This window comes from Lycium barbarum, chromosome 6 (genome assembly GCF_019175385.1).
Source record: "Lycium barbarum isolate Lr01 chromosome 6, ASM1917538v2, whole genome shotgun sequence".
Classification (NCBI taxonomy): domain Eukaryota; kingdom Viridiplantae; phylum Streptophyta; class Magnoliopsida; order Solanales; family Solanaceae; genus Lycium; species Lycium barbarum.
The window spans coordinates 23,654,164-23,726,252 of NC_083342.1; the positions used below are offsets into that span (position 1 = coordinate 23,654,164).

Consider the following 72,089-nt stretch of genomic DNA (forward strand, 5'->3'; position numbering starts at 1 on the left):
AGGGTTGTCCTTGGCTTTTATTTGCTAGTCTTGACTCTAGGACTAACAACTTTGTGGTGAAGACCTATAATCCAATTCATATGTGTGACCCTACCAATAGGAACAAACTTTGCAATACCAAATTCTTATCTAGTCACTATAATGAGAGAATAAAGGAACAATCAAACATTAGGATTTTTGAGTTTCAGCAGCTCATTAAGAAGGAGTTGGATCTTTATGTTGGTAGAACTGTGTGTAGAAGAGCAAGAAACAAGGTTTTAGCTGAGTTGATGGGTGACCATGTTTTGGAGTTTGGGAGGATTTTATATTATAGGGATGAGTTGTTAAGATCAAATCCAGGTAGTACATGTGTAGTTAGGCTTAGTGATGAGACATTTGAAGGTGGAAAAAAAATGTTTAGAGGATTCTACATATGTTTTGATGCAATGAAGAAGTCATACTTAGCTGGTTGTAGGAAGTGCATTGGTTTGGATGGTTGCTTTTTAAAGGGAATCTCAAAAGGTCAATTACTTGTTGCTGTTTGTAAAGATGGAAGCAATCAGATGATGCCACAGGCCTGTGCAGTAGTTGAGGTTGAGAACAATAACAATTAGACTTGGTTTATTAGAATTTTAAAGGAAGATCTTCAGCTGGGAGATGGGACAGACATTGCTGTTATAACAGATATGCAGAAGGTAAGATTTAAGTGTTGAATTCACTCTATTTCATAACTCTTGGCAGTTTTGTTCTTTTACTTTACTAACTGCCTATTTTTTATTCCTGACAGGGTCTTGAAAGTGCCATAAAAGAGCAGCTGCCCAATGTTGAACATAGAATGTGTGCTAGGCATGTTTTAGCCAATTGGTCCCAAAAATACAGAGGCCTTGAGAGGAAGAATTGCTTCTGGAGGTGTGCAAAGTCAACTTTTGAGTCTCAGCTGAATGAGAACTTAGACTACATGAAACTTTTGGGAGAAGAATTTCTTGATAAGTTGATGTACTACAACCCTGAAAGGTGGAGCAAGGTTTACATGAAATATACCACAAAGTGTGACATTATAGACAACAACATGGCTGAATGTTTCAACTCTTGGATACTGGATGCAAGGCACAAAACTATAATAACTATGCTTGAAGAAATAAGAGTCAAAATGATGAAGAGAGTAGGACAGATGAGGGAGTTTTGTGACAGTTGGATTCATGACTTTTCTCCAATGGCATTGAAAGTTCTGACAGAGCATACTGCAAGGTCTATGAAATGCAGTATTGAATGGAATTCTGATACAGGGTATGAGGTTCTTGAAGGTCATTTTAGACATGTTTTGGATCTGCCTAGACAAACTTGTTCTTGTAGAGCATGGATGTTGAAAGGCATCCCATGTCCTCATGCAATTGCTGCTTTTCACCACAAGAGGTTGAACCCAGTGGATTACATTTCTCAGTGGTATTATAGAGATACCTATATGAAGACATATAGCTACTTTATTCAACCAGTTCTGAACTTGAAGATTTGGCCACCATCCACAAATCCTACTGTTATACCACCCGAAGTGAGGAAGATGCCAGGCAGGCCTAAGACTGTTAGGAGAAAAGAGGCAAGTGAACCCAAAAAAATAGGAAAACTCTCCAAAAGGGGGGTTGAAATGACATGCAGTAAGTGTCATACCCCAGGTCATAATAAAAGGAAATGTCTTAGAGAGCCTACAACTGCTGGCCCAAGTGCAAGTGCTTCTGCTGGCCCAAGTTCAGGTTCTGGCCCAAGAAAGGCACCTGCTCCAACTGGTAGAGGAAGGGGTAGGCCAAAGGGATCAACTGAAAAGGTAAATAATTTGACATACTTCATGTACAGTTCAGTGCTGAACTAGTTGCTAATATTTGGTATAATTTGTAGTGTGTTGCTACTAAAAGGCCAAAGATGGTTGGAATGGGAGTGTTTCTCACACAAAGTGGCGCAACTATCATCAATGTAAGATTGTTCTATGTTTAACAATTAAATAACATTTTCTGAAATTAAGTACCACTAACAAGTGGTTGTATTCATTTGAGCAGCCTGGATTGCCTAGTGAAAGGGTTCGAAACACCAAATTTAATGCAGTTGTCACTGGTGAATTGCAGCACAAAGCAAGTGGTAGTGTGAAATGGCAAGGAAGACAAGCTATGACCTCCAGGCAGCTTCAACAAGGAAGGAACAAAAAGCAGAGTCAAACCAGGACTAAAGCTGTACAAATGAGACAAGGCAGCGCCACTGCCTTATGAATTTGACCATTCTAGCTTTACTGACTGTTTTTGGCAGCTGTGACTACTTTGTGAATTTGTTTATGTAGTTTTTTAAAAACTTTGTTTAGGCAGCTGTGACTGCATTTGGTTGGGGTTAACTACAGGCAAAATACATCAAATCTATATTTTGGGTACAGTTTAAGTTGTGATTTGATGTATTTTGCCTTAATTATATGTAGTGATTTGGTAGATATGACTGCATTTAAGTTTGTTTTGGGCAGCTGTGACTGCACTTGAATTGGCAGATGTGATTGGACTTGAATTGGCAGCTGTGACTGCATTTAACGTTAGTTCTTGTCTATGTAAAGTCACTCTCTTTTGATCAATGGGTATGCAGCTGTGACTGCACTTGAATTGGCAGTAATAAGCTGTTTTGTTTGATTTTATCGTTGGCAGTTTTGTTAGCCTTAATTGTTGGGTTGAATGGCACTAATTTTGTTCAGTTTTGGTCAAGTCTTGGTACACTTTTTGAAGTCATTGTAATCTGTTTTCAGAATTCAAGATTTTGACCATTTCCTTTGGCTTCTTTAAGTGAGGTGGTTGGTGGTTAATGCTTCATCCAATTCTTATTTAATCATAGTTCTTTCACTAATTCTCATTGCAACCCCTCAAACCAAAAATGACTACTATCCTAACGTCATTTGAGAAGAAGTTAACAAAATCATACATTGACAAGGATGACTTCATATTTCCTTCCCATACTTTCCAATTCCTTCCAAACCATGATCGTGAAGCGGTTGTTCTTCACAATGCTCACGCCTACTATATGCAATATGAAGTGGGTGCAGATAAGCGTCTTTGCCAAGGATAGAAGGCGTTTGTTGATGATAACGGACTGCAAAGAGGAAATGTTTTGGAATTTCAAGCTTGCGAGGTCAGCGGGCGCAGATGCTTCTTCGTTAATAAGAAGGCACCGGAGATCGTAATTATAAAATAGGTCTCTTTATTTCTTTTCATGTTTTATGCCTTCGATTAATGAAAGTTCTTTCAATGTTAAATGAAAATTTTTCACTGTTTTATGCCTTATACTTACTAATTTTGCAAAGCAATTGCACAAGAGTAAGAATTACACAACAACAACATTACAACCAACATTGCCATTTCATTTCACAAAATTCCAACACTAACAAGTGCAACCCCGCTAACGACATGCCAAACTACAACAAGAGCTTAGGGCAACTTCATTGAAACACCTCTAAAAAAAAGTTTTGAAATAGAAAACTTACTACTACAATACAAATACACAATAACGAAATCAAAAGAACTTTCTCCCTTTTCTTGGACTTAGCCAACTTGCTCTTCCACTTCTTCTCTTTTTCCTTCATCTTCTTAATGTCTTCTCCAAAATTTTCTAGTTGAATTTTTATGTTGTTCATATCAATTTTGCTTTCCACGGAGTTTTGTTGACGGAGAAGGCTTGTAATCATCTTTTCCAAAAGCCTCCAATGATGCTTCAAGTTCACCAATTCTTCCCACCAATTTAGGAATAACAATTTGGATCTTGGATCAATGTCAGCATCCTTCCAAAGATAAAAATCATATGATCTAGCACCCTAAAATGTAATAAAATCAATAAAAAAAAAATCAGTCTTTCAACTCTTCAAAGTCCAATATTTGAAAGGCAAATTCACTTCTTCAAAGTTCAATTTTTGAAATAAAATTCGCTTACACCATAATATGGAAAGCTCCAATATCTTCTACCAGGGTTCCTTGGGGTCCAAGAAGTCAACAATGGCAAAAGAAATCCATGTTTGCATCGCACATCCTTCAACTCATGATCATCCTCTTGCTTACAAAACTTACTTAAGCCTATTTTAGCCATTGTATAACAATCTTTAATAGAAAAGAGAAAAAAAAATCAAATTAACCAGACAAATGCAAGAGTATGAAATGAAAGAGTACAACTGCGAAATGAAAGAGTACAGACAAATGCAACAAAAAAAAGGGTGAATCCGAGCGATTTTTACAGCTGCGAAATACAAAAATACTTGAGCTTATACAGTAGAACAGGCTAAATAAAGTTGAATTTAGTTACCTTTGATTCAAAAAGAACTGGTCTTGAGCTCTGATTTGGGCGTGTTCTTCAGCAAATTTAGGGGAGTGGGAGTTAGGGTTCTAAACGGGTATGGGTAAATATGGGTGGGTGAAGTAAATGTGGGGTGGGTGAAAATTGGTTTGAACTGTATTATTAATTAGGATTTATCAAGTTATTTTCCTTTTTTTTTAAAATTATAATGGCCCTTTTTACAGCTCCAACGCGCTAAAAAATGTGGACAAATACGCGCCTGAGTTTTGGTCTGTGGAGGGGTAATTTAATTCACTTTTAACAAGTTAAGGTGTGTAATAGGTCGCTCGTATAGTTTAGGTGTGATATCGCCATTTCGGGTATAGTTCAGGGGCGTTTTGATGTATTTTGCCTAAACTTTTAAACAACATATTATAATTTTAGATAGTATCATGCCACAAGAAAATGAAATATATTACGCCACAAGCTGGTCACCAGATGAAAAGGAACACTAATTTCTTACCTTTAGAATGTAATGAAGAGAAGAGATCCTTAAAAGAAATTTTAGAATTGGACAAATCTCATATGGCTGGAGACGGAAGGTTAGAATTTTGATAAAATGAATCATAGTTGCAGATGGAGTTCTCGCCAGAGCTTTCAATAGAGAACCAATGGAAGATTGGGGTCTAGGAATGTTTGGAGGGAAATTAAGGATTTTGAGGGAAAGACCAAATTACCCCTGAAAGTCTCTACTTTAATTAGCTAATGGGGTTTTTTTAATCCTACAACATGAATAGGTATATATATATATATATATATATATATATATATATATATATATATATATATATATATATATATATATATATAAACACACATATACATATATACATACATGTTCAGACTGTTGGATAATGTTGTAGGCGTAGTCAGTTCTTTACTTTACTTTATAACGAAATTGCTATTTCAGGGATGATTTGCCTACCTGGGGGGATGGCGTAGGTGTCACCATGACTGCGAATTTGAATCGTGACAGGACAATTGTCCCATTACTCTGGTGCTGCATCCTATTCAACCTACCAACTACATATCAAAATTGTCAAAACAAAACAGTTGGTTACTCATTCTTCCTAATAAGATCATCTATCTAGATGTTGCATCCTGTTTGCTAAATTCCTTATATAGTAGAAGGTTCAAGAGAAAAATAAGAGAAAGAATAAAAGGAGAGAAATAAGAAAACAAGGGAGAGCAAGAAGAGGGGTTTCGGGTTTGACTACGGGAGAGCAACCCTCAAAAATCTTCCTCCAAAAATTTATTTCTTGTTGAAATCCTACTAATTCAAGGTCCCTTTTCAACTTGGTGTAGTTGTCTTGGAGGAAGAAGCACTTGGTTCCTCAATATGATCACTTGTTCAAGTAAAGAAGACTAGATGATAAGGTAAGAATTCATCCCTTATTTTTGTGTTGTGATGTTTTGTTTGTGTTGTAGTATGTGGGAATGAGTTGATGGTATGGAAAGATGGAAGTTTTCAAAGTGGGTGTGTGATGTATATGTGTAGCCGTGTGTATGTACATGTTGTATAGCCATAATGTGTTGAATTCATGTTATATTTTAGTTGTAGTTGTGATGAAATGCATATTGGAATTGGAAATGGAATGAATTTAGTTGAAGTTGATAAAGAGAGCATATGGCCGTGTGGTATGTTAGAGTTGGAATGGAAATGGATTAAGTTGTTTAGTGTGTTAGTTGTGTTATTGTGATGCTTGTAATGTAAATGAAAGTAAAATGATATAAGTTTGCTATGAAATGGAGCGTAGAAGTTTATGTCGTTTTAGAATGATTTTACGACATTATGGGAATGAAGTTATTAGGTTGTAAATTATGATGGGTGTTGATGAATTTGGAAATTGGAAACATGTTATGAATATGTATGCCAAAGATTAGAAGTTTTGAGCGAATTATGACTTTGACGGAAAGTTTGTATATTATGTATATCGTGTGTATAACTTGAGGAAACGATATGAAACGCTTCTAAACTATGTTGTGATGATCTAGTTTGATAATGAATGTGAAATCATTGAAATTGGTTTGGAAATTGAAGTTGAAATGAAGATGATGGCATTATGTCGGCAAGTAGAACTAGTGGTACCATATTGTGTTTCTAATGTTTGTTGTTGATGTTAATGTTGTTGTTTGGGTTGTTGTTGATGGTTTTGAGCCGAGTTGAATTCTCGGGGATGCTATATGTATAGGGGAAGTGCTGCCGAAATTTCGGTAGACAAATATGAGTTGAATTGAATTCGTAGCATCTATAACTTACAATTGGTAAACTTGACCATTTGCAGATTTTTGACAAAACGGGAAGTGAGTTTGGAGAGGCGTAAGGAGCTTGAAAGGTATGTAAAGCTACCCCTATCCTTCTTTTGGCATGCCTAAGTGTATTAGAATCGGATTCGGGCCTCGAAAGACTTTTTGCCCATCGGAATCCGCAAGTGAAAATATCACTTTTCCTTTCAGTATGATTAAACTCTTTTGGTATGCTTTCTTGGAAAGTATGCAAACTTTCTCTAAACTCCATGGAAAGCTATAGGACGTCCGTAGAACCTTTGTAGGTGACCCCATAAGCTTAAAACATGTAATTTGAGCCCACCGCCTTGCTTGTCCCGAGGTGGGCCCGCTATTCCCGATTTTGCCCTTATTGTACTTAAGTCCTATTTTCGAGCGGTTTTTGAAAGAAATGTTTGACTACCATTCTAATTACCTAACAAACATTGTTTTAAATATTCCATTAAGTCTGATAAATTGTTTTGCCACTCGAAACGACTTCAGAAAGGTTATACTCTGTAATTCATTATGATATCCGAAACTCGTTTACTATGATTCCTTCCGTCTTCATTGGATCGGTTTGTCTTTGATATGCCTCATCGAGTCTATGGAAACATTTATGATATTTTAATTGCATTAGTCTCTCACTACTCCATTCGTGGATGCCCCAATGTTTCCCACACTGAGCCCGGGCCAGGATATGTTGTCAAGCGTGATCCTTTGCATTGTTCGCCGTGCCTCGATGTGAGGGGGCAGGTATACGCGTACATGGGTTTGTGGAGTATGCTGTGCCATGTACGCTTGTTCTGATATGATTTACTATGGCCATCTGATATGACATATTATGATGCGGGGTTATGCCCCCTTTTCTGATTCTTCTGTGTTGTGGCACCAGCGTCGGGAGGGTGGCCACGTTCTGTCTGCCGAGTCCCTTGGTAGGGGCTGGATTTGATATGACATATGTTTCTGTACACATTCTGCATGTTTTGAAAATATGTATCTGATACTTTGGGTCTTCTGTTTACTTTCTGTACGTTCTGTACCAGTTATGATTTTGTTTCTGTAATTCAGGCTTTACATATTCAGTACATATTTCGTACTGACCCTCTTTCTTCGGGGGCTGCGTTTTCATGCCGCGCAGGTACCGACGACAGGTTTGCTGATCCGTCCGCTTAGGATCTTATTCTGCTATTTTGGAGCGCTCTTTTATTCAGAGCCATCTTTTGGTATAGTCTGTCACTTCTATATATGTATATTCTCGTTCATGGGTACGGCGGGGCCCTGTCCCGTCATATGATTCTGTCGGTCTGTTTAGAGGTCTGTGGACATGTTTGTGGGTTGGGGCCTTTCTGTACAGATGTATGTATATGTCGTGTTTGGGCGATTCCATTCGCCGCGGCGGCCGGTCCGCATATGTTAAATGCTGCTTTGTCGGCCCTGTGTGGCCTTTGTTGGTATTTTCTGCGTGCAGGGTATATTGGATAGTCCGTAAAACAAAGGAAACTCTGCCGAAATGTTTCTGGAAATTAACTAAATTTGAAATAAAGCCTTGTCGGCTTCTGCTATATACTAGAATACGTTTGATACAATTTGAGATAGCATTTGATAGATGCGTTCGGGTGCCCAGATCGGGCACTAGTCACGGCCTGCGGGGTTGGGTCGTGACAAAAAGTGGTATCAGAGCGGTTCATCCTCGGAATGTCTACAGACCGTGTCTAGTAGAGTCTTGTTTATCGGTGTGTTGTGCACCACACCTATAAACAGGAGGCTACAGGACATTTAGGATACTACCCTTCTTTCTGTCTTAGATCGTGCGATAGAGCTGTGTTATCAGGATGACTCCTCCCTAACGAATTGTTATATTTGCAGTTATGCCTTCAAAAAAGGCGACAGCGGCCCAAAAGGCCAAGGCAGCAGCTGTGGGAGAGACTAGTCGGGCCCAGAGGGTTACCAGGGCCCATGCACATATTGCTCCTGATATTTTGCCCCCGGCAGAGGGCTCTTCCACACCGCCACACGTAGAGGAGATTGGAGCAGCAGCAGCTGCAGGTCGAGGGGCGGCTCCACCGCCAGCTCCCGAGATTCCAGTACCTGAGCCTCCAGCTCCACGGCCAGGGACTGAGGATCAGACTATGAGAGAGGCAGTCCAGCTATTGACCAGACTTGTGGCGGGACAGGTTCAGGGGCACGGATTGGGAGGTGACCGAGCATATAGGCGTGACAGTTCGAGAGCTCGTGAGTTCTTGACTTGTGGCCCTCCAGAGTTCTTCGGGACAAAGCCCGAGGAGGATCCTGAGGAGTTTATCAGGAAGATGCGGCGCACCTTACAGTTGATTAATGCTTCCGCGACAGAGTCAGTCACGTTGGCTTCGTACCGGTTGTATGATATAGCGGCTAATTGGAACAAGTCATGGGAGTTATCCAGAGGTGACGGTGCTCCCCCAGCAGTTTGGGATGATTTTTCTCAGGCTTTTCTTAGCCATTTTCTGCCTCCGGAGTTACAGCGGGCCAAGGCTGACAGATTCTTATTGCTGAGACAGAGGGGTCGCAGTGTTCGAGAGTACAGTATGGAGTTCGACTCATTGGCCCGATACGCACCTGCTGTGGTAGCTACTATGGCTGACAGGATGCACAGGTACATTATGGGGCTGGACCGTTATTTTGTCGACAGCTGTTTGGTATTGGCTGTTCAGCCCGGCATGGATATTTCCCGGATTCAGGCGCACGCCCAGGGCATGGAGGACCGGCATAGGGAGCGTCAGCCTGATAGGAGTCAGGATCGGAGACAGCCCAAGAGGGCCAGATCATCTGGGTATTCTGGAGATTTTCGGGGCAGACAGCCTCAGCAGCCGCAGCAGCCTAGCAGACATCTATCCCAGCCGGCACAGAGCGCACCTCCACAGCCTACAGGTCACAGATTTGATAGCCCAGGGTATTCAGGAGCAGGTCAGAGCTCCAGGGCTTCAGGTTCACGGACAGATAGGGGTTCTGGTCAGACGAGGCCACCTAGGCCTCAGTGTTCTTATTGTGGAAGATACCATCCTGGGGAGTGCTACAGAGCCACTGGTGCATGTTTTTCTTGTGGCCGTCAGGGCCATTCTGTGAGAGATTTCCCGTATAAGGGTAGTTCGGGTGGTGCAGCGCAGCCTACCGGATCAGCCGCCGGGTTATCATCTTCGTCAGTGGCTATGCGCCCTACGAGGCCGGGTACATCAGCACCGGCAGGTCGCGGCAGGGGCCGTGGTGGAGCTTCTGGTACTAGCGGTCCTTCGAACCGCATTTATGCTTTGTCCAGCCGCCAGGACCAGGAGGCATCGCCTAATGTCGTTACAGGTACATTATTGGTCTTCTCTCGGTCTGTGTATGCATTGATTGATCCAGGTTCGACTTTGTCATATATTTCGCCCCTTGTTGCTAGTAAAATTGGTATAACGTCCGAGCCTATAGAGCCATTTGAGGTAGCTACACCGATCGGGGACTTTATTGTAGCGAAACAGGTATATAAAGACTGTTCTGTAACTGTATGTGGCCGAGACACTAAGGCAGATCTGGTGGAATTAGATATGATTGAATTTGATGTTATTATGGGAATGGACTGGCTAGCCTCCTGTTATGCTAATGTTGACTGCCAAAATAAGGTAGTTCGTTTCCAGTTTCCTGGGGAGCCAGTTATAGAATGGGCAGGTAATACTACATCGCCGAAAGGTAAGTTTATTTCATACCTTAAGGCGAAGAAAATGATCAGAAAGGGTTATTTTTATCATCTGGTTCGGGTACAAGACTTGACAGCAGAAACGCCGACTCTTCAGTCAGTTCCCGTGGTTAATGAATTTCCAGATGTATTCCCAGATGAGCTTCCAGGCCTTCCTCCAGAGCGGGAGATAGATTTTACTATTGATTTTCTTCCAGATACTCAGCCGATATCTATTCCCCCGTACAGAATGGCACCGGCAGAATTGAAAGAACTGAAAGAGCAGTTGAAGGATCTGTTAGAAAAAGGCTTCATCAGACCCAGTACTTCGCCTTGGGGAGCCCCGGTATTATTTGTGCGTAAGAAAGACGGGTCGCTGCGTATGTGTATTGATTATCGGCAGCTGAATAAGGTAACTATAAAGAATAAATACCCCCTCCCCAGAATTGATGACTTGTTTGATCAGTTGCAGGGCGCCAAATATTTTTCGAAGATAGATCTTCGGTCAGGCTATCATCAGGTACAAGTACGAGAGGCTGATATTCCTAAGACAGCATTCCGGACTAGATATGGGCATTATGAATTCAGAGTTATGTCTTTTGGGCTGACTAATGCTCCTGCGGTATTCATGGATTTAATGAACCCGGTATTCAGGTCGTTCTTAGACATGTTCGTAATTGTATTTATCGATGATATCCTGGTTTATTCTCGGTCCGAGGCAGAGCACGCAGATCATCTGAGAGCGGTGCTTGGGGTACTTCGGCATCTGAAATTATATGCAAAATTTTCTAAATGTGAATTCTGGCTGGCTTCAGTGGCATTCTTGGGACATATTATTGCAGCTGATGGTGTCCGGGTGGACACACAGAAGATTGAAGCCGTGAAGAATTGGCCTAGACCCATGACGCCCACAGAGGTACGTAGTTTTCTGGGATTAGCAGGCTATTACAGAAGATTTGTGGAAAAGTTAGCTTCGATTTCAGTGCCTTTGACAAGGCTAACTCAGAAGGGAGCCAAGTTCCAGTGGACTGATGCTTGTGAACGAAGCTTCCAGTTGCTGAAAGAGAAGCTGACTACAGCCCCAGTTCTGACTCTTCCAGAGGGACCCGATGGATATGTTATTTATTGTGATGCTTCTGGCATGGGATTAGGCTGTGTATTGATGCAGCACGGCAGAGTTATAGCTTATGCTTCCCGGCAGCTCAAAAAGCATGAAAAGAATTATCCTACCCACGATCTGGAGCTTGCAGCGGTAATCCATGCTCTGAAGATATGGAGACACTACTTATATGGTGTTCATGTTGATATTTACACAGATCATAAGAGTCTCCAGTATATTTTTAAGCAGAAAGAGCTTAATTTGCGGCAGCGGCGGTGGCTGGAGCTATTAAAAGACTATGATGTGGATATTCTGTATCATCCGGGCAAGGCTAATGTTGTTGCAGATGCACTTAGCAGGAAATCTATGGGCAACTTAGTAGATTTACAGCCAGACATGAGAGAGATAGTACGTGATATTCACCAGTTGGCTAATCTTGGGGTTCGTCTGGCCGATTCTGGCGGTACACGGATTTCTGTCCGAGGGGTTTCTGAATCATCTATTAAGGAAGATATCAAATGGCATCAATATGAAGATCCTGTTTTAGCTCGATACAGAGAAACTCCCATGAAAAGGAGAAGACTCCGTTCGAGTTTACACCAGACGGAACCTTACTATACAGAGGCAGGTTGTGTGTACCTGATATTGCAGGGCTTCGACAGCAGGTTATGGGCGAGGCACATTATGCTCGCTATTCTGTTCATCCTGGATCTACGAAGATGTACCATGATCTTAGGTGCCTATACTGGTGGGATGGTATGAAGCGGGATATCGCAGAATTTGTCGCCCAGTGTCCAAATTGTCAGCAGGTCAAAATTGATCATCAGAAACCGGGTGGACTGTTGCAGGAAATGGAAATTCCGACGTGGAAGTAGGAGATCATTAATATGGACTTCATTACAGGTTTGCCTCGCACTCCACAGAAGTATGATTCCATCTGGGTTATTGTTGATAGGCTGACTAAATCAACCCATTTTCTCCCCGTCAGAACTACTTACTCCGCTGAGGATTATGCCAGGCTTTATATTAAAGAAATTGTGCGACTTCATGGAGTTCCTATATCTATTATCACTGACAGAGGTGCCCAGTTCACGGCAAACTTCTGGAGATATTTTCAGGAGGGATTAGGGACTCAGGTGAGTCTGAGCACAGCATTCTATCCTCAGAGCGACGGACAGGCCGAGCGTACTATACAGACACTTGAAGATATGTTGCGGGCCTATGTTATTGATTTCAGAGGTAGCTGGGAGGATCACTTGCCATTGATTGAATTTGCTTATAATAACAGCTACCATTCCAGCATCCAGATGGCTCCGTACGAGGCTCTGTATGGCAGGAAATGCAGGTCACCTATTGGCTGGTTTGATATTGGCGAGACAGAGTTAATCGGCCCAGATATGATCCAGCAGGCCGTTGATAAGGTGAAACTTATCCGGGAGCGACTATTGGCAGCCCAGAGTCGACAGAAATCATACGCCGATAAACGGCGTCGTCCTTTGGAATTCCAGGTTGGTGATTGGGTATTTCTAAAGGTATCGCCTATGAAAGGCGTAATGCGGTTCGGCAGAAAGGGTAAGCTTAGTCCGCGTTATATTGGGCCTTATCTGATTGTGCGGAAAATTGGAAATGTCGCCTATGAGTTAGATCTGCCATCTGATTTGGAAGCGGTACATCCGGTATTCCATGTGTCTATGCTCCGCAAATGCATTGGTGATCCCTCCAGAATATTTCCTGCGGATGATATTCAGGTGACAGAGCAGTTATCTTATGAGGAGCAGCCCGTAGCTATTTTGGACCGCCAGGTAAGAAAGCTCCGGAACAAAGATGTAGCCTCTGTTAAGGTGTTGTGGCGGAACGATAATAGGGAGGAAATGACCTGGGAGGCCGAAGAGGAGATGAAGAAGAAATACCCTCATTTGTTCCCTATGCCCTCAGGTAATCTCGAATCTTTGTTAAATTCCATTTCAATAACGAATGTGCTGTCTATAAACAGAAACTCCCCCGAAGCCTTTTCAAATCCTATAAGATTAATTTAACATTCGAGGACGAATGTTCTAAAGGGGGGGAGGATGTTATATCCCGTGTTTTCGCACATTTGGAAAATTAGAAATAATCTTGACTTGTATGAAATAAAGTCATAATTGATTACATTTAGCACATGAGTTGTTTGTGAAAGAATATTAATGTGGAAGTGTCGAGGGAGACTAAGGGAAACTTTGGAATTTTGGAAATTAGTTTCGGGAATTACAAAACAAGAATTATAGCCAAATGGGCTCAAAAGAATAAGACATAAAATTGAGGCCCAAAGCCAAGGGTGGCCGGCCATTTATGGGGGTCCAAGCCCATGGGAATTAATTAAATTCCCATGTGGTTAATTGACTTATATAGTAGAAGGTTCAAGAGAAAAATAAAGAGAAAGAATAAAAGGAGAGAAATAAGAAAACAAGGGAGAGCAAGAAGAGGGGTTTCGGGTTTGACTACGGGAGAGCAACCCTCAAAAATCTTCCTCCAAAAATTTATTTCTTGTTGAAATCCTACTAATTCAAGGTCCCTTTTCACCTTGGTGTAGTTGTCTTGGAGGAAGAAGCACTTGGTTCCTCAACTTGATCACTTGTTCAAGTAAAGAAGACTAGAGGATAAGGTAAGAATTCATCCCTTATTTTTGTGTTGTGATGTTTTGTTTGTGTTGTAGTATGTGGGAATGAGTTGATGGTATGGAAAGATGAAAGTTTTCAAAGTGGGTGTGTGATGTATATGTGTAGCCGTGTGTATGTACATGTTGTATAGCCATAATGTGTTGAATTCATGTTATATTCTAGTTGTAGTTGTGATGAAATGCATATTGGAATTGGAAATGGAATGAATTTAGTTGAAGTTGATAAAGAGAGCATATGGCCGTGTGGTATGTTAGAGTTGGAATGGAAATGGATTAAGTTGTTTAGTGTGTTAGTTGTGTTATTGTGATGCTTGTAATGTAAATGAAAGTAAAATGATATAAGTTTGCTATAAAATGGAGCGTAGAAGTTTATGTCGTTTTAGAATGATTTTACGACATTATGGGAATGAAGTTATTAGGTTGTAAATTATGATGGGTGTTGATGAATTTGGAAATTGGAAACATGTTATGAATATGTATGCCAAAGATTAGAAGTTTTGAGCGAATTATGACTTTGACAGAAAGTTTGTATATTATGTATATCGTGTGTATAACTTGAGGAAACGATATGAAACGCTTCTAAACTATGTTGTGATGATCTAGTTTGATAATGAATGTGAAATCATTGAAATTGGTTTGGAAATTGAAGTTGAAATGAAGATGATGGCATTATGTCGGCAAGTAGAACTAGTGGTACCATATTGTGTTTCTAATGTTTGTTGTTGATGTTAATGTTGTTGTTTGGGTTGTTGTTGATGGTTTTGAGCCGAGTTGAATTCTCGGGGATGCTATATGTATAGGGGAAGTGCTGCCGAAATTTCGGTAGACAAATATGAGTTGAATTGAATTCGTAGCATCTATAACTTACAATTGGTAAACTTGACCATTTGCAGATTTTTGACAAAACGGGAAGTGAGTTTGGAGAGGCGTAAGGAGCTTGAAAGGTATGTAAAGCTACCCCGATCCTTCCTTTGGCATGCCTAAGTGTATTAGAATCGGATTCGGGCCTCGAAAGACTTTCTGCCCATCGGAATCCGCAAGTGAAAATATCATTTTTCCTTTCAGTATGATTAAACTCTTTTGGTATGCTTTCTTGGAAAGTATGCAAACTTTCTCTAAACTCCATGGAAAGCTATAGGACGTCCGTAGAACCTTTGTAGGTGACCCCATAAGCTTAAAACATGTAATTTGAGCCCACCGCCTTGCTTGTCCCGAGGTGGGCCCGCTATTCCCGATTTTGCCCTTATTGTACTTAAGTCCTATTTTCGAGCGGTTTTTGAAAGAAATGTTTGACTACCATTCTAATTACCTAACAAACATTGTTTTAAATATTCCATTAAGTCTGATAAATTGTTTTGCCACTCGAAACGACTTCAGAAAGGTTATACTCTGTAATTCATTATGATATCCGAAACTCGTTTACTATGATTCCTTCCGTCTTCATTGGATCGGTTTGTCTTTGATATGCCTCATCGAGTCTATGGAAACATTTATGATATTTTAATTGCATTAGTCTCTCACTACTCCATTCGTGGATGCCCCAATGTTTCCCACACTGAGCCCGGGCCAGGATATGTTGTCAAGCGTGATCCTTTGCATTGTTCGCCGTGCCTCGATGTGAGGGGGCAGGTATACGCGTACATGGGTTTGTGGAGTATGTTGTGCCATGTACGCTTGTTCTGATATGATTTACTATGGCCATCTGATATGACATATTATGATGCGGGGTTATGCCCCCTTTTCTGATTCTTCTGTGTTGTGGCACCAGCGTCGGGAGGGTGGCCACGTTCTGTCTGCCGAGTCCCTTGGTAGGGGCTGGATTTGATATGACATATGTTTCTGTACGCATTCTGCATGTTTTGAAAATATGTATCTGATACTTTGGGTCTTCTGTTTACTTTCTGTACGTTCTGTACCAGTTATGATTTTGTTTCTGTAATTCAGGATTTACATATTCAGTACATATTTCGTACTGACCCCCTTTCTTCGGGGGCTGCGTTTTCATGCCGCGCAGGTACCGACGACAGGTTTGCTGATTCGTCCGCTTAGGATCTTATTATGCTATTTTGGAGCGCTCTTTTATTCAGAGCCATCTTTTGGTATAGTCTGTCACTTCTATATATGTATATTCTCGTTCATGGGTACGGCGGGGCCCTGTCCCGTCATATGATTCTGTCGGTCTGTTTAGAGGTCTGTGGACATGTTTGTGGGTTGGGGCCTTTCTGTACAGATGTATGTATATGTCGTGTTTGGGCGATTCCATTCGCCGCGGCGGCCGGTCCGCATATGTTAAATGCTGCTTTGTCGGCCCTATGTGGCCTTTGTTGGTATTTTCTGCGTGCAGGGTATATTGGATAGTCCGTAAAACAAAGGAAACTCTGCCGAAATTTTTCTGGAAATTAACTAAATTTGAAATAAAGCCTTGTCGGCTTCTGCTATATAGTAGAATGCGTTTGATACAATTTGAGATAGCATTTGATAGATGCGTTCGGGTGCCCAGATCGGGTACTAGTCACGGCCTACGGGGTTGGGTCGTGACATGCCGGGTATCGGGTATCCGGGTAAAGTGCTTTACCAGTAAGACATTTTGAGATAATGTTATCCAAACTTTCGAAAATTTTTGCATTGCAAGTATTTATATAGATGAGAATGAAATTTTTCCTGCTGCCTTTGCCGTAGCAAATACTAAATAGACACGATTCATTCTGATCGTTTGGTCCTTACATTGGAACCTAATACAGAAGGTCCGGTTCTTGGTTTTGCTGTAGCAAATATTGCGTGGACACGATTCATTCTGATCGTTTGGTCCTTACATCGAAACCTGATATTTTAGGTCCGGTTTTGCTTGTTGAGCTCCTCCGATTTCCGCTAATCGGGGTAAACTTCGAAGTGGGTATTATAGTCCCCTAGCGCTCATCCGAGCTGCAAGATCGAGAGAGTGCTATTGAGTCCCCACCCGTAGGGTGCGACCCCAAGTATCCGGACGTTTGTCCTTTATCTTTGTCGAGTAACACGTTGTACTTGTTGTCTCATTAAAAACCTTGTCAGAAAACCCATTTCGGGACAAAACCGTACTAAGGAAAAGAGTGCAACACGTGTTTTCAGATTTAGATTCTTTTCTTTGCCCGGTACTCGACTCCCTGCAAAAAAGGGAGGTCAAAATAGAAAAACACGGGGAGTCCATACCTTAGCAGTAGTATCTTTTCAAATGAGCCACATTTCAGTTATAGCGCAACCGTTGCTCATCCATGGACTCCAGCTGGTACGATCCTTTACCCGTTACCACGGTTATCTTGTACGGTCCTTCCCAATTCGGACCCAGTTTTCCTTCGTTGGGATTCTTGGTGTTCAAGATAACTATTCGAAGCACCAAGTCCCCAACTTGGAAATGACGAAAATTGGCTCTCCGATTGTAGTACCTTTCCACTCTCTGTTTCTGGGCAGCAATGTGGACCAACGTGTTTTCGCGAAGTTCATCCGTGAGGTCGAGTTTTACGGCCATGGCCTCCTCATTCGACTCCTCGGTCGTATATCTGAACCGGAGGGTCGGTTCACCAACTTCCACAGGGATAAGGGCTTCAGCCCCGTTGACCAACGAGAAAGAAGTTTCCCCCGTGCTTGATTTCGATATGGTTCTGTAAGCCCACAACACCTCCGATAATATTTCCTTCCAGTGATGCTTTGATGCTTCAAGTCTTTTCCTCAGATTTTGGATTATTGTCTTGTTCGTGGATTCCGCCTGTCCGTTTGCACACGGGTGTATGGGGTTGATACAATTTTCTTGATCTTCAACCCTTCGAGGAAATCGTTGACTTTGCCGCCCATGAACAGAGGACCATTATCACAGGTTATCTCGGTAGGGATGCCGAAACGACAGATGATGTGATCCCATATGAAGTCAATGACTTCCTTTTCTCTGATTTTTTCAAAGGCCTGCGCTTCAACCCATTTGGAGAAATAATCAGTCATAAACAAAATAAAACGGGCTTTACTTGGTGCCCATGGTAATAGAGCGACAATGTCCATTCCCCACTTCATGAAAGGCCAGGGTGACACCACCGAATGCAGCAACTCCCCGGGCTGATGAATCATCGGAGCATGTCTCTGACACCTGTCACATTTTCGGACAAAATTCTTTGAGTCTTCCTCCATCCGGTTCCAATAATAACCAACCCTGATAATCTTTCGGACCAGAGCATCAGCACTGGAATGATTGCCGCACGTTCCTTCGTGCACCTCCCTCATCACATACTCCGTTTCTCCAGGACCCAAACAATTGGCCAGGGGACCGAAGAAGGACCGTCGGTATAATTGGTCGTCTACCAAACAGAAGCGCGCAGCTTTGGTCCTTAATGACCGTGATTCTTTTGGGTCATTCGGGAGCTTTCCATCACGCAAGTAGTCAATGTACTTGCTGCGCCAATCCCAAGTTAAACCCATTGTGTTTATTTTGGCATGTCCGTTTTCTATAGCCGTGTTCAACAAGTGCCCCGTAGTCCCGGGGTTGATTTTTTCCCCTTCGACCGAAGATCCCAAATTTGCCAATGTATCGACTTCGCTGTTCTGCTCCCTCGGTATATGCTGTATGGTCGATTCTTTGAACCGGTGTAGTATCACTTGGATTTTTTCCAGATACCTCTGCATCCGTTCGTCCTTGACCTCGAAGACACCGTTCACATGGTTTATGACCAAGAGTGAATCGCATTTTGCCTCGATTATTTCGGCCCCCATGCTCCGGGCTAATTCCAAACCTGCAATCATAGCCTCATACTCGGCTTCATTGTTAGTCAATTTAATAGTTCTAATGGATTGCCGAATGGCATCCCCGGCCGGGGTTCTAAGGACGATTCCTAGCCCAGAACCTTTGAGGTTCGAGGCTCCATCCGTATGTAGCGACCAAATACCCGAGGCTCTCTCCCCGGGGTCAGCAGAAGTTCTTTCTCGACCTCGAGGACAATAGCCGGGGTGAAATCTACCACAAAATCTGCCAAGATCTGGGACTTGATGGCCGTTCGAGGTTAGTACTCGATATCATATCCGCTAATTTCTATGGCCCATTTAGTTAGTCTACCCGATAATTCCAGTTTATGCATGATGTTTTTTAGGGGGTAAGTAGTCACTACATATATTGGATGGCATTGAAAGTAGGGCTTGAGTTTTCTAGAAGCACTTACCAATGCCAATGCCAATTTTTCCAAGTGGGGATACCGGGTCTCCGCATCCCCCAAAGTTCTACTTACATAATAGATAGGGAATTGCGTACCTGATTCTTCTCGGACCAAAACACCACTTACCGCTATCTCGGAGACAGCAAGGTAAAGAAAGAGTTGCTCGTCTGCCTTTGGCGTGTTTAACAGCGGTGGGCTGGACAGGTATCTCTTTAATTCTTGTAAAGCTCTTTGACACTCCAGTGTCCAAACGAAGTCGTTCTTTTTCCTCAATAGGGAGAAGAAGCGATGACTCTTGTCCGAGGACCTCGATATGAAGCGACTCAACGCCGTTATCCTCCCGGTGAGCCTTTGTACTCCTTTGACGTTATTCACCACCTCAATATCCTCGATAGCCTTGATCTTGTCCGGGTTGATCTCGATCCCCCGATTTGACACCATGAAACCCAAAAACTTGCCGGACCGGACCCCAAAGGCGCATTTTTCCGGGTTGAGCTTCATGTTATACTTGCGGAGCACATCGAAGGTTTCCTGCAAATGTTTTAAATGGTCCTCTGTTTCCAGGGACTTGATCACCATGTCGTCAATGTAAACTTCTATTGTTTTCCCTATTTGTTTTTCGAACATCCCATTAACTAGGTGTTGGTAAGTTGCACGGGCATTTTTTAATCCAAAAGGAATGACATTATAACAGTAAGTCCCATATCGGGTAATGAAGGATGTTTTCTCTTGATCCTCCGGGTGCATCCGAATCTGGTTATACCCGGAGTAGGCATCGAGAAAACTTAACATCTCATGCCCGGCCGTCGCATCGATCATTCTATCGATGTGAAGCAACGGAAATAAATCCTTCGGCATGCTTTGTTCAAATCCTTATAAACAACACACATTCGAAATTTATTACCTTTCTTGGGTACCACTACCACGTTAGCTAGCCAGTCCGGGTACTTTACCTCCCGGATAGAACCTATTTTTAAAAGCTTTGTTACCTCGTCTTTTACGAAGGCGTGTTTTTGTTACACCTCGTAAATTTTTCCATGATCGTACAACGAACAGACTAACGAAGAATACGAGAATATGATGTTTTAACAAGAAGGGAACGACGTTTGACGACCCTATGTAAGATTTCAAAGGCAATGGGAACAAGAGATAAGTTATGCTCCACAATGACTAATTATAGGTTTTGAAGACTTGAAAGTCGCAGATTTGCATTTCGGCCTAGTCGACCGTAAAGTGAAATACAGACCGTAAAGTGGTATACGGCCCGTAAACCACCATGTCGTATTTCAACTCACAAAACTTCAAATTTCTGTCAAATGTTTAAATGGTTAAATACGACTTGGAATACGGACCGTAAATTAAAATACGCCCGTAAACTGCGATCGTAAATCACCACGATATTTCTCTCTAGAAACCTCTAGAATACTCTCTACTCTTCATCACAAGAAAACCAAAGGAAATCCATGATCAATAACACCAAATCCATGAAATAAAGTGTATGAAGCCTAACTAAAGTTCATCTCTCTCAAGAAAACCCAAAGGAAGTGAAGTAGGGTTTTGGTGCTAGAGGAGAAATTCCACTCAAGACTTGTTCAACCATCATCTAAGGTACGTTTCATGACTAAAGCATGTTGTTTAAGGTATTGGAAGGTTAATATACTTGAATTGTAGAAAGACATAGGAAATGGGTCATTAATGAGTGAATAGTGTCATGTTTGGATGGTAGTTGGATTGAATCATAAATGTTGGGGTGTTGTGATTGTGAATACGTTATAAATGATATTTAGGCCATGGAATAAGTGTGATACATGAGAAAACGCGATAGTAAGCTATAACCATAAATGTGGAGAAATTAAAGAGAAATGGTGGAGTGTGATCAATGTATATGAATGATGATTGTTGATTGCAATATTGTGAATGTTGTTGTGAGCGTTTGGGAGTTGATATAGAACATGGGAAAAGTAGTGTAAACAAAGGAGGTGCTGCCTAATTTTCCCTAGCTTTAGAAAGCCCGTTGTTATAATTGCTTAGCTAATGACGATATAAATTCTCTTGAAGGTAGAATGTGTGCATTAAAGGAGAACACGCAAGCGATAGCTTAGTTAAACGTCAAAGGTATGTGAGGCTTATCCCTTCCTTCAAAGGCATGAATCTTTCAAACTTTCCATGGTCCTCCTATATGATGGAACTTATGAGTCCTTAAATATACTAAATTACATACGAGCATGATAATAATGATAATGAGTTGAAGTATAGAGATTCGATAGTTCATGATATGATGATCCCATAACGCTGATGATGTCATTATTGTTAATACTCACCTTATGCACTCTTTCCTTCAAGGTGAGGCAAGGTACTCATAAATGTTCATAATGTAATCGGGGGCTCACGACCTTACGTCACCCCGACATAGCCACGGTTGTCTTCAAAGTCTAATGTATACCCCTAATGCTAAATGTGAAATGATGTAAAGTCATGGTATGTTTATAAGATGATCAATAATGCTAACTTATAATATGCCTATATTATGTATGAATATGCCAAGCTATGATAAGATTGTGATGCGTTCATGATATGTGCAATAGAGATGGGTAATGATTGATTATGTGATGATGAAATTCCACCGCGCCAGAATGGCCGGGCATGTCACCGCTACGACGGGCTGCATATGGTTCCACCATGCCTAGATGGCCGGGCATGTCACCGCTAAGGCGGGTTGCGATGTTACACCGAGCCTAGAGGGGCTGGGCATGATCACCACTAGTGGGCGGCATATGATGGTTACCCGGACGCGGGATAACGATGAGATATGTGATGTGACGAGATATGTGATGTGATGACATGTGTACCATAATTACGTAAAATATGATATATGTACAAAATGTATTTGCTTATGACACTCTTGCAGGTTAGATCTTTCTCTCATGGCTCACGATCCTCCTATTATATTTATTTCATTCATGCCTTACATACTCAGTACAATATTCGTACTGACGTCCGTTTTCTTTGGACGCTGTGTTCATGCCCACAGGTAGACAGGGAGGCGAGCTTGAGCCAGACTCGTAGGAGCTGTTAGTCGATTGAAAGCACTCCTTTGTTCCGCAGGTGCTTGATTATTCTTTTGTGTATATTTGTATATGTTGGGCTCGACGGGGTCCTGTCCCCTCTATGCATTTTGTACTTCAGTAGAGGCTCGTAGATACACAGTGTGGGTTATGTGGTCTGACAGGGTCAATATGGTATAATTCTATATATTATTTTGATAGCCTAAAGGGCTTATGTATATGAAACTATTTATGTTTACAAATGAAAGATGCCTTTCTTATGATTTGAGCGTAAAATCGATAAAAGAGTAGTTAATGAGCATGATGAGTAGTAGAGCGAGCGGTGCTCGGTGGTTAGCCCCGGGTACCCGTCGCGGCCCCTAGCTGGGTCGTGACAGTTTTGCTTCCGCCATGGGTCTTCTTTTCTGCTTCACCGGGGGAAACTTCCTGTCTAAGCTGAGCTTGTGAGTTGCTACTTTCGGTGGTATACCTGTCATATCTATATGGGACCACGCGAAGCAATCTGCATTAGCCCGAAGAAATTCAATTAATTTGTTCCTGAGCTCCGAGGTTAACCCCGTGCCCAGGTATACCTTTCTGTCTGGTAGGTATTCGAACAAGATGATCTGCTCCAGCTCCTCTACTGTTGACTTGGTCGCATCCGAGTCATCCGGCATGACGAATGACCTAGGTACATCGAAATCATCATCTTCATACCCCGGGTCCAACCCCGTGTGCTTTGATTGCTATTTGGCATCCGGTCCTCCGATTGGGTCTTCTTCCTTGTGATCCGATTTTTTGGGCTGAGGTATCGCCTCCTCGACCGCGAACATCTCCCTTGCAGTGGGTTGTTCACCTCAGATGGTTTTTATCCCTTCCGGGGTTGGGAATTTCAGCAGCTGATGCAATGTTGAGGGCACGACCCTCATGCTATGTATCCAAGGTCTACCCAGCAGTGCATTATCCTTCATGTCCCGTTCGATTACATAGAACATCGTTTTCTGGATAGTGCTATCGATGTTCACCGGCAATGAGATCTCCCCCTTTGTGGTTTCGCTCGCCATGTTGAACCCGCTGAGTACCCGGGCTACCGGTACGATCTGATCGAGCAGCCCTAGCTGTTGGACCACTCTCCACCGGATGCTGTTGGCTGAGCTACCTGGGTCAATCAAAATACGTTTAACCTGAGTTTTAAAGATAAGTACAGAAATTACCAATGCATCATTGTGCGGCTGAATGATGCCTTTTGCATCCTCGTTGCTGAAAGAGATAGAACCCTCGGGTAAATAATCCCGGCTGCGTTTTTCACGAACAACAGAAACCTTGGCCCGTTTCATCACCGGCCCTCGAGGGGCATCGGTACCCCCAACTATCATGTTGATTATATGTTGGGGTTCTACTGACTCGGCTCTTTTATGAGCCTCCCTTTCCTTGTAGTGATTTTTGGCTCGTTCACTCAACAATTCTCGGAGATGACCATTCTTCAGTAACCGGGCTACCTCCTCTCTTAACTGGCGACAATCCTCGGTTCTATGTCCATGGGTTCCATGGTATTCACACACTATGCTCGGGTCCCGTTGGCCCGGATCCGACCTTAGAGATCTTGGCCATCTTACATCCGGGACACGGACAATAGCCGAGACGAGGCCCGAGGTACTGACATTGAAGTTGTACTCCGATATCTTTAGCAAATCCTTGTTGCCGACAGAGCTTCAGGCATCGCTCCTGAATGAGAGACCCCGACTGTTCGACGGGCGTTCGACCCGTTTATTACCCCGACCGGAGAAATGGCTTAGGCTAACCCTTGATTTCTCCGACCTAAAGCTTGGCTTATCCGAATGGGAGTATGGCTGGTACCTTTCCCTCGACGATTCGACCTTCGTTTCGTAACCTTTCCTTGGTCTCTCAAAACTTTTGTTTACATTTATTGGCCCCGGGGGAAGCTCGAATTGATCATCCTCCACCCGAATCTTCGACTCGTATCGGTTATGGACATCAGCCCAGGTCACAGCCTCGTACTCCAGCAAGCTTTCCTTTAATTTGAATGAAGCCGTTGAGCTCTGAACATTGAGCCCCTTTGTAAAAGCTTGTGCAGCCCATTCTTCCGGAACCGGGGGGAGCTCCATTCGTTCCCTTTGGAATCGGTTGACAAATTCACGCAGTAATTCATCATCTCTCTGGGTTATACGGAAAATATCTGCCTTACGGGCCTGCACCTTCTTGGCATCGGCGTGAGCTTTTATGAAGGCATCGGCGAGCATTTCAAATGAAGTGATCGAATTCTCGGGCAGATGGTCGTAGCATGTCAATGCTCCTTTTGACAAAGTTGCCCCAAACTTTTTCAGCAATACCGATTAAATTTCGTCTTCTACCATATCATTGCCTTTTATAGCGCAGGTGTATAAGGTCACGTGTTCGTGCGGGTCCGTTGTGCCGTCATATTTCTGGATATCCGGCATTTTGAACCTTTCCGGGATTAGTTTCGGAGCTGCACTCAGAGGAAAAGGCCTTTCGACGTACCTCTTCGAATCCGACCCTTTCAGTAAAGGCGGAGCCCCCGGGATTTGGTCCACCCGAGAGTTGTATGTTTCCACCCTCTTCTCGGTCGAGTCTACCCGTTTTGCCAAAGTTTTGAGCATTCTCAAAACCTCGGTGGAGGACCCAGCTCCGGACCCATCGCTCTCAACCATCCGTGCCTCATCTCTTCTGGGTTCAGCAACACCCTTTGCCTCCTCCGAGGTCGTTTTATCCCCTCTGTTTTGCAACCGGGCTATTGCGATTCCCTGTTCGGCAATCGCCGCTCTCTGTTCCTGCAACATTTCAAAGATTAAACGTAAGTCAACATTATCATTTGGGGTATCCGGTTCTTTCCGGCCCTGTGTCTGGGACAAAGTAATTGAATTGTGTGTATTTAAAGGGTCAGTGGCCGGCCGGCCGGCATTCTCCTGGTCCACGGTGTTTTGATGGTTCAGGCCCTCCCTCGAATTAACGGGGTTAGGGTCAGCAGGGTTTGGTAATCCTCGTGGCCCGCTGCCTTCATTTTCGGCCACAATCTCGTTGTTGTTGACGTGACCAGATTGCCCACTGCTAGCCATTTAGTCCGTTTTTCTTAGAGACGAACAAAAGGTGTTTTTGATTTTGATGGGTAAGGTAGGGATCAAGATAAAAGACCACTATTATCCTAGCCCCACGGTGGGCGCCAAACTGTTTACCCCGAATTTGGATAATCAATTAAATTTGTGAGTGAGGTATAGGATATGTGGTTGCGCCTTGAATCTATTTGATAGAGACAAGAAATATATGAATATACTATGAAGAAGCAATTGATAATCGGTGGTTTGCTGTAGATTTGTGTGTTTGCTAATATATGAGTGTTACTTGATTGAATAAATTTAAGAGATGAACACAAGTGTGGACCGAAATCAGATATTTGAGAGAGAGTTTATATAATTTTTGCTATTACAAGAGTTCTTGATATGAGGAAGTCAACCCCTCAAAAGTGGGCAATGACCCTTATTTATAGTGTTGCCTCATGGGCTTCATACAACAAGAGAAAACTAAAAAATAAAGAAAAGTTCTGAAATGGATTATGTTGGGTTAGGTTGGTCTTACGGTCTGACACCCGTAAGATTGGCAGTTGAACATGACAGGACGTTATCGACGCGTGGCGATCGCACAACGGGTTTCCCGGACCAACAACCACGATCACACGGACTAACGGCCACGACCAAACGGACCAATGGCAACGACCAACTCGGTCATGGAGAAACCGGACCAAATGATGCCATTCCTTTGCTTCGGTCCAAGCATTCCTCCGGTTCAGAATGAAAGTCTTTGTGCACGTTCTTGTCCCTTTCTTCCTTCGGTCTTTGGTCTTACCGATTTAATATATATCCAATTTTTACCGTATACAATTACAAATAAGCTTTCTCCAAGTTGCGTTTTGGAATTCACCTCTGAGTTGGTTATACATCCATTTGATAGGGAATTTATGAATTTGTTTGAGATCATGCTCCCGCACTCCTATTTGGTCCGGGTAAGTGGCTGCTTTAGGTGTTTTTTCACCATCCAGGATGTTTGTGTAGATTGTATCATCCAGGCAACCTACACAAGGAATATTTCATGAAGCAAAATGAGGTTTTGAAAATCAAAAGAAGAGCTAAATGAGAAAAATTTAGAGGTATCAAAATTTAAAATTCTATACGATACATTGCACTTGCTTAAATTATTTAGTTATTGAAAAAAGTACATATTATAGTCCATATTAATTGAAGGCTATTCTTGACATTTTAAATATACATGCAATGATTCAATTCATTTTTTGCCGTAATAAGATTAAGGGGGCCTGTTATATCTTTCACAAGGTGAAGGGGTATTGATTCCCAAGTCCAAAATATTAAAAGTGTTAAGTGAAATTTGCTCAAAAAAGTCCGTGTAAGTAGTGCATAGTTTAACCCGTTTCTAGAAAATATCGCTACTGACATTTTAATGCATGATCTATAAACCTTCAACTCTAAAGCACAAACTTTAAATTCTCTTTGTTTTAACCCGGACCAACTTTAAAATATAACTATTCCTGCTACATTTTAGAACCCCCAAACGTAATTTCTAATGATTAACGATAAATATAAAAATAAATGTCCATATATCCATTGTGGATCAGAGCAAAATACTTAAGCGTAATTTCTTGAAAATTCAGGTATTGTAATAGTCGAGCCTTCTACCTCTAGTTAAATGAGATTCGACAAAACTTATAGACCAAACGTTTAAATAAATTTAATATATTTAAAAATTATTTCAGCATAACATAGAACTTTTAGAACTTTACTTTTGAAAAATTCTTCCTCTTCTGTGATTTGTAAATTCTGAGCATGCTGGTCTCCTGATATGCAGCAATATTAATACCTGATAATTATTAATTAGTACTTGAATGACGGCCAAAAAAAACTGTAACAAAAATAAATTATGAAATAAAATGCAATAAACATTTAATAAGAACCAACAACAATAAGTCATGGCTAAAATAGTCTGCACAACAGAAAACAAACAATGCAAAGTAGAAGAGATAAAACTTCTAGCTCAAGAAAATAATAATTAAATTTAAAAAACAAACAACTAAACTGTTGGGACCATGCTAGCACGGGCAGTGACATCTAGTATAAAAAAAAATCACAAACTCATCAATGAACTCCTAACACATACGAAGGAGTGCAGTTCGAGAAATTCCTACCTCGCTATTTATTTCTGAGATGTTTGAATTTTTTTAAAACTCCATAGACATGCAGAAGAGAAATGTTATGATCCCACTCGAACCAAGACAAAACTTTTACTTGTTGGAGCATTTTTGTCCTTTTCTACAAACAGAATAATAAAAACTCTTATTTTTTTTTAGAGAAGCTGTTTCTTTTACTACTTAAAAGCTGAAATATCAGTTCCACTATTACTCTAAAGTATTTATTTCTTCACCAAAAGTTTGGATATACACCTTAGTTTTCTAACATACGTGTTTTTTGCTTGGCAGAATACATCGATAGGCCTTTAAACTTGCCAGTAAATTTCATTTATAAACACTCAAACTACGACATATACTAAGAGCACCAAACATGATAAAGTGTTTCTATTAGACACTTCTGGCTCAAAGTTTGAAAAAGTTTTTGTACGTGTTCTCAAAATTTCATTGCTTAGACACGTTAATCATGTAAAATATATAACCTCTTTTAATTATATATATTAGCCTCAATAAGTCGTAAAACTAAGAATGTTGTAAAGCTAACTTTTTCAATTTCCGCTTAAAAATAAAAAAAAGTATTCAATTTTCAAAAGTACTTATTTCTTCGCCAACAATTTGGATATCCAAGCTTTTAGTGGTCTGTTAGTCAAAAGGGGTACATTTAGTTAAAAGTATAATGGCAAGGATAAAATCATAACGGAGGGTAAATGTAGACCTTTTCCCAAAGTACATGGTTATATATGACCCTTTTCCCTTTCTTCTATATATATGCTCTTGTATCCCTGAAATTGCTAGTTAATTTTCTTATTGCAAATGAATAATTTCGATTAACTACTTTTCTTTTATAATAGGCTATGATATATATATCATACATACATGCGACCCTTAAACTTGTCGAATTTTTTCATTTAGATACCTTACTTCTTCACGTAGACGACTTGCACAAAATACGCTACTTTCTTCTAAGTTAGAAATAAAATTGATGATTGTTTGAGTAACTGTTTGCATGGTTGACCGTTGACCCATGATCCTTAATTATTGACCGTGGTTACGTTTGGGCAACCATTGCCGGGGTCGGCCTGTGAACTTCAAGCCTCCTTTTTTTTATTCCTTTTGTAACTCGCAGTAGTTCAATGACACGGTTCAACTATGTCTAATGGCTGAACTCGTGATTGGTTCTTCTCCATCAAGCGTGACTACGGTTGACAAATTTGATAGTCCCTGTCCCTTCTGTTATAATAGTCGAATCTCGACATATGACACTTTCAGTTTCTATTTATCTAAAGAGTTGCAACGTATAGGAATACCTTTTTTATCTTTCTATAGTTAAGGCAGCAGATCGGTTTTCGTCTTTCGTTATTTTATCTAAAAACCGCTTTTGCTCAAACTGGAAATTGTGAATAGTGGAAGAACAATCCATTAGGATTGAGTTGTGGCACGAGAAGGCAGAAGGCCGGTGCCTTGATCAAGACCCTTTTTGGCGTGAGCTGCTTAGTGTATAGCCCCAAAGAAAGCACATAAGGCATTTCACACTCGCTTTTCAGCAAGAGAATGCCCTGAGAAAAAGGGAATCATCATAAGCTGTGTTTTCTTTTTCTTGGGTAATCACCACGAAGCCACCGTTTCATTATTGTGTCTCACCTTCAAAAACAACTGGATTTCTTTAACTTATTCACTTAATTAGCTTAGTGAGACAAACAAGTTTCAGCTCCTACTTTCACAAATTCGAAACACCAAATGAAATCTCAGAATCTGTTTTGACACTGCAAGGTCTGGATTTAACATTTTTGCCTAGAGATAACATTTTACAAAGAAGATTCAGATTTTAAATGCGGTTGGGCCTGTTATGGTTTGCCCTGAATTTTTCTACCTTATTTGGATCCTACAAATTGTGTTTTACTTCAAACATGTTTTATTGGTGGAACAGGTTTACTTGGTAGAAAATGACTCTTTTATATCTATCGTTTTCTTGGAGGAGAAGTTTTGTACTTTTATAAATGGAGATCATTTCTTCTCACACAACAACAAATTAGCATCCACAATGTAGTCATTTAGAGAGTCTTGTTTGGTTTGAGGGGGGGGGGGGGGGGGGGGGGGGTGTTTCTCTCAATAATTTTATGTTTTAATATTAATTTTTCATATGTATTCAGTTGATCAAACCTTATTAGAATAGTATGGTTCTTTTAGTATAGTTTTCTTTGTCGTCTAATTTATGTAAGGTTTGCAATTATTAGCTTTCGCATGACGCCGTGATTATTTTGATCCCAACAAGTGGTATCAGCGCCAAGTTCAACAAGGTTGAAGACAGGTTCAAGACGGATTCAAATCAAGAGCAACCAATTTGATGATAATGTAGTTTTTGTCAACAAAATAGAAAAGGTCCAAAATACTACAAGTTGACACCTGATTTTTGACCTCCCGTAATTTATTTTTATTACTTAGGGTCCTTGGATTAAATAAGACAATTTGCACACTCACAGAAATTCCGAATAATTTTAAATAATTATTCAGGTCACTATTTTACTTTCTAAATTAATGGGGGAACTTTCAAGGCCCTATTAATTATTCAGACATTTATGAGCAGTTATACAGCATTTTACAATATTTTTATAATTTATCAACAGCAGAAATTTTTTAAACAATTGTTCATTTAATTCGGTAAAATCAGAAAAAATAGATAAAAGGCAATTTATTTTTATTGTATATCCAAGGAATTTGAGTAATTAAGAGATTTTATAATTTTACCCCTCAAGCTTTGAATTATTGATATATGTGCATATTTGTGCCATTTTGGCAAAATTGTTTTAAAATTATGATTTTAGTTATTGTTATTCTTGCATAAATGACCACCTCATAATTAACCAATTCATGGTTCAATATAGCTGGGGTCAATTTTGCAAATGCTGAATTTTAAATGGCCTTAATTGAAATGTCCAAGCCATGGGCAAATTAATTAAGGACATTAACGCAAAATTAGTTTTAATTGGTTAAATTAATTATCAAAATAAGGCTATATTTGCAAATGGTTAATTACAATTCTATTTACGCAATTGATTACGAAGGTTGGTCATAATTGCAACCCTCATTCAAGTAAGGGTCAATTTGAGGTCATTTCTGTAAAAATGAGTTTTAAAATCGTTGGATTAATTTAATTACGTCTCTGCTTGACCTAGTTTTAATTATTTCTTGTTGCAACTACGTACGTTAAATGACGACCTGTTTTACTAAAATTCATATTTTTCCCCTACGAGTATTTATACATTCGATATACGCATATATACGCTTATAATATACAAAAAAAAAAGGAAAATAACATAGACTACCAACTTAAGACTCTTTATCACAAAATATAACGATACTTTTCCTTATTTACGGAACATAACGACAATTTATGAAACATGACGGATTTGGGCTTTAGTACCGTACCACGTTTTGGGCTTTAGTACCGCACTACGATTTTGGGCTTTGGCAGTTCATCTTAGCCCAACTGTGAATGCAATTTTTCTCTTCCTCCTCTGCAATATTCCCTCTCTACTCTTAACCCACCATATCATACAAATTTTCTCTCTCTCTCTCTCTCTCTCTCTCTCTCTACTTTGTTTGTAATGTTGATGTAAATGTGTGTGATTCTCCATTCCATTTTCCTCTGTTTCGTTCCATTTCACCATTAGTAAAGGTAATCTAGGGTTTACAATTCCTTTAATTTTGATCATATATTGTTGTGGTAGTTTCAATTATATAGTTTCAAACATCTATTGTTGTGTTAGTTTCGAATATCTATTGATGTGTTTCTATCTTCATTTCAATCAATTTCATCTTGTTCAGTCAATTTGGACGGTTTATTTAGGGTTTCTACTTTGTATTTCCAGTTTTTTTTGTGTGCGCATGTGTGTGATTCTCCATTCCATTTTCCTCTGTTTCGTTCCATTTCATGATTAGTAAAGGTAATCTAGGGTTCATAATTCCTTTAGTTTCGATCATATATTGTTGTGTTAGTTTCAATCATATAGTTTCAATCATCTATTTTTGTGTTAGTTTCGAATATATATTGATGTGTTTCTATCTCAATTTCAATCAATTTCATCTTGTTCAGTCAATTTGAATGGTTTATTTAGGGTTTCTACTTCGTATTTTCCAGGTGTTTTGTGTGCGCATCATTCTGTACCAACTTAAATTGTTGTGATTCCAGTCCCTTTTTTGTGAAAATGAGTAAAAACAATTCTATAAATTCTCCTATGCGCAAAAGCCCTAGATATTTGGGGCCCCCAACAAGCCCGAAAGTAGGGCCAATTCCAAACTTCAATTTACTCACTCAAACCTCGGTAAAGGAGGAAGGGAAAAGCAAGATTCTGATGATGAAGGATTATTCCAAAACCCATTACAAAATGAAATTAGGACGAGAGTTCTAAATGATCCTTGTAATGCTGGTCCCACTATTGTTGAAATCAAATCAACCTCCCGGAATGATTCCAAAAGGAAGCGAAAAGAAACGTCAACTAGTAAGTCAAAAAAAGTCACCGACGACTCTGATTTCGAAGAAGAAACTGAGCATCCTGAAGCCAAAAAAAAGTAAGGTTGAGAAAGGTGGTGCAGTAAAGAAGACGAAAGTCGAGAAAGGTGAAACATCAAAGAAGAAGAAAGTCAAGAAAGGTGAAACATCAAAGAGGAAGAAAGTCGAGAAATGTGAAACATCAAAGAAGAAGAAAGTCGAGAAAGGTGAAACATCAAAGAGGAAGAAAAACAACCCACAAAGAAGGTATAAAAAAGCATTTACACTTTAGTCTTTGAATATTTGGTTACTTGCATGTGTATGATTTGTGGTATAAAAAGGGTTTGATTGGTCTTTTTATATGCTTTTTTGAGTTCCGGAGGTGTATGGAATATGTATGTAAAGTGGTCTGACTGTATGATTTCTCTTAAACAATTGTGTATAACTTTATTTCTGAATTGGTAGTGTATGAAAAATGTAAGGAAAGTGTTCTGAGTTGGTTTTTCAGTATTGAAAAGAAGTGGCTAATGTCTAATTATTTGTTTTAGATTTAATTAAATTGGTGTATGATAAGTGTCTTTTTGTGGTCTTGCATTGACCCTTGGGCCTCATGATCAGCAATTCCCTTTTTGTGTTCTCTGTTCCTAAGTTATCAATTTATCTAGAGAACAAACACTGAATTCTAGATTTGGTGGTGTATGAAATATGTATGAAAAGTGGGCTGACTGTAAGATTTTTGAGTAACATGTTTAGTTATAAGGTTGTAATGCATTTTTGTGGATATAATGTGTCTAGATATGTCATTGGATTCTTGAGTTTTTAGGGTGTATAAAATATGTATGGACTTTGGTATATCTCATATTTAGATGATTTGACTCGCTTTATAGTTATGTATGCTATATTTTTTGTAACTATCTCTTATTTAATATATTCAGACACAGAATCATTGGTGTTCTTACACCAACGTGGAAGCCCCACTTGAAGTTAAGGACCGCCTTAACGACGCGCAATTGAAGTTGTTTAGGGAGTCCCCTTTTGGGTTATTTCTGGATTTGCCAAAGCTGAATGTTCAGCCACAGCTAATTCGATGCCTGATGTATGCCGAGACAGAGCATGATAGGGATGATATGTTTATCATCAATTTGAATGGGAAAGAGCTTCATTTTGGCATTAGAGAGTTTGCCATCGTGATTGGTTTAAAATGTGGCATGGACAGCGAATTTGTCTCGGACCCCGATTCCCCCAACAGACTGATGGATATGTACTTTAACGGACTAACCAAAGTGCCAAAAAATGATTTGATTGAGCTTTTTCATGACAAAAAAAAAAAGGAAATTGGGGATGATGATGCTTTTAAGATAGCAATACTTTATTTTATCAACACATTCTTATTCTCAACTGGGAGTAATAAAGCATTTGTTCCCAAGTTACACTTTGACTTGGTTGAAAGCGGAGAATATATGAATTATCCATGGGGAAATGATTGCTTCAAAGCGGTGTTGTCTTCAATCAGTCACAAGTTGGCGAATGATCCAACCTACTATAGGTTTGAGGGTTTTCCCTTGGCCATTCAAGTATGGTTTTATGAATGCTGCTCGAAGGTAGATCCTACGGTTGCGACCCGTATTGGAAACCACTTCCCTCGTATTTTTAATTGGCGAACAACTTCGCAAAGACTCTACTTTTCCCATCTAAAGAAGGGGATGTTCAAAAAGTACAGCAATCAGGTAACAATACAAGATAACTGGTCACATATGTTTTTCATACATTAATCATACACATTTCATACATTCTTTTTTTTATACATGCTAACTGGTCAGCTTATACATTTTTTTAAATGTTGGTTGCTGGTTTTTACCAACATTCTCCCAACAGATGAGGAGAAGGTAGCTATCAACTTTATGGAGTTTCCAGAAGAGACAGCGGTCAAAGATGTGTTAGAACCACAGGATCTCACACAGTCGAGTCCCTCTGTACGTGGTTCTGAATTTGATGCGTTGAAGAAGGAAGTTTCAAATGTAAGCATGTGTTTTCACTAATTGCATTCATATTTTTTTTTTATGAAATAGTTGTATTTGTGGTTAAGACATTCATTAATGTTATTCTACATCTTTCAGGTCCACAAAGATCTTAAATCATTTGAGAAAAAGGTTGACAAGTTTAATATAATTTTCAAAGTTCATAATTTTATTCTCATTGTAGTATATAGATTAGCTTGGGCTTCTTGTCATATTTTCCTTTTTATCCCAGGTCGGTGAACAGTTTGTTGACATGAAAGACTACATGGACAAGTCAATTATGAATTTACTTAAAGATCTAAAGTCCATGTTTGGCAAGCAAACTGAAACTCCTGAAGCTAAGGTTATTTATCAAAATTTGAGTTAATGTCTTTGGTATTATCCCTTTCTATCTAAATTTGTTTATACATATCTTAATAAACAGAGGTCTGGCAGTGTTAAGGATGTTACAAAAGAACCAAAGACAAGGAACAAGAAGGATGGACTTCAGCACAACCTATATTTTCATTTTGATGAACCAATAGGTGATTTTGACATTGGTGGGCAGGATGTAGGTGAGAAAATATCCAATCACATGGTAGTAGATGCATCTGCTTTGAAGAATGGGATTAATGCTTCTATTCCAGGTATAGTTTCCTCTATTTTTACACATTTTCAGACCCATGTGAATGTATGCAAAATGTAGAAAAATAAGAAAACTTACGCCTTATGTGAAACATGAAGTTGGTGAGCAAGTTGGAGATGGTGAAGCATGTGATAAATATATAGTTTACCCAGAAGAATTGAAGAGTCATCCTATTGATACTCTGATTTCAGGTAATGAGACCACTCAGTTTTCATTTTTACTATATGCATTAAATAAATATACATTTTACATGATAAGATCTTAAATTATTTGGTTAAGATTTTGATATGAAATTTAAATGTTCAAATTTTACAGAACATAATCTAGATGATGTGGTTGCTGGCATTGATAAGTTGGGTGCTTTGGGCAATTCTGCCACTAAGATCCCTACCCTTGATGATTTTGAAATGCCTCCATTTACCGAGTCTCAAATAGTAGCGATTGAAACCAAAGGTGGTGACATCGTTACACCTGAACAACAAGCAAGAAATAGAAATCCTGGACCGTATGGTAAATCACCATACACTGATTTTAGTTCAGGCGGCAGTAGCACAATCAATTCTCCTACATACTTTCACATTAAACACCCATTCACAAATTGCATTGGCTTTGATGTTGACAATGATCTGATCACCGAATTTAAGGATTGGGTGAAATCGAAAATGTTTACAAGACATGGGAGGTCTGTATTGAACACATCATCTATTTTGCAGAGAATTATTTATTTAACACATGTTATTCTACAATTTTAAAACATCTGTTATTTTGCAGGGAATCAGTGTTCTCTAAAAAGGCCAATAAGATTGTGAATGCTTTTAATATGGGAGTTGATACGGTCGACAAAATGGAGTGGTTCCACACTATACTGACTACTGGAAAGTGTTGGCAAGACTTGGTACATTGTCTTGAACCTATGAATTGTCTGACTATGATTTTTGACTTCCACAGTGTATGAAATATGTATTGAAACTAGTCTGAATATATGATTTTTTGTCTGAATTTATGATTTTTAAGTGTCATTCTGCTTTAGGTCATTCATATGTATATTTTGTTGGTCCTACGAGCTTTGTATTGTGGTTCGGCTCTTATGTGTGGGCTGACACTGTTTGAATAATTTAAATGTGATTCGGGTCTCATAGTTGATTGTTGTTTGTTAAAGATTGGTTTCTTCTTATTATGTGTCTTGTGTATAGAATATGGTTTTTACTTTTATGTCATCTAAGATAGTAGAAAAACATATGTATGGGATATTTATGTAATATGTATGGAATGTGGTTTTTACTTTTATGTCATCCAAGACAGTAGACAAACATATGTATGGAATATGTATGTAATATGTATGGAATGTGGTTTTTTCTTTTATGTCGTCTAAGACAGTAGACAAACATATGTATGGAATGTGTATGAAATGTGGTATCCTAAAATCTGATTCATAGTTTAATTGACATGTTTTTGGCAAGTTGATGTGATTATGTATTACCTGAGGAAAAAGGCCAAGTATGGGCCAAATAATCCAGTCAGATACGTAACGACTGATGTTTTTTTCAAGTCGTGGGTTGAGTTAATTTACAATCAGTTCAAGGATAACCATAATGATCCTAGTCTGATCACTCCAGAACATGATGTCGCGCAAGTTATCCGTGGGTATAAGTTGCTTGCAAATATCGCTTGGGATAAAGTCGACTATGTGCTCATACCGATTAATGTAGGCCAGAAACATCATTGGGTGCTGGCTGTTTTATCTATACAAAGCAGGTGTCTTTATGTCTATGATTCACTCCCGGGAGGTGCAGCGCCCACTCGTGCGGTTAGAGAAATTGTTCAAAAACTGGCAAAAATGATACCACTCTTCTTTAACAGTACTGAATTTTATGGCAAAAGGGATGACGTAGACTGGAAGAATAACATAGAATACATTGAGAAGGGTGTTTCTGATCCTTTGGATTATGTCTTCGTGGAGAATTTGCCAGAACAAGATCCGGAATCAAAGTACGTATATTTATTCTATGAAATATGGTCTTTTGCAATTTTTAACATTTGTTGATAGTTTTCATACATAAAAAGTTCTTTTCTCATACATTCCATCATCATTTTCTTTTCAGTGATTGTGGAGTCTATGTATGTGCATTTGCTGAATATATCAGCCAAGGCATCTTGGAAATCCCAAAGGACGAGTTCGATCATCATCTTCACCGTAGTAGGTATGGTGCCCTACTGTGGGATTATGCAAGGCAAAAGCAGGATGCTGGAGCTATTAGTGAGTGTGAAGCCACTGGATTGGTTACCGGTAAATTAGGTGGGCCAAGAATTCGCAAGGAACCTGTCCCCCAGTGGGAAAAATTACCGAGACCTATACGAAAAGTGAAAAATTAGTTTTTAGAGTTACTAGTTTGTAGTGTTTGATGTAAAAACATAGTTTGTTGGTGACTGGGTATGATACATTTTGTCGGGATCTATCTTAAGTTTTTGCTTGTTTTGTTAAGCAAATATTGTAACTCATCTTGCTATGAATCTTGAGTGGTTATGGTACATTTTGTTGGGATCCATCTTATGTTTTTGCCTGTTTTGTTATGCAAATATTGTAACTCATCTTGCTAAATCTTTGAGTTTATTAATCATATTTGCTACGTCATTCATACAATTTGGTTTGAGAGGCGTTTTGAATCGTGTAGCTGCTCTTGCTTCAGGTTCTGCAGATTGTAAGAAATGCCAAATTGAAAATAATGTAATGTGAGCTCTGACATATTTACCACAATACATTAGCCTGTTAAATACATTATTCATACAGTAACCATACATATTTCAGACAAACTATAAGATTTTATTATAGCCAACCAAAACCAAACACGTAATGTTGATAACCAAATTCATATCAACTTTTCAACATTATTATTATTAAAATTGTACTCAGTTTCTACTCTTACTAAAAAAAAAAAAAAAACAGAGTTTCTACTGTCATTAAAAAAAATATCACCGCCATAACATTGTCGACTATTTAATTTCCCTTTGGAATATTGCTATAGGTCTTCTTACTGTGGCCTTCTGTACCACATCTGCTGCATGTCACTGTTGATTTCTTAAATTTCCTCTCGTGGAATGGTTTCATTCGTTTGGTAGCTGGTCTTCCTGGTGGTCTTTTACCATCTGGTGGCAACACAATCTCTTCCTTTACATGCCTCGGTATATCCCATGTACTTTCACATGGAAGAGGCACAACTGGTATTGCATATGTATCGAGGAAATTCTTATTGCTGTAGTAGGCAAAGGTATATTCCGCTCTATGTTGATGCCTATACACTATAGCAGCCATAGCATGCCCGCAAGGTATCTCATCCAGTTTAAATCTTCCACAAGTACACGTCCTAGCTCGAAGACACACTGTGAACCTCCTAACACCATCAATCACTGTATGTAGAAATTCAGTGGAAGCTCGTACCTGCAATCAAAATTACATTTGTACAAGTAATTCAGAAATTATACACTAAACATACAACATATATACACATATTATAGAGTTTTCATACATATGACAGTAAAAAAAGAAGGATATAAGTTAACAGAAGGATTATCTTACAGTCATACGGTGTGTTAATACCCCATTCTTGTTGATAATTTCTTGATACTTTTTAGTAAGATCTGTGAATGTATTCTTTGCTTCTTCATTGTGCGTCGCATTCCATCTTTCAACCAATTCCCTCATGAAATCCAATAATTTTGCCACCGGCAATTCCCTAGCATTCACTGTAGCATTGTTTATAGATTCAGCTATGTTTGAAGTCTGTGTCCATGTTCTTTTTACTGTTGCATGTATCCGTGTCCATTTATGATAACCAATCTCAAACAAGTATCTCCTCAACTTCCTATCTATTTTGGTCACCCTTCCCATGCATTCGTTAAACTCTTGGAGGGTGTATGCCTTAGCCATTGCATAGTATAATTTCCTCATCTGTTCTTTATTTCTGTGGCATTGCTTAATTAAATTGTTCCACAAATGCCAAATACAGGCATAATGAGGCAGCCCAGGGTACACTGCTGGACTCACATTCCATATACTTTCATGCCTGTCCAACACAAAGCACATGTTCTCCCTCTCACCAAAAGCATCCCTGAACCACTCAAAGAACCATGTCCAAGATGAATCATTTTCGGAATCAACTATACCATATGCAAGCGGCAGTATACTACCTGTTTCCATACACAAATAATACAATCAGTTATAAACTTTTTTTTAAAAAAAAAAAAGATAAAAAACAAACCTCCTGGATCCAATGTACAAGCAATTAGCATAGTCCCCTTGTAAGTTGATTTAAGATGGGTTCCGTCAACCACCACTATAGGTCTGCAATACTCCCATCCTCTAATACAAGCTTCCAGTGCTACAAAGGTATACAAGAAATGGTCTTCCTCTGTTTTTTCCAATCTTACAACCGATCCCGGATATGTCTTCTGTAAAATGTATAAGTAGGCTGGAATTTTACTGTACGAGTCGGTGGGATCCCCTTGTAACATAATCATTGCCTTTTGCTTTGTTCTATAAGCTTGCATGTAGGTCAATGTTACACCATGTTGTTTCCTCATGTCCCTAGATATATCCTTGGGTGTGTATATTGTTTTTGGATCTTCATACTTATCCATTATAATAATGCTGACGACATTGGAAGTTGCTTGACGTTGTTCATAAATTCTATCCTTTAACAAGCATGTGTGCACATCACAGAAATTCCTAATCTTGAAAAGCCTTGACTCATTTAGACTTGAGGCCTTTAAACACCACGAACAATTGTCACCAGGGCATACGAGATGATAGCTATTAATGAAGAAGTACACATCAGAAACATTGAAAATATACATTTTTATACATACATCATACAATATTCATACACCCACCTATATTATATATGTGATTTACATACATACATGCTTCATACATTTTTTATTTATCTACAATAAACAATAATATTTGTTCATACCTTTTTGTACCAGACCTTTTCACTCGAAATTGAAACTGCTTCATAAAGGCATATTGCCTCATAACTGCATTGAGTGTTTCTTTATCCTTGTAAATCTATTTTTCCACAACAAATTCATGTCGAGGGTCGCTTATTATTTCAGTTTCACAACTATCCAACAACTCAATATGTTCACTTGAAGCCATATCAATCTGTTCAATAATATTTCCCATGTATGAAGATTGAATTTCTCGACCCCTATTTATTGAACTGGAACTACTTTCACCATCATGATGGAATTCAATTCCCTCCATTTCACTATCCTCCAATGTGATACATAAACGAAACCTACTGAAGAAATCTTTGAACTCTTTTTTTTTTTTTTATCTAAATATACCCAAACACCCATGTCGTTGTGTATGATCATTGGTGGGCATCGGTCACTAGCAATGTATTTAATCATTATGGTTTGGACTGTGGTATCTATCCCCAGTTGAGCAGCAATTGTAGAAATCAATCTATTATAGTTCGAATTTGAATCGTACTGGATTCCTTCAATTTTGAATTCTACATATCGACCTGTTACACGAAGTTCATACAACTTTAAACCAAAATTCATACATACTAAAATAGACAAATTTTGTCTGAACCAAATCAGTTCCACACTACAGACTCTTCCTAGTATACATAGTTCATACAACTTTCAACCAAAATCCATACATACTCCAATAGACAAATTTTTCCTGAACAAAATCAGTTCCACATACAGAATCTACCTAGTATACGGAGTTCATACAACTTTCAACCAAAATCCATACATACTCCAATAGATAAATTTTTCCTGAACAAAATCAGTTCCACACTACAGAATCTACCTATTATATGAAGTTCATACAACTTTCAACCAAAATTCTTACATACTCCAATAGACAATTTTTTCCTGAACAAAATCAATTCCATACTACAGAATCTACTTATTATATGAAGTTCATACAAATTCTTTCATGCACGAGATTACATGCTTTTAATTGACTTCAAAACATAATGTATTTGGAGTTCAAATATATTCACCTAATGCGTCCCATCTTCCACTGTGTTGTATCATTATTGACTGCATTGTGCTATCCGCCATTGTTACACTAATAAAGCTTTGATCCGTATGATTTTGATTATGACTTCTAAAATTTCAATCGCGTATAATTGATAATATTTTTAGGTAATTGATGCATCAATCGACTTCTATTAAATCAGATTGTATTCTTCCACAAAATATCAACAACAAAAAAAGGAAAATACCTGCTCCTTTTTTTTTTTTTTGGAACTCGAATATGTATTACTTCTGATACTTCAATGGTTTTTGATTGAGGAATTGATTGTTTATCAACGTTGCAGTTGTTTCTTCAATCACATTCGAATCCTCAATGAAAACTGAAGAGATAGGGCGAAAACATTGAGCGAAATTGGGGGAGAAAAATCGCAGTTGTTTCTACAACCCTTGCATTTTACTTTTAATCTCTCTTTTCTCAATGGTTTTACTCAATTTTTAGCCGTTAATTTCCTTGGGTGTAATCTCAACCGCCCCCTTTGTTAAATCTGAGTAAAAACTAGTTGTTACCACATCGAAAATTTAGGGGTTTGTTGCTGTTTTGGGTGTTTAAAAATCAGTGAAAACAAAAAGCTTGACTTGATATTAATTCTAGTCTTAAGCTAAGTTCTTTTAGTCAAAATTTTGTTTATTTTTTCTTTTTCTAGTGAGTAAAAATTTGGTTATTATATTTTTGTGAGTGTTGGCTGAAGTTTGGGAAAGGGAGAAGGCTCTCAATTTCATTCTTGGTTCTAGGTTGTGCTCAAAAAAGGTAAATACTATTTTATTTACAGTTTTTTTTAATTTCTTGCTTAATTAGTGCTTAGTTTCAGTTTTGGTTAGTTTATTGTAGTATTTAGTAATTGTGTAATGTTGCTTACTTGTTGATGTTTGAGAGCTGTTAGAATAGGATTTTGATGGCTAAAATGGTGATTTGATTATGGTTGATAATGGTTTGCTAGTAGAGATATTAGATTTCTCTTGAATACTTCGAAAATTTGTACAATGTGATTCAAATAAGCTGTTTGATTGCCTTTAGTTGGTCTGGAAAAAAAATTATATTGATTTCATTCAGTCTTATACTTGTTTGCTTATCTGGCTTACACTTGCAATGTGAAATTTATGTGGAATTTTGGGAGGTGGGTGTTAATCTGTCTCACTAATGCATCAATATGGTAAAAAGCTGAGTGTGAGTCTTGTCATTACTCTTGGTTCTTCTTCTCTATTTTGTAACTTGTACTTACTTATGAGAATAAAAAAAAAAGATGCTTTGCTTAATTTTGAAATGGTGAGATGAGGTCTATGTCTTGCTCAGTTGCATCTCTTTAAGTTCTGAAGATTATGTATGCCTCTGCTTCTTTTTGCTTGGATTGATAATTGATTTTGTCTCTGTGGTTCATTGGTTATTTGATCATGTTTGATCTTTCTCAGACCCTGTCTATTGTTAATATGGTCGTATCATGCCCTTGTCTGTTCTTGTGTTTGAAAATAGTTGTTGTAATGAACCAAAATTCATCATGCCTAGATAATGCACCTCTTTTCTGAACTTTCCAAGCTTTCAAATGCCTAAATGCTGAAGTCTTGTCTTTTAAATTGTATGGTTTGCCTATGCAATGTCCAGAAAGTATAATAAATGCCTTTCCCTCTGTAATCCCTAGACCATGTGTACTGCATCTCTTTTGTCTTGAGCTGTTAGTGGCCAAGTTGCTCATATAAAAGTATGAAACTTGTAAGTTTCACATGTTTTGATTGTATTTAGGAACCTTGTACTGTGAACTATGCTCAAACTGCTGTTTTGTTTGCCCTTCTGTGGTGATTGCTTGATTTGGCAAAAGTTGTTAAGTCTTTCATGGCCTGGGAACAGGTTGTGTTCCTCCAAGGTCTAGGTAGCATGACATTGAGTCTTTGAATCTTCCTGATAAGTGGTGTCACAAGGTTGTCCTATTATGTTGCTTGACCTTGCCCCCTTTGATAACTGATTGCTGGTTTAGCCTCTGTATGTTTGTCATTTGTAAATATCTTCAAAAAAACAAAATATGTACTCATCTGTGATTTACTTAAGGTCCAACTTACTGTAGAGTCATCATGTACCATGGGCTGTTCTTTTCCTTTTTGTGTTGCCTTAAGTCTTACTATGCCTTGTCACTCACTTACCTGATCAAATAGCATTGATCCCACTTCACTATTCTGCTGAGCTTTAGCTGAATCATTTGCACCTGTACTTGCATTATTCTGCTATTATATCTGAGTGTTTCCCCCTACATCTTGTTTTGAATGCTGTTTTCTCTTAGTTTGCCTCTGTACCCTATATGATTAACTGGTCCAGTGTCCTGATTCTTGGGTTACATGTCTTGGAACTTTGGGACCTTATACTCATGCTGTCAAGGCCCTGCACCATGTGTTTCAAACTACTTACCTGTTTTCTCTGTTTACTTGCTCTTCTTGTGCACATGTGTATCCCTTACCTATTTCCCTTATCTGCAAATTAACCCTGTGTATGAGTATGTCCAGTGACCTTAGGCACACATTAATGATACTAGAATTGACTCACCTTGTGACTTATGTGCCTTGGATGACTGATATGGTTTGCCCTTTTCATATTCCTGCCTGCTACCTGCACTTGACCATGCATCCTATATTTGGAATTGACTCTTGCATTGACTTTTATGCCTCTCTTGAACTTATAACCATGGCTGCAATGCCATTATTGACATTAAATCCTTGATAAGTCTGCTGCTGTGCCTTCCCATATTTGAAAATGTTTCCTCTGTGTCTTTACTGTATGAAGCCACACTCTACTTAGATTTGCATTGTTGTTTTGAGTTGGTTGTCAACCTGATTTGCCTTTGACCATCCCTGAGATGCCATGATATAGCTATCATCCTATAGCACTTATTTGCTTCTCTTCAACCTTTTTGAGTCTGTGATCATGGTTGATATTCATGCTCATTTGAATAAGTTTTAAGCATGCCTCTTTCATTTTAGTGTGCATACTTGACATATCTGCCTAGGTCTAGTTATATTTGGCATAACTGATTGTGGTTGACTACCACTTGCTGAATGTGAGATGCTTCTCTTTGAATTAAGCTTGTCATTGAGTTTTAAGGTGCACCTTTACCCATCATGTTTGTTCTCTGATCACATGTTCTTTTTACTATTCAATGTTACCTGCTCTTGTTGTGGCTCTAAGTCCACTCATGAGATGGTCATTGTCTAGTTTGCCTTTGCTTGTCTTTAGTAACTGCATATTTCTTCCATTTTGCCTTGCTTACAGCTGCAGTTAATGCTTGCCTTTGCCCCTTCAAAGGAGTTGTGTGTTTGATTTGTTATTACTGTTTTGTGTCATTAAGGTATTCTATAATACGAACTTCATGTTTATGTACTTGTATATTGTCTCCTGTGATTGCTTACTCTTCCCTGTATCTACGTGAAAACTGTACCAACCCTCACCATGATTACTTGTATATTTAAGTGATCTCCTGGTTCTGTACTCTCTCAGTCCCTTCGAATGAGATTCAAATAGATCTAGGACCAAGTGTGGTAATTCGGGGTTGTCTTAATATCCCCGGTGTTAGCCATGCCTGGGGTCCTTTGAAGCCCCTTGGAACTTGTACGACATCGTGAATACAAGATTAAGACCTAGTCCCCATGCCATTCTAAGTCTCAGGATAATTTGAGCACCATTTGTATAGTCAAAGGGGTAAATATGGATCAAGTGTGATTACCTTATATATGTGTGTGTGTGTGTGTGTATACTTTATCTTATATACATGTGTGTGTGGTTATAACTTTAGTCATTTACCTTCGCGATAAGTTTAGCGATTATAAACTAACCAGTGTTTTTTTTCCTTCCTCCTCCTAGTACGTGGCCGTTCGGGTCTAATTCAAAGCCCACCCATTGGGCCTAAGGCCCAAATGGGAATATTATTTCAAATCGAGTCCGAGAAGACAAAGAAAATAGCAAGGCGCGCAGAAGGCCCAACCATGGGTGAAAATGGCCAACTAGGGGCTTAGTACGCCCCTAGTCTAACTTAGCTTCTTCATATTCACTCACATATTGTTTAATTTGATAAAAACTTGTATTCAAACTCATAATATAGTGGAAATCTTATGATTGGAACCAGACATCTTAGGACAACGGTTCTTATGCCGTTTAGTCGACTTTGGGTCCGCGTACGCGATTTTCAAAACCACTGACTCAAACATAATGTATTTTTCTACAACTAAGTACAAAAATGAGACCTCTCAAAACTGCTTTCAAATAAATCACAATTGATTTTTCTAAGTTTAAACGGTAATCACATTTTTATATAATAAAGGTATTTCATAAAAAATAAGTTGATTAACTTAATTCCTACTCCAAACTGAATTTCCAAAAAAACAGCTTTCAATAAACAGATTTAACGCAATTGGCTCTAACCTACAGCTTCATTGATAAGTGGTAATTCTTTGACAAAATATTGGACCAGTTTTAAACTTAAACAAAAAATCAGGTTTTTAATTAAGTCATAAATACCTGTTTCTGGAAAATAGAGACAAATGAAGGATTTTTATGCACGGAACACAGTTATAGCCCAAAGCGGGCCCAAATAAATGGATAATTATGGACAAGATATATTCGTTCAAATATAAAATGCCTTTATAGACATTTAAAGAACCTACGTGTAATATAAAGTTCCGGATAAGACTGAAATGTACCAATACGAGTCAACTCGAGCCGCGGTGTATGAGTATAAAAATAAATGACTTATATTCAAATTTCTTCCAAAAAATATATGATATGCAAAAAATTATTTATGACAGTTCTTTATGGGAAAATGAACACAAGTATAAGCATTTTAAGCAAATACTCATACACTGGAATTCGAAGGTCAACTCTATAGTACGGATCCTTAATACTGGGGTGCCTAACACCTTCCCCGAGGGATCATCAAAACCCTTACCTAGAACTCTGGATTACAAATTTTTTTTCACGGTATTTGAATAAACCCTTCAAAACTGATTTTCCTAATTTCCTAAAAATTAGGTGGCGACTCTTTTTCAAAACAAAATCCGAAAGAGCACCAACTAGTTCGTAGTAGCTTTTATGCCGTAAACCCGCGTAAAAAGCGAACCGTAACACTACACGTGGAAATGAATTTTTTAATCAAATTTTCAACAATCCTGCTGTTGAACATCTTTAAAAATAAAAAGTTATATTTTTAACTCATACTTATTTTCATGCTTGGGCTCCAATTTTCTACTGATGCTTACTTTTTTTTTAATGCATGAGCTCCAATTATTAACCCTTGCTTACCTTTGATGCTTGAGCCAGTTTCAATCCATGTTTATTTTTAAGCATGGCTTCAGTTTCGACCCATGCTCACTTCTAACGCACAGGGTTTCAATTTTTAACCATTGTAAGCAACAGTGATGAAGATTATTATAACGACATGTTTGGTCGTGATGGCACTTTTGACCCATTTAACCCCGTTGACCCTTCCTTGAGCCCTGTTAGTACGATTTTGACCCGCGAGGATCGATGGCATGGTTCCCGAGGTAATCGAGCGAATTTTATGATGACCTATACGAAATAGAACCTTAAAGTGAAAAATAGTTGACCGTTAGTTGATTTTTGGGTAAACGGACCGTTTTCGAAAATTCGTCGATTCTGTGAGGTCCGGAGGGTCAATTCTGACTTAGTGGGAGGTTCAGTTCAGTTCTTGAGGCACTCAAGAGCGTTTTGGGTTATTGGTTGGAAAGTTGATTTTTGGCCATTGGGTGTAGGGCTGGGCATAAATACCGAAAACCGAAAAACCAAACCAAACTGAACCGAAACTTCAACAAACCGAACCGAACCGAACTAGTTTGGTTCAGTGTTTGGTGTCCGCCGTAAAAAAACCGAAACCGAAGTTTGATAAAACCGAACGCGCACCAAAATTTAATACATTACCCAAAAAAAATTAAAATAGTCCAGGCCCATTAAGTTTAAAGCAAAAAAAAACTCAATTGTAATAAGTCCTCTTTTGCATTTGTATCCCTAATTTTCCACTTCAATTGAGAAAATCAAATATCCTTAACAAAGAAAGGTAACTAGGATGTGTCTTTAGGATTAATGTATGTCCTTTATGTGTTTTCTTAATTATTCTTACGGTATGTATATAACACCTAGCAATCCTATATCATGATTATAGTTTTCTGTTCTTGTGTATCCTGTTTGTTTGATTTTGATTTCAATTTATCAGTTTTATGTTTTATTGCTTTTGAGAATATGAATTAGTGTCAATGGAATCGCTTCTAATATTATATCAAAAAAACCGAATTGAAAAAACCGAAACCGAATCGAAACCGAAAGAACCGAACCGAACTAGTTTGGTTCGGTGTTCGGTGTCCACCTTCAAAAAATCGAACCCGAAATAGCCAAACCGAAATTTGATAAAATCGAACCGAAAAACCGAACGCCCACCCCTAATTGGGTGTTGACTGTTACGGTTCACTTTTACACGTATGCATAAAAGCTACTAAGAGATTGTTGGTGTTCTAATTGGATTTTAGTGTTTTAGAGTCGCCACCTAATTTATTAAAGGAAAACTAGGAAAACTGGGTTAAAAGGGTTTATCAAACAAAAGAAAAATCCTTTTTGACCAAAGTTCGAGGTAAGGGTATTGGTGATCCCCTAGGGAAGATTTTATACACCCTAGTATTAAAGATCCGTAGAATACGGTTGACCTGCGAGCTTTAATGTGTGATTTTTTGTAATTATTTGCTTAAAATGTTTAAGCTTCCACAAATTTGTCATTCATTCATAGCATAAATTCAAGGAAAGATTTGGCAAAAATGTCCCCTTTGAAAAGGAGTTTTGGGTTTAAAAATCCACGCAAGTGTTCAACTCACTTTATTGCCAGACTAAGACACACCCGGGATTTCTCTCGAGTAGTGTCACTACTATTTTAGTCCTAATGAAATGAGTTTAGTACTGACGGGTTTTATTATACGTATATAGAAAACTATGGTGTATATCTCATATTTTATATATATATATATATATATATATATATATATATATATATATATATATATATATATATATATATATATATATATATAAAAGAAAATGCAAGTTTTATTATCCAAGTTCGATTTTTATTATTGAACCCATAAAGTCAAGTTATATTCCAAGTTCAGATCCGCCTTATTCCTTAAACTGACTCAAATAGATTTTCCTTTTGTTCTTTCGGTCCAATGGGTTTTGGGCTTCCAGGCCCAAATCAATTCTCAATTTCCTCCAGATTGGCATAAGTCCAGAATCAATTTTTTGTTCCTCAAATCATCCAAATCAGTCCAAGTCCAGAAAATTGTTCTTTGGCATACAAAAAATACAAGTTTTGAAGCTAATTCTTTTCCCAACTTTGTTTTTATTTTTAAGGTGGATTTGTCAAACAATTTTGTCATTTTTAAATCACGAATTTCAGGCCCAAAAAAATTGTTACTATTAGTTTGAAGCTCCATTTTATGTTGATCCAATTTTATGCTTAGTCAAAATCCCCATTTTTATCATTTATAACTGATCGTGTCCTTATACTAATTTTAGAACTTAAATATCAAGTAAAATTCCCATTTTTTATGCCAAGTTAATCGTGTTCAAAAAAATGTTTTTGGGTCGACTTTCCTGAAAATACTAAGCATTTTCCTAAGTTCTAGCATCCACATGGGTTGCAATATTTTTTCAAGTGTTTTACAATTACATGCATATATACAAAAATGAATATAAAGAGAGAGTTAAGCTGGTGGGCCTACCTAAGCCCACCGTTGGCTATTTTCACCCATAGCTGGGCCTTCACCATTTTCACTCATGGCTGGGCTTTCAAATAAATATTAGCTTCCCTTACTTATCTCATACGGACTCGATGAAACAAATGAGAGTTGGGCCTTAGGCCCAATTGGTTTCAGGTAGAGGGTAGTGGCCCAAATGGCCCACGATGAATTTCAAATGCAACACAAAGTTTATAGAATTGGAAGATGCACTTTAGACGTTTGCTTAATATAACTAGATCACAATTGATAATCATACTTTGTATCGCAACAATATGTTTAAGCACGCAGTATATATATAAAAGAGAAAGAATCAACCCAGGATTGTACACAAGAGACAATTTGCACTTAACAAGCCCAGATGGAAAACAACAACGGCCAAAATTGTGGCCCAAACAGAGTTAAATGGTAAACAAAATAAAATCGAGCCCAATAACTTGACATAGAGAGAAACAAGCCTTAATTGAAATACTCAAAATGCAGGGCCTTATAATTGTGCGTCCACTTAGGTGATATACTATAGTTATATCAAACATTCAAACTTATATACACTACAAGTATACAGAACTGTCATGCCTGGTATATGCTAATATATCATCCTCATATCTAACTTCATTTTTTAACAAAAATCAACATTTTAATTTAGAGACAAATCCCAATTTTACTTGGCATATCATCACACCATTCAGAGGGACACAAGCACAATTCTTAAGTCGTAACAGAGATGATATACCTCAAGATATACTCTTTAATATACAAACCTTCATATACCCAAGGCATACAGGGTTGTGTATTCTGAATACACCTGAATATATCTCATGCATTTTTAAGTATAGATTCTTATCTAGGCATGAATAATACACATAATTCTAACTTATAACACATGCTCATACAGCTGACACTCCATGAAAGGCATGTATTACTTAATAGGACATCAATCACATGCATACAGAGAATCCTGATAGGAATAATGTGCATCATATACTTTTAGAGAACAGCAAAAACAGTCAAGGAAAGGGGAGGGATAAAACATAGCATGCTAGGACTTATGACACTATTCTAGGTAAGGCACGTGTAGCAGATTCATAGAGCATTTTTTCATAAGATCATTTACAAGCTAGAGAGCAAGAAGTTGGTTTTAATGGAGCATGATGTATGCATATTTAATACTGATGAAGCTGAAACAAAGACCATATGCAATAACAGGTTCAGATCCTCAAAATGGGACAAACAGATAAGGCTTAGCAAACATATAATGCAAGCAAACTTGTCATCAACCTTATATAAACATGATCAAATAATGTAGGCATGTGAATCACACTTAGACAATCATTGGCACATATTTAACTCACACAGGGTCTTCATCAACTAAACATAGATAGACAAGCCATTAAGCAAACAAGTGATAAGTCATTTTTGCCATGGAATTTAAAACAAGGGTCCAGTCTAGATGGTTCAGTATTTATCGACATTTTTTTAACTCACATAAGTCATACGCACTCCATACTAGTCATGGGATATCTCAAAACCTCTCAATCATCACTAAACCACATACAACAAACTGGTAGTACATCAATATATCACTTATTAGGCACAGGCAAACAACACAACTTGCAGTAAGGTATTTAAAAATATGAATAAGCATGGATCTCAGCCAAAACATGATTTAGATCTACTGCATTTTGTCATATCAAGAAACTGGTTCATCAAACAAAATAACAGGGAACACCATCATACAGAGTTTGAGTTAAGTGCGCATTAGACCAGAACAATAAATAAAAAAGACAAACAACACATCAATTAATTACCTATCCACATACTGGCATTTTGATTAAACAGGTTCTGGACTAACACTGCCACAAAGAAACAGGTCCTAGGGACTCCTCAAATATGTTTAAACTTATCCAAGGAAAACACATAATCCCACAATAGGCCTGATATGCAATCAACTTGACCAACAAACTATTACTATGCTAATCAATCCACATGCTGAATCTTGATAAAAAAAAAAACAACTTTAAACCAACTAACAACTCATAAAGAGCAATTAAGTGCTTTTAAAACATGATTAAGTTTTCCAAATAAAATTACACTACCCATAACAGAACTAGTACTTAACACATATACCTACCTAAACTAACAACATTATCGATAGTTTGCATAATCAAGCTTTAAACAATAGACCAATCAACAGGGATATAGACGACACATAACTAAATCATATACTCAAAGCAGACGAATGTATACTTCTCATATAGACAAAAGGATTTAAGACTAACAGCATCAAAGTAGGCAACATAACTACAAACTAAATCAACATATCTAACCAAAGTAACAGTAATAAAATATGCTAATCACATAATCAACAAAAACAAAAACTAAGCATACAATAATACTTAAACAGTACCGAATGCTGCAAAAATAAAAAGGAAAGAAAGTTACCTTTCTTGGGTGCAGCCTTGGACGAGAATGGACTTGAAGACTCTTCTTCTCCACCCAAATTGATTAGCCACACACCCAAAAAACAAAAGATAAACTTTTAAAAATTAAACTTACTCGAAAAACCTACCTCAAAGCAGAGCTAGAACAATGCAAGTCACTCTGCTACAACCTTTCCTTTCCTCAAGGCCTCAGAACGCTCAAAGTCTAGAAATAGAAGGCTCAATGCGTCATAATACTCAATAACAAGTTCCAACACAAGAATACCCTTCCCTTACCCCATTACAAGGGGTGGATGATTTCTAGGTGATAAAAAACCTATCTAGACCCTTAGTAATCATTACTTACCACTTTCTAACAACATTTTTTCCATGGAAAAACACCATTTTTATAGAACCCTAGGTCTTCAATCACTTAGTTTACGTCTCTAAATGTCCAATTTATGATAAATAGCAACCAACCAATGCATTTAGGTGATAACTAAGCGACAATAATCATAACCCACCAAGTTTAGAAGTTTCATTAATATTCTTGGGTTTCTAATTCAATTCTACCATTAAAGACCCATGAGGATGATTATAATAATGAAGGGGAAAGGAATGATAGAATGATAGCAATGGAACTTACCTCACAAGATTGTCTTGCCCTAGATTGAAAATTCTCTCTAAGTGTTTGTTGGGAAGTGTGTTGGGGTGTTATGAATGAGAAAATAAAACTAAGGCATTTAAAACCCAGATTCTGTCTCCCGTCAACCGCTGCGGCGGTCGCTACGCCGCTGCAGCTGTCCCGCTATAGCGGTCCCTAACTTTCTCGTCTGACCGCTATGGCGGTCGGTTCACCGCTATAGCGGTACCGCCATAGCGGTCCACCTTCCGCCACAGTGGCCACCAAAGAAATGGTTGACCGCTAGAAGAGGTCGAGGCACCGCTACAGCGGTACCGCCGCAGCAGTAATCCCACCGCTGTAGCGGTCCAATTTGGGCAGTGAGGTCGGTTTTCTGTCCAGTTTTTCTCCCCTATCACCCCACATTTCATCCAAGGCCTTAAAACACAAAACGAAACATGTATACATACAAAAATATGCCCTCCGAATCCACCCGCGGCCTCGGAATTCCCAATGGAGTCCTAAATTTTCATAACGACCGGAAAGGTCGTTACACCAGATACCAATTAAGACACCGTTTGTCCCCGAACGGACAAGAATAAGGATCTAGGGAAGAGTTACCTGATTCGGCGAAAAGCTGAGGGTAATTACTACGCATATCTGCCTCTGTTTCCTAAGTGGCTTCTTCCATTGAACTTTTACAGAGGCTATTTCCTTGGACCTCAACTTGCGAACATCGATGTCTAAGATAGCAATGGGCTCTTCCTCATATGACAGATTTTCATCTAACAACACCGAATCCCAACGAATGATATAAGAACCATCACTGTGGTACTCCTTCAGCATCGACACATGGAACACCGGATGAACGCCCGGTAGCCCCGGAGGTAAAACCAACTTGTAAGCCACCTCCCTCACACTTTTGAGAATCTTAAACGGACCAATGAAACATGGGCTAAGCTTGCCCTTTTTTCCAAACCTCATCACGCCCTTCATGGGTGAGACCTTCAATAGCACTTGCTCCCCTTCCTCAAACCCAAGATCTCGGACCTTGCAGTCCCCACTGAAATCTATCACGCACGCACGCAACATATCCTCCAAAACCTGAATAGTCCGCTCAGACGGCCCGTCAGACTGAGGATGGAAGGCGGTGCTAAGATCTAACCTCGTACCCAGCTCCTCATGCAAATAATTCCAAAACCTGGACGTGAACGTGGTACCTCTGTCGGACACCATGGAGATAGGAACCCCGTGGAGTCTAAGTACCTCCCGAATGTAAACTTTAGCCAACTTCTGCATCATAAGTTATCTTTACAGTAATAAAGTGAGCAGACTTAGTCAACCTATCAACAGTAACCCAGATAGAGTCAAACTTCCCTAGTGTCTTCGGAAGACCCACTACGAAATTCATGGCTATTATTTCCCACTTCCATTCAGGAATGGGCATTCTCTGCAATGTACCCCTAGGTTTCTGATGTTCATACTTCACCTGTTGGCAATTTTGGCATTGCGCAACGAACTCTACAATATCCCGCTTCATCCTAGTCCACCAGTAATGTTGCCTCAAATCACGATGTATCTTAGTGACACCAAGGTGGATAGAATACCTCGAACTATGAGCCTCTGCCAGAATGGTCTTAATCAAGTCGCCCACACGTGGAACACACACTCGCCCTTTGATTCGCAGCACGCCCTCCTCATCAATCACGGACTCCTTGGCCTCACCACGCAACACCTTATCTCGTATTCTATATAGCTTAGTATCTTCGAACTACTTAGCCTTAATCTGCTCTAAAAATGATGATCGCGGCTCGACACAAGCCAACACCTTGCCTGTGTTAGAGATATCCAGTATCATAAAACTGTTAGCCAGAGTCTGCACCTCTCTAGCCAATGGACGCTCAGAAAAAATTAAACGAGCCAGACTCCCCATACTAGCCGACTTCCGGCTCAATGCATCAGCTACCACATTCGCCTTACCAGGGTGATACAAAATGGTGATGTCATAGTCCTTCAGCAGTTCCATCCACCTCCACTGTCTAGAGTTCAGATCTTTCTGAGTGAACACATGTTGCAAACTGCGATGGTCTGTGTACACTTCGCAATGGACACCATGCAGGTAGTGCCTCCCGATTTTCAATGCGAACACCACCGCTACCAACTTTAGATCATGAGTAGGATAGTTCTTCTCATGCACCTTCAACTGCCGAGAAGCATAGGTAATCACCTTCTTTTCCTACATCAAAAAAGCACCCAAACCAGAACGTGAAACATCACAATAAACAACAAAATCCTTGCCCTCAACGGGCAATGCCAGAATCGGTGCGGTAGTCAATAATGTTTTGAGCTTTTGAAAGCTCTCCTCACACTAGTCGGACCACTGGAACGGTACCTCCTTCTGAGTCAAACGGGTCATATGAGAAGCAATAGAAGCAACCCTTTCACAAACTAACGATAGTAGCTAGCCAGACCGACGAAACTACGGATCTCGGTCACTGATGTGGGCCTAGCCCATTCCTTGACTGCCTGAATTTTCTGAGGGTCCACCATAATACCCTCTTTCGAAATCACATGCCCCAAGAAAGACACTAGAAGCCAACCAAAATTCACACTTAGAGAATTTAGCATACAATTCCTTCTCCCGCAACACTCCAAGAGCAATTCTCAAATGTTTCTCATGCTCTTCCTTGCTCCTAGAGTACACCAGGATATCATCAATAAACACTATAACGAATGAGTCTAGGTAGGGCTTAAACACATTGTTCATCAAATCCATAAACCCAGCTGGGGCATTTGTAAGCCCAAAAGAAATAACTAAGAATTCGTAGTGCCCATACCTGGTTCAAAAAGTAGTTTTTGGAACATCCTCTACCCAAATCTTCAACTGATGGTACCCTGACCTTAGGTCAATTTTCGAGAACACCGAAGCTCTCTGTAACTGATTAAACAAGCCATCTATATAGGGGATGGGATACTTATTTCGGATAGTTACTTTATTCAGCTGTCGGTAATCAATACACATACGTATAGACCCATCCTTTTTCTTAACAAACAACACAGGAACACCCCACGGAGAGGCACTCGGGCGAATAAACCCCTTACTCAGAAGATCTTGCAACTGCCCTTTCAGTTCCTTGAATTCTGTTGGTGCCATCTTATAAGGTGGAATAGAGATAGGACGAGTCCCTGGGTCTAAGTCGATCCTGAAGTCAATATCACGATCTGGTGGCATGCTAGGCAAGTCCGGTGGGAATACATCCGCAAACTCGCGTATCACTGGAACAGAATCAAGGGATAGAGTATCTGCACTGGTATCACGGATATGTGCCAGATAGGCTAAACACCCCTTCTCTACCAGCTTCCTAGCACAGACAAAGGTTATTACTTTCTTAGGGAGGGGACTAAGGTTACCCTTCCACTCAAGTCTAGGTGCTCCGGGCATGGCTAGTGTAACAGTCTTAGAGTGGCAATCAAGTATAGCATAATGCGGGGACAACCACCTCACACCCAAAATAACATCGAAATCTACCATGTCTAAAATCATCAAATCCGACCAAGTACTATACCCCATAAAAGAAATTGCACACGCAGGGTAGACGCTATCCACTACCACAAAATCCCCAACAGGAGTAGACACAAAAATAGGGGTATCAAGAGTATCACACATCATATTCAGACCCACAGCAAAATAGGTAGATACATAGGAAAAAGTAGAACCCGGATCAAACAAAACAGAAGCCATACGATCGTAAACGGAGATAGTACCTATGATAACTGCATCGGAGGCCTCAGCCTCGGGTCTACCTCGGACGGCGTACAAATGACCGCACCCCCTGTCGCCTGCGTACCACCGCGATTACCATTACCAGTCTGAGCCCCGCCCCTGCCGGGCTGCTGTCTGCCTCTACCTGCCTGAGGACCGCCTAGGTAAGGCTGGGCACCACCCCTACTTGCAGTGTGGCTGCCCCGCCCTGCCGGTGCGCTATCCTTACCCCCTCGATTTGGTGCATATGGAGCTCGGGAGCTTGATACTGAGTCCCCTGCCCACTCTGTCTAAATCTGGGGCAATATCTCTTAATATGCCCTATCTCACCACACTCGGAGCAAGCACGGTCTAGCGTAGGCCGCTGAACAGAGGATGATGAAACACTATAGCCTCCCTACTGACCGGAAGCCTGATAATTTTCCCCTGAAGGGCCCCCAACTGACACCTACATCGCGGACAGAACCAGACGCCCCGAATAAACCTGTGAACTCTGACCCCTCGAGAAAGAGTTGCTGAACATCCCACCCCTACGGGCCTTCTTCTCAACATGCTTCGCCTAACTCTTCTGCCTAATACTCTCAACGGTACGGACTCCACTACCTTCTGAAATGAAGCCCCAGTGGCTACAAGCTGAAGAGCTGATAACTGAAGCCCAGTGTTCAACCCCTTCACAAACCGCCGTATCCTCTCCCCCTCAGTGGGCAACAACTGAATAGCATATCAAGATAGGGAGTGGAAACGGGACTCATACACAACAACCGACGAGTTCCCCTGATTAATATTAGCAAACTCATTCTTCCTTCGATCCATCAGAGTACGCGGAACTTACTTATCCAAAAACACAGAGTAAAAGTGGACCCAGGTTAACGGAGGAGCCCAGCTGGCCTACACTCCACATAAGCCCTCCACCAAATCTTAGCATCACCCAAGAACTGAAACGTCACAAACTCTAACCCATACTTATCCACGGCCCCCATCTTATGGAGCCGCTCATGACAGTCGACGGCCCCCATCTTATGGATCCGCTCATGACAGTCGATGATGAACTCATATGCGTCCTCCGACTCCGTACCATAAAACACAGGTGGCTTCATTTTCGTGAACCTTCAAAATAAATCATGCTCTTCACCAGTCATCACTGGCCCTGCAACAGGCCTCGGGAAGGCCTCAAAACCTGGAACCTCATCCAAGCGAAGCGCAACTGCTGCTGCTTGCTGTACCCCCAGAGTCTGTGCTCTGTCCGGATCTGGAGTCGTTACCCCTGCGCCCTTACCTGCTGGACCTACTGGTATAGCTCCGGCCTGTGCTAACCCACGCAACAGATTCAGCACTTGTGCTATCGCGTCTGGTGCACCCTGAGCAGCTGAAGCTCCTGGTGGGACTGGTACTGCTGCTGGTTGGGCTGGTGCGGTTGCAACTCCTGCTGCCTCGTTAGGGATCACTGGAGGCACGGGGTCAACCACTGGGAGCCACCCCCAGTTGGGGCGGCCCCTCTGCAACCTCCTCAGCCTCCACCTCTTCCTCTAGCTCTCGCCGCGTATGTTCTGGCCATCTGCGAGAGGATGAAGAGTAGTCATATACCAATTTGAATCAGCAGATACCAATTGGAATCAAGTAGCACGAAAGAAAAAAGAAAATGAAGTTTTCCTAGTGTCCAGCAAATAAGGACAGACGTCTCCGTACCGATCTACAAGACTCAGCTAGACATGTCCTGGTATGATGAGATCGACGAACCTAAAGCTCTGATACCAACTTTGTCACGACCCAACCCGCCATGACTGGCAGCCAACTAAATCCTAGTGGGCGAACCAACTCACAAGATCTCTATTCATTCAAGTCTGATTTTATATTAAACAGGTCAACAATTATACTCATTCACGCATCAAATAAACTGGGTAAGTCATGCCATAAAATACTAAACAAGTGCGGAAGTCTAACTATTACAAATTCCGCAAAATTCGAAAGTCATCGTACAGGACTCTAAGCCAAAAACACGTCTAAGAAGTGAAATCTATCTAATAAATATCCATAATGTCCAGAATAAGAAAATACATCATAAGTAGAAGATCTTCGGGCGGCCTGACATGAGAAGGATGCTCACCCCAAAATCTGTCAGCAAATATCCTCCACGCTAGATGTGAGGACGAGTAACGGTCTCTATGTCAAAATCTGCACTCAAAGAATGCAGCAAGGTAGTATCAGTACAAACACTATGTACAGATAAACATCATAGGCCGACTAAGATTAGTATCATACATATCTTATGAAATCACCAAAATAAACAAGCCAGTCAATCATACACGAATATCAATACATCACAATAAGCCAACCACAGACGAACACAACAAATCACCGAATTGCCAAGAATCACCTACACGTTAACTACAACGGAGATAAAAGTACACTATACCCCCCGCTCACTATACACACATGCTAGCTGATGTCATAGCTCAGTAGTCATGACCTGCAGGGGACCCATGGTGTCCATGTACCACTCATTCCGAAACACTCCTCGGACCCGAACACAACCTCCACTTCGGAACGAACCTCAGACGCGGGATATAACAATAAACCTCTCGTTTTTTAAACTAGCCTCGGACTACGAGCCCATAATCTAGGCCACATATGTGCCTTGTCATAACTTCTCAATATCCATATTCATCTCATTTTTCATGTGACAGTACTCTCGAGAAGACTGTATTAACTTCTCATCACAATACAACCACTGCAGATTAAGTCACACAGGAATAATGACATGAAGCCTACACATCATTCAATCACAAACACATAGGAGCTTAACCACACAATATCATGTAATGAATAACCAAAGTCTCACTTAAGTAAACCGTAACCTACCTCAAAGCAGAGCTGGAACAATACAAGTCACTTTGCTACAGCCTTTCCTTTCCTCAAGGCCTCAGAACGCTCAAAGTCTAGAAATAGAAGGCTCAATGAGTCATAATACTCAATCACAAGTTCCAACGCAAGAATACCCTTCCCTTACCCCCTTCCAAGGGGTAGATGATTTCTAGGTGATAAACAACCTATCTAGACCCTTAGTAATCATTACTTATCACTTTCTAACAACATATTTTCCATGGAAAGACACCATTTTTATAGAACCCTAGGTCTCCAATCACTTAGTTAATGTCTCTAAATGTTTAATTTATGACAAATAGCAACCAACCAACGCATTTAGGTGATAACTAAGCGATAATAATCATAACCCATCAAGTTTAGAAGTTTCATTAATATTCTAAGGTTTCTAATTCAATTCTACCATTAAAGACCCATGAGGATGATTATAATAATGAAGGGGAAAGGAATGATAGAATGACAGCAATGGAATTTACCTCACAAGATTATCTTGCCCTAGCTTGAAAATTCTCTCTAAGTGTTTGTTGGGAAGTGTATTGGGGTGTTATGAATGAGAAAATAAAACTAAGGCATTTAAACCCGGATTCTGCCTCCCGTCGACCGCTGCACTATGCCACTGCAGCGGTCCCCAATTTTCTCGTCTGACAGCTATGGCGGTCGGTTCAACGCTATAGCGGTACTGCCATAGCGGTCCACCTTCTGCCACAGCGACCACCAAAGAAATGGTTGGCCGCTTGAAGCGGTCGAGGCACCGCTACAGCTGTACCGCCGCAGCAGTAATCCCACCGCTGTAGCGGTCCAATTTGGGCAGTGAGGTCGGTTTTCTATCCAGTTTTTCCCCCTATCATCCCACATTTCATCCCAGGCCTTAAAACACAAAACGAAATATGCATACATACAAAAAGATGCCCTACGAATCCACCCGCGGCCTCAAAATTTCCAATGGAGTCCTAAATTTTCATAACGGCCGGAAGGGTCGTTACAATCAATCCGTGGGGTTCTTCAAGAACCAATATAAATTAGGCATTCAAAATCAAATACAACCAAAATCATTTACAGATTCCAGATATATAGCCCTTGTATTGCAGAAAAAATAGAAGAAAAATGGTGGTAATACCGTGTTTGGGTCCGGTCTTAGTAGTTTTGGTTGAGAAATGGTAGAGCAATAAATGATGTTGCCATTTTCAACCACACAATAGCCACAACACCGACATGGGCCCTCAAATTTGCCATTTTCGACAAGGCGTGACGTCGAGGAGAGATAGGATTGGGCTAGGCGACGCTAGGGTTTAGTATGCGCTTGAGAGAGAAAGTTTGAAGGGGTCGTTTGGCCGCTAATAAAAAATGAGGAATTACCCCTTTATTTTAAGTCTTGGGCCGGGTCGGTCCTCCACTGGACTGGGTCTGGCCGAGAATTAAAGGGAGAATAAAAGGGGTTGGCTCATATGCGTGTATATACACATGATATACATGTATACACATGTATATATATGTATATACTCAGGATTTTGTTTTTAACAAATGACCATAATTAAAAAAATATGAATTAATTTAACTCCTTAATCTTGGTCAACTGAAGATTAATTAACCAAATAATCATGGCTAATTAAGCATAGGGACATTAATTGCGAACGTAGCCTCAAATTGATCTTGACCTATGAAATGGGATATTCCAATCGTGGCCATATTCGGCTTAATTAAACAAATAAAATCTAATTGTATTTATGACCTAATTGAACTTCAACCGTGAATTTGGTTGTTTCAATCATGGCCAAAATTAAACTTAATTAAACAATTAAGGGCTAGTTTTTTGCAATAATGGCCTTAAATTGGCTTAAAACATAGAATTGGTTTTCAATTAAGGCCAAAATTTATAATAATTGATCATTTCAATTGTATCCACTACTAGTCTCATAACATGCAATTTATGAAATTAACCATAATTAAATACCCAATTAATTATGATAAATGCAAATTAAGAATTGAGGGGTAAAATGATTAATTCATTCAATTATCAGATTCCTTAAATTAAACAGGGTAAAATATTTGCCAATTGATTTATGATAATTTAAACAATTAAATAAATAATTATTTTAAACTATTTCCTTGATTAAATTTAGCAAATATATCATAATTGTTGCAAATTAATTTCCAAATGATTTATAACATTATCAAAATTATTTTACCAAATAAGAATGGTTAAATATTGTCTAAATAATTTTATAAAATCATTTTGAATTCTAAAAATACATATTTCACTCTGTTTAATATTCAAGGACTCTGGGTAATTAAAATAAATTATGGGAGGTCAAAAATTGGGTGTCAATATTGACTCGATCAAATAGACCTCCATTAGAAATTCTGAGACCACGAGTGAGTCCGTAGCGTGTTTTTGTGTATGTTTACATGTCTGGGTTGCATCTGGGAGGTCTCAGGTTATTGTCGGGTTTTGCGAAGAACTTGTTGAAACCAGAAAGTTTCTGATCTCTCGCCCCAGCGAGACTGGGTGCGCCACAGCGGACCCGCCTCGGCAAGGCCTGATCTGTTGGCGCGGGATAGCGGATTCTTAAGGAATTCGCTCTAGTGGATGGTATTCCGCTGGAGCGGATGCGCTATGGCGAATGTGTACTGCTGGAGCGGATCCGCTATAGCGGACCATTTCCGCTGTGGCGAAAAATGCTGATTCAGAAAGTTACTTAATGCTAAGTGTAACCCTTCATTTCCTATTTCCAAAATTATTTCTCCTAAGTGTCTCTAAGGCGATTTGAAGTGGTTCTGGGTGGATTGTTCTTGGGGTAAGTCTCTCTAACCTTGCTTTCCATTAATTACCTTTCCTAAGCTTGAATCAGTGGTGAAAATCTAGAAAACTAACGGAAGAAGATGAGTCTTTACCTTTGCTTGTTTTTTTGAATGTTAGTCTTCCAATATGAGATTTATTGATGGATCTGACTAATCTAAGTATGGGATTTCATTAATTAGTAACTAATAGGCTTGAATCTCCCATTCTAGTTGAGTAATTGAAATATGAAAAGCTAGGGTTTATGCCTAATTTGGGGGTTTTGGTTCTAATGATGAAATTGATGGTCTAATGAGTCTAAGTAGCAATTGGAGGATAGCATTGAACGTCTATAAATTCGGGTTGCCAATTCCACCTTTGAAATACCCGTTTTACCCTTGTGGGATCCTATTTCCTTCTTTTCTTAGTTGAATTTCAATTCGAACGAATGTATAGCAATATGGGTATTGTTATTCCCCGTTTCTAATTTAGATTCGATAATGACTAGATTATGTGTATTCAGAGGGGCAAAACTCACATTTGACGGTTCATCGCACCAGTTCGGCATCGAGGTAGGTTAGGGGTTACCTCTCGGTTAGACTCCAATTAGTGAGGCATATGTAGGACTTAGATATTGACGGGAAAAACATGTTAGGCCTTCGGGTATGGAGTTGGGATGGAATTCTATTAGGCTAGTTGTTGTTGATTGTGGGCTTATCGCCTTGTTGTTATGGTTAGACTTATTGCCTTGTTGTTGTGATTGGGCTTGTCGCTTTATTTGCTATGTTGTGACTTGCTTATGTATGCATCTCTCTTTATTATGTCGCTTATCATCAGAAAGAGGAAGAATTATGAGTATAGGCTTGAACTTTATGTGTGCTTATGATAAGACACGGGTGAGATTCTTCTTAAGATTTATTGTCGATTATGATATCGTGTTTTGGGTACATACTTAGTTTCCTATGATACGCTGATGTGAATATTACGACTCGATACTGATGATGATAAGGGAGAGAATGGAACATTTTGGTGACAAAAGACTTAATTGTGGGGTGTACTTGTGATAAGGCATGAATGAGATCTTGATTATGATTGACTTATGGTAACGATATTATGCAAGATTTGATACAACTTATGGTACTTGTGATCTTCATAGCATATTCATTTGCACTGATTGCACTGATTCCTCATTCCTTCATTCATACATTCATACATGATGGAAGTGGTTCTTAAAGGATTGATGAAAGACTTATGGCAACTATGAAAGAAAGTGTGGCACTTATTAAGAAAAGTATGTTATGAATTCGTGTCCGAGGCCCGTTCCGGAGTGGAACGTATATGGCTCATGTCCGAAGTTCATTCCAAAGAGAGTGGTACATAGACGTCATGGGTCCCCCGCAGGCCATGACTACCGAGACGTCGATATTCTGTCTGGAGCACGTATGTACAGGTTTGAGGTATTTGCCCAATGCATTGCATTGCACGTCATTACATTTCATCCCATATCATCATATGGATCTTTTATTTTTTATTTGTTTGAACTGTTGTTGTGGTAAAGATCTGTTTATTGACTGGACAAAAGTGTGGATTAGTGACTCTACCTAGGTTCAGGACTTGGATTTGAGATACTTGAGACTTGGCAGACTTGTGGTTTGGGAGCTTCACCTAGGCTTATGACTTCAACAATTGAGTTTCTGTGTGACTTCTGTGTGGGTGGAATTTGATTATTGCGATGATATGATTCGTGAGTATGCTTGATTGCTTATCTGTCTACTTGTTGATTTCTTTCTTCATATATGTGAACTAATTGTTGTCGGCCTATAATACCTACTAGTACATAGTGTTTGTGCTGATGCTACCTTGCTGCACTCTTTTTTGGGTGCAGAGTTGCTACAGGTTACCTTCAGGTCCTCGAGAGTGTTTTCCCCGAGGCTGTGCTATCCGAGTTTCCAAGGTGAGCTATGTTTCCGACCTGCTACCTGGAAGACTCTTCTCTTTTAGATATATGTCCCTTGTTATCTGAACTTATTATTCAGATATGGAAGTAGCATTATTATTCAGACTCATGCAATACTTAATATCTCTTGTACTGCGACTTGACTAGATTCCTTGGGTAGTTGTTGTACTTCTGCACTTACATACTTTTACATGATAATGAGACTGCTTGGTATTTATATTTTTTTCCACAAGTTCATTTTGAATGTTGATCCAGGGAAGGGTTCGCCCACCAGAAGGCTTAGTGTGGGTGCCCGCTCGACCCACGAGTTGGGTCGTGACAATTATGTGCAAGAGAATCAATATTATTTTGCTAGAAAATTCAGGCCAATGGGAGATTTGTTAAGGATTGCCCTGAATTTCCTACCTTAATATTTGAACTCTACAAATTGTGTTTTACTTCAAAAAGGTTTTCTTGGTGGAAAAGGTTTGCTTGGTAGAAAAGGACTCTTCTATATCTATACTTTCTTGGAGGAGAAGTTTTGGACTTCTATAAATAGAGATCCTTTCTTCTCAAACAACAACATAGTAACATCCACAATGTAGTCATTTAGAGGGTCTTGTTTAGGGGGGAGATTTTTTTTCTCAATAATTTTATGTTTTACTATTAGCTTTTCATATGTAGATCAATTAATCAAACATTTTAAGATTTCTAATTATTAGCTTCCACATAACGTCATGATTATTTCGATCCCAACAGGGCCTACTTCAATGTTGACTTAAATCCCAAATACTCTTATACCGTATATGCAATTTTCAAGACAACTCCATGCCTTCTAAAATTGTAAATAAGAATGCAAGTCCAAATTTGTTTAGGTGGCTTAAGATAATCATATCTTTCAAGTTAATAAACAATTAATCAAAATCATAATTACTGCAAATTTTGAGGTTGAATTAGTCATCTGATTCAAATCCTAATCCACGCGAATACTTATACACAAAGATTTTTCGAAGTATAGTAAAGAGTCACGCGAATACTTATACACAAAGATTTTTCGAAGTATAGTAAAGAGTCACTTTTACAAATATAGCCAATTTAATGAAGTTGATTCACTAATTAGATTAACCCAAATAATTAAAGTTCAAAAATGATGTTAAATTATGATTCACTTGTACTCACTTCAAAGATTGATCACTCAAGTATAGGAGAATTATCAGTTCAAACGCCAGACATTTTTAAAACCCCCGCTTTCAAGCAAGTTACATTTTTAGCCTCAACTTTAAACTCACAAGTAACCACCTTTGCGGATTTCTTAAGGCGTCTAACTGTCACGGTCCAATTTATGGAGTCTTGAAGGCACTAACTCCTCCGAGTCAGTAAGTCATCCACAACCCAAATTAGAGCAAGTTAAGTAAGGAATAATGCGGAATAATCATACAAGTCCACTTTTAAGTCATTTAAGCTTTATAGTCATAAAATACGGAATAAATAAATGCATCCCCCAAGACTGGTGCCGCTAGTTCAAGAACTTGCTAAGATAATTAAGACCAAGTTTGGGTGTACAACCCAAATACTGTCCGAGAATGAATAAGACAGAGAAATAAAGTAGAAAGGGAATTCGGTACTACGGATCATCTTGTAGCTTCCACGAATCCTCCAAATCAGCTCTTCAACAAGCTGGATAGTCATGAGACCCACTCGAACTGGGAACGAAACTTGCACACAAATTGGTGCAGTAAGTGTAGAGTGAATACGGGAAACAAAGTGTACTCAGTAGCATCGTCAGTCGACCCTATCTTAAAACGGAGACGAGGGTTGGACTTCCGAATACTACTTCCACTCCTAACTGCCGTTAGTTCACCATAATAATAATAATATAATAATGATAATCATAGAATTCCCAATAATCACAAGTTACAAGCCTAGGTTACTCAAGTCTGATTTAGCATCCATTAATCAAATCAATCGACAGTTTCAAACAACATCCAAACAAGGAATACAAGAGATAATATGATACGTAAATGCTATGCAATGCAAGGCCTTTTACATCACCCAGTACACAGACATTCAAACTTTACTGAATCGTGACCCATGGAGGACTCGCGAGGTCCATATACCAACCCAAAAATTCAGATCTCCCAGATCACATCGGGTCTCTGCTATTTTAGGCTTCCAATCACAATACTTAGCTCTGTAGGCTCCAAATCACAATACTCAGGCCTTAGGCTCACATTACTTGTCATTTAGCCAATCTGGCTCATATCATCCGCATTTCTTCGTCCGGAACCATTTTCCCTTGGACCTTACACATGTATCATCAAATGCACATGAGATGTTATATAAAGCATGAATATGACTTGCACAACCATAAGAAATCAGGCTCAGCAATAAAGACTCAATCGTTAGATCTTTTTCACTTTTAAACGAGTATTAGGAGTGATGAGAACACACAATCACAAATAAGACAGGTAATAAGCATAGAAGAAATGAATAAGGGACTTCATATCCTATTCATAGACATAATCAATCTATGCTATTGGCTAATGCCCTGAGCAACACATTTAGACCGGACTATACAATTAAAATTAAGCAAATGCCCAATCATGGCACCGGTACCTGATACAAGTGATCGTCACCTCACAATTATTGGGACCCCCTTTAGTTACCCTATTATTCCATATTATTAGTCCAATTAAACCATCGACGATGCTTTAAAGTAAGGTCAAGATCTCAACTTGCCCGAAAAGAAGTCCGAAGCTCAAGCAATCACCACCCCGCCTTGTCCTTCTTTAAAGCCTCTGAACGATCCCAAACTATTCAAATACCTAATCTACGTAATTATACAAGTCTGTAGATACTTATATTGCGTGATAATCATTCAGACCAAAAAGTCACCCAAAAACCAATCCCGAGCCACGAAGGTCAAAACTATAATTCGTTGCGAAATTGGATCCAATATAGTTAAAATAGTACTCTACGAGTTCAAACGAGTCCATTATACACAGATTGCTATGCTTTAACTCGGAACTAAAAAACGAACAAAAAAAGGTAACCCCGAGCCCCCCAAGGGAAAAATTGGAAGTTTATTTGAAAATATGTTTATCCATAACTTATATAGTCTTGATCCAGAAAATAGCCCAATTTCATCCATGAATCGATCCATAAATTGAAAATTTTCATCCTCTTATCCTTAGGGCTCGAAACCCCAACTTCTACAACACAAACACGGATAAAAATGATAACCAACAAAAGTAATTATGGAAGAACATCAAAATAAGGTTTATATAGTTACCCTCTTGTTGCAACGAGAACAACTTCGGGAAAATCACCTCAAACGGAGCTTTAGAACTCAAGAAATTCCCAAAATACTAAATGGACGAAGTCTAAATTTTAAGTACTCAGTGATTTCCGCTTCCGCGGCCAAAAGGTCTTACCTGTGGCCTGCTACGTGTCCTTTCCGCACCTGGGGACCATTTTTCGCACCTGCTGTTGACACCTGATTTTTGACCTCCCGTAATTTATTTTATTTACTCAGGGTCCTTGGATAATAAATAAAATAATTTTGCACGCTCACAAAAAATTCTGAAACAATTATTCAGGTTAATATTTTACTTCTATAAATTAATAGAGGAACCTTCAAGGCTCTATTAATTATTCAAAAAATTATCGGCATCTTTACAACATTTTTATAACTTGCCAGCAATAGGAAAATTTTAAACAATTGTTCATTTAATCCAGCAAAATCAAAGAAAATTAGATAGAAAGCGATTTATTTTATTTTTTATATCCAAGGAATTTGAATAATTAAGAGAATATACAATTTTACCCCTCAAGCTCTAAATTATTACTATGTGTATATTTGTGCCAATTTTGGCGAAGTTGTTTTAAAATTGTGATTTTAGTTTAATTATTGTTATTCTTGCATAAAAATGACCACCTCATATTTAGCAAATTCATGGTTCGATATAGCTGGGGTCAATTTTGCAAATGCTGAATTGTAAATGGCCTTAATTGAAATGTCCAAGCCATGGGCAAATTAATAAAGGACATTAATGAAAAATAGCTTTAATTGGTTAAATTAATTATCAAAATAAGGCTATATTTGCAAATGGTTAATTGCAAGGATATTCCTGCAACTGATTACAAAGGTTGGTTATTATTGCGACCCTCATTCAATTAAGGGTCAATTTAAGGCTATTTCTGCAAAATGAGTTTCAAAACCGATTGTTAATTTAATTGCCTATTTACTTGACCTAATTTTAATTATTTCTTGTTACTACTACGTACTTTAAATAACGATCTATTTTACTAAAATTCCTATTCTACCCCACGGATATATATACATTCGATATACACATATATACGCTTATAATATACAAAATATTTTTTGAATTAAAAAAATAAAGGGCCAGGTCCAACCTATTTAGGGCTGACCCGATCCACGTTCGTTATTGTCACGACCCTAATTACCGATCATGCGGGCACCTACCTTATTATCACTAGTAGGCGAACCCTTACCTGTTAACCAATTAATCATTAGCCAATTTCAACTTCTTTAATCATTTATTAACAGTCAATGGATAAGTGAATGAATTAATAAATAAGACAATTCATCATTAATAAATAATATAAGTGTGGAAGTCTTAACTATTACACCCCCAAGATTTGAAAGTCATCGTACAAGGACCTTAACTAACAATGTCTAAAGAATGAAGTATATCTCAAATGTAATAATAATGTCTGGAATGAAAGTAGATATCTTCAGGTGGCATGGCATGGATAGAAGCTCACACTCAGATCTAATCGAGCAAACTAGCTTCAAGCTAGAGATGTAGCATGGATGAAGTCTCTGGAACACAATCTGCACTCAAAAAGGGTGCAGCAAGGTAGCATCAGTACAAACACTATGTACCGGTAAGCATCATAGGTCGACTAAGATTAGTTCACGTATATAAGTATAAAATCAACAAGATAAACAGATAGGCACTTAATACTCAAATCCAAGTCACAGAATATCCCATAAAAGAGTCACAGCCAAATATGAAGCTTCTAAACCACAAGTCTGTCTAGTCTCAATTATTAGAACCCTAAGTCTTAATTCACTTAGTATATGGTTCTAAGGACTCAATTCATGATTAGGAGGAGTTAATCCATGCCATTAGAGGATAAATAAGTGATAACTACAATAACCCATCTAGTTTAGAAGGTTTATAAATTTCTAGGGTTTCTATTATAATTCCACCATTAAAGACCCACAAAAGGGATGAAAATCATGAAGGAGAAACGGAATGATAGAAAGGGATAGATGAGACTTACCTCTCAAGAGTCTCTTGCCCTAGCTTGGAATTTCACCCTAGGTGCTTGTTGGGAACTGTGTTGGTGTTTTATGAATTAAGAATGGGAGACTAAGTGTTATAAAATCGGGCTACTGTTTTCCGACGACCGGTACAACGGTCATTTCACCACTGCAGTGGTCCCGCTATGGCAGTCAAGTGACCGCTATAGCGGACCAAGGGAATCCGCATCACCGCTATGGCGGTCCATCCACCGCTAGGGCGGTATTTCCGTAGCGGCCAACCGCCTACCATAGCGGCCACCGAGAAAATGGATGGCCGCTAGCGGCAGTCCACTCATCGCTATAGCGGTACCACTGCAATGGTACTCCCACCGCCATAGCGGTCCCATTTGGGCAGTGAGCTTGACTTTTTATCCAGTTTTTCCCCCTATCACCCAACATTTCATTCGAGGCCTCCAAAATACAGACAAAATATGCACATATACATAAAGACGTCATACGAACCACCCGTGGCCTCGAAATTCCCAACGGAGTTCTAATTCTCTATGTCACCCCTTGACAGACTCGATAAAATCAAACAACGACCACAAACAAGTCAAGTTTCAACTCTTAGGCTTACACAATCGAGTTTCTATTAACTCGTTCTCCCCTTGAAAAGGTTCTATTTGGTAGGGTGATCCTATATTTCCCATAACGACCGTAAGGGTCATTACAGTTATAATACTCCCTCTTGAACAAACAAAGGAACAGAGGGACTTTATTTGCAAAGTTCCAAGAGGGGCTAGGGGTAGACCCTAGCCGCCTCACTGTCTTCCCCTCCCCCCCCCCCCCCCTCCCGCCACTGCTTCACCGTTTTTGGTGATAAATGGCGTGTATAAGGCATGGTTGTGACAGTGAAGAGGACGGAGCATTTATTGCTTCGTATTTTCACGATTTGTATCACAAATTCGCATCCAAACGAACCCTTAAAGGTAAAATCCTCATTTTCTTTTATCATTATTCATTTTTACAGCTTTTAGGAGTAGTTGCAGCCGTTGATTGTTGCTAACTTTGAATCTTAGCCCTTTATTGATAGATCTAAGTGTAAAACTAGTTTAAAATATGTTGTACCACATCGGTGGTGAGGGATTAAGTGTGGTTTCTAGGGTTCTATAAATAGAACCCCATATTCAGTTTCAAGGGAAAGTTTTCACAAGCGGAAACAAGCTTAAAAGGGTGAAAATCCAAAAATAAGAGCTTTACACTTGAAAATATTAAAGTTTAAGAGCTCTTTGAGTATAAATTTTTAGTATTTTTGAGGTTTTTAAATATCCTCTGAGTCAAAAGTTTATTTTTGCTTTTTTTACGCTACTTTCGTGTTGGTGGCTGAGTTGTGGAATAGGGAAGAAGCTCCTCAAGTCCATTCTTGATTCGGCTGTGCCTACAAAAGGTAATTATTATTTTGTTTATTTTTTTTCCCTTTAATTTTTGTTAATATTTTATTTATTCTCTGTTTTTTAGTTAGTATTAGTGTTAGTGTGTATGTTAGCTATAGTTTTGGTTGCTATGATATTAATTGTTGATTGATTGATGTTTGGGATTGTTAGATTAGTGTAAATGGTATTGGTTAATGTTATTGTGTTTTGGTTTTGAAATTGAAGGTTGTGAAGAAGGATATTAGATCCCCTTTAGAATATTCAAAATGTTTTATTAATGTCACAGGGATTAGCGAGTTGTATTGATTGTTTATGAGTAAAGTAAGTTGATAGGTTTAATCATGTTATAAGGTAGTTCCAGTTTGGCTCTTTGATGGTTCAATTCATTTTGTTCACAATGCCTTATTCTGTGCTATCTTGTACTATTTGAGTCTTAATTCTGGAGTTTAAATGAGGCATGCTGGGCTAAAATTTTTGTGTGAATCTAAATGCTAAATGATCTAGTCTTGCTTTGACATATCCTCTTTGTGTTTTTTTTATGTACTGTGTGAATTCTACTTATTTTGGTAATAGAGGGATTAGTTGGCTTGAAACAACTCTAAAAATGTAAAGGATGGTTTGCCTCTGATTGGTTCTGGCTCTTAAAGATTGTATGAGGCTTCTCCTCTAAAACTCTGATCACCTTGCCTCCTATGCTAGTCTATTATTGAGGAGTTATGGCTTGCTTGGATGACTTACTCTCATTATGTATGCCATATTGTTTGTTTAGCCTCTTGTAAGGTCCTTGGTCTATATTATAAGGTGTACTAAGGCCGTCATGGTGCATTTCTATGAGTATACAACCCTGTGTCACTTACTGATCTCCCAAGCTGCTGCTTCGCCTACATTCTTATATGTTTAGACAACTTGCCTAGTCTTCATGCTTTGAAAATGTTGGGTGGTTTGACTTGGAATCTGGACCATGCTCTGTGTTGCTTCTTATATTCATTCTCTTAAACATCATATCTTGATTTGCCAGCCTGCATGCTTAAAATAAGCTTGATACCTTAGTTTTTCTATCCTAAGCTAACATGGCTCCTGCTCAAGTAAAATGGATATTGGTTCTGTGCCATTTAGCTGACCCTTTGCCTTGATTGTTTTGCCCTCCTAAGCCTAAGTATCACCTAAATCTAATTCGGTGTCCCATGAAAGGGTTCCTATTATGCCTCCTGTGTCCATGCATGAAGTCATGTTTGCTTTAGAAATCAGAAAACATTGTACCTTAGTTTGTTTACTTTGCAGTCCTGAAACCTGAATCTCCAGGGTCCTATTTTGCTCCTATTTGCTTCATCACTATCTAAATCATCTCCCGATCATGTTAAACTGATCACTTTATGCTTGCTTTCACTAAAATGTTGTATTGTTACTCTTTTTCTACTTGTTTTTGCCATTGAAGGAAGATCTGTGTGATTGTCATATGTGCTGTGTGTCCTCTTCTTATCATGTTTGTCCTTCTCTAAGAGTTTCAAGTGTTGTAAGTGTCCAACATCAAGAATATTTCCATCAACCATTGTTGGAGCCTTGCATCAGGGCATTTGTCTCACCTTGCCTTACCTACCATGTTAGTTGTTGACTTGAACCATGTTGATCATCTATGCCTTCTGTGCTCCTCCCCCCACCCCCCACCCCCCACCCCTCCTATATACTGCCTGCATACTTGACTACTGCTCTTATTTAGTTCTCATATAGCTAATCACTGTCTCATGATGGCATATTGTGTGGATTTTGGTTCAAGAGTCATGACATAGTTTTGGTATTTGTTGTTTGCCTTCCCTGTTTGTTTGCATCACTTTTACTGTACCTATGTCATGCCTGTCCTTGCCCCTTTTCTTAAGCATGTGTAGTCTGCCTAAACAGAAATAGAGTTAGCATGAGATGTTGTCTTCCTTTCTTTGGTAACAAATCTTGTATACCCCTTCCCTCTTCCTTCTTTGAACCATGGCTTGTCTCTTAAAATGTGCTCTCTGAACTCGTGTGAATAGAATTGAATGCTTTTGCTAGTATCTGCTCACTGAACTTGATCACACATACACACACAGCCTATTGAGTCCTTGGATCATTACCTTGACTTTTCCTTTGGCTATCTAGCTATTTGAAATGATGCCTCCTAAGGTTAAAACTTGATTTGAATGATTATTTTTTCTCACTGTAAGCTTGAAGTGTGAATTCTCTAAAACCTGTAAAATCACTCCTGCTCCTTTGATAATCTTTCCATGCCAAGTGAATTACTGCAGATTACTTAGTCTGATAGTTCTTGCCCCGTCCCCATCTGTATACCATGTCTCAATTCTTAGCCTGAGTGACTATGTTCTCTCCCTTTTTTTTTAAGATTAATGTTTCTTGTGTTGCTTCCCCAGTTTGTAACTGACCTGTATTTCATCTTGCGATCCATGCTTAGCTTACAACCTTTTATGCATCATAGTTCACATTGCCTTAACTTTCTATCACATTCAAATTACCACCTAGGTTGTGCTTCATACTGAAAGTGATTGTTTCCATTCTGTCACTACTTG

At 39.1% G+C, this 72,089-nt stretch overlaps 1 protein-coding gene across 1 annotated transcript; it reads right to left on the minus strand.

Moving 5' to 3' along the window:
• Positions 1–37,191: 37,191 nt before the first annotated feature.
• LOC132643946 (uncharacterized) lies at positions 37,192–43,885 on the minus strand. Its single transcript, XM_060360481.1, has 8 exons — positions 43,807–43,885; positions 43,190–43,252; positions 42,793–42,854; positions 39,576–39,670; positions 38,862–39,412; positions 38,201–38,790; positions 37,639–38,041; positions 37,192–37,295 (listed from the first exon to the last, which is right to left on the minus strand). The coding sequence occupies exons 1-8, from the start codon at positions 43,883–43,885 to the stop codon at positions 37,192–37,194; spliced, it is 1,947 nt and encodes a 648-aa protein (XP_060216464.1).
• Positions 43,886–72,089: the final 28,204 nt, after the last annotated feature.

Bases quoted from the DNA above. Each gene is read 5' to 3' on its own strand.
- LOC132643946 (XM_060360481.1), bottom strand. From the start codon at position 43,885: ATGCAGTTACTAAAGACAAGCAAAGGCAAACTAGACAATGACCATCTC. The intron at 38,042-38,200 runs GTATTAACACAC...TTTTGATTGCAG, and splicing joins AAATTATCAACAAGAATGGG to GTACGAGCTTCCACTGAATT. The intron at 37,296-37,638 runs GTAAGAAGACCT...TACAATCTGCAG, and splicing joins ATGTGGTACAGAAGGCCACA to AACCTGAAGCAAGAGCAGCT.